This window comes from Rana temporaria, chromosome 3 (genome assembly GCF_905171775.1).
Source record: "Rana temporaria chromosome 3, aRanTem1.1, whole genome shotgun sequence".
Classification (NCBI taxonomy): domain Eukaryota; kingdom Metazoa; phylum Chordata; class Amphibia; order Anura; family Ranidae; genus Rana; species Rana temporaria.
This window is the reverse complement of record NC_053491.1, coordinates 97905235-97977323: the sequence shown is the minus strand read 5'-3', so window position 1 is coordinate 97977323 and position 72089 is coordinate 97905235. Positions and strand designations below refer to the sequence as shown.

Here is a 72089-nt window from a genome sequence, read left to right as displayed (position 1 = left end):
GGGTAGTTTACCTCCGAGTGTCGCCAAGTTGGGGTTGCCCTCAGATCAAACCATCAGGGAACATTGCCAATGGTTCTGCAGTAGTACACACATACAGTAAAACCTTGGATTGCAAGCATAATTCGTTCCGGAAGCATGCTTGTAATCCAAAGCACTTGTATATCAAAGCAAATTTTCCCATAAGAAATAATGAAAACTCAAATGATTCGTTCCACAACCATTTATTCACAGGTCTTTCCGTTTATAGTCCATATAAATAGATTACAGCAATGTGATAAGTTGTGTAATCATAAAATGTCCATCCACAAATGGAAGCCTCCCCAAGAGCTACAGAGTATAGCAATATGGGTACATTTAACCACTTAAGGATCGCCTCCTGCACATATACGTCGGCAGAATGGCACGGCTGGCACGGCGTGGGTCGCGCGCGCGCTCCCGCTACCCGCCCGAAGCTCCGTGACTGGGACCGTGGGACTCGCAGACCCAATCACCGCTGGAGTCCTGCAATCGGTCCCCAGAGCTGAAGAACGGGGAGAGCCGTGTGTAAACATGGCATCCCCGTTCTTCACTGTGGCGGCAGCATCGATCGTGTCATTCCTTTTTATAGGGGGGCACAATCGATGACGTCACACCTACAGCCACACCCCCCTACAGTTGTAAACACACACTTCAGGACACACATAACCCCATCAGCGCCCCCTGTGGTTAACTCCCAAACTGAAATTGTCATTTTCACAATAAACAATGCATTTCAAATGCATTTTTTGCCGTGAAAATGACAATGGTCCCAAAAATGTGTCAAAATTGTACGAAGTGTCCGCCATAATGTCGCAGTCACGAAAAAAAACGCTGATCGCCGCCATTAGTAGTAAAAAAAATTTTTTTTTATAAAAATGCAATAAAACGAACCCCCTATTTTGTAAACGCTATACATTTTGCGCAAACCAATCAATTAACGCTTATTGTGTTTTTTTTTTACCAAAAATAGGTAGAAGAATATGTATCGGCCTAAACTTAGGAAAAAAAAATGTGTATATATATTTTTGAGGGATATTTATTATAGCAAAAAGTAAAAAAATATTGATTTTTTTTCAAAATTGTCGCTCTATTTTTATTTATAGCGCAAAAAATAAAAGCCGCAGAGGTGATCAAATACCACCAAAAGAAAGCTCTATAAGCTCTATAAGCTCTATTTTTGGGAGCCACGTCGCACGACCGCGCAATTGTCAGTTAAACCGACGCAGTCCCGATTTGCAAGAAGGTGCCGGGTCCTTTAGCTGCATTTTGGTCCAGGGCATAAAGTGGAGGTTCACCCTCAAAAAAAATTCTGACATCACATGGAGTCGAGCCATCCTACCGACAGAATGCAGGTGTTTTTTTTTTTTTTCTCAGCACATACCTCGTTATCACGATTTTCACCCTCCGGCAATCCCGCGGGACTGGGCGTTCCCAAGCACTGCCTGTGATTGACAGGCTTCCGAACGGCGCATACTGCGCATCACAGGTTGCCGGCAGAACCCGAAACGTCGGTGCGCAGGCGCCGTATAGAGCCGCACCGATGTATTTTAGGGGTTCAATCATATCTCCCCTTTCCCTTCTTTCCTCCAGACTGTACAAATTGGCCCAGATTCACAAAGCACTTACGCCGACGTATAACAAGATACGCCGACGTAAGTGCAAATGTGCACCGTCATATCTGTGCGCCAGACTCACAAACAGATATGCGTCTAAAACCAGGCTACACCCCGCCGACGTAGCTTGCTTACGCCGGAGTAGGGTGGTCGTACATTTAGGCTGGGTGCATGGTGCCGCTCCCATTGATTAGCCATTCAAACATGCAAATTAGGGAAATACGGCGATTCACGAACCTGCGTGCGCCCGACGCAGGCTACGAGAGGTGCGTGTAAGTTGTACGTCCGGCGTAAAGTTATGCCCCATAAAGGAGGTGCAACCCAGCAGCAGACATGCAAAGGTCTGCACCAGGGAACACAAGCCGGCGTATTTTACGTTGGATGTGTGTCTGGCTGGGCGCAGGTTACGTTCAAGTCGTACACAGTGATCCGGCATAGTTTAGGCAGTTGTTCCGACGTGGTTGTGAGCTGGCACAGGGGGATGCGCCCACATCACGGCGCATGCGCAGTTCGTGATACGTATCTGTCTGGCGCTCGGCCCATCATTTGCATGGGGTCACGCCTCATTTGCATGGGTCACGCCCACTTCCACCTACGCCGGCTTATGCCTTCGAATCCCACGCCACGCTGGTGCAGCGTTGGGAGCACTGGCTTGCTGAATTCAATGCTTGCCTCTCTGCGCTACGCCGGCGTGGCGTACGGCGTTTGCGCTACGGTGGCGTAATGTGCGCCCACACTCTGTGAATCTGGGCCATTAAGTTCCTGAAGTTGCTCTCGGTATGTTTTATCCCCCAAACATTTCACCATTTTTGTTACCCATCTCTGGACTTGTTCAATCTTATCAATATCTTTCTGTAAGTGAGGTCTCCAGAACTGGACACAGTATTCTAAATGAGGTCTCACTAAAGATCTATATAGAGGATATGCACACATTATGGTTACAAAGAGGGAAATAAACAAGGGAATAAGGTGACAAGGTTATAGAAAAGGAAAACACCCTCAGTTGGATCCCAGCAAACTGCATTCTTGACAGACATGTACTTGGATGACCTCTGGTGCAATACTTCATTGTCTGATCAATCACAGGATTCCCTCCTCCATTCACAGTTCATGTTAGACACTGCCCTGATGGGCCAGTGTTTGGCGCACTATAAATCCATTAAATCAATCAATCAATGTTACAAGAACTGTAATCAATGAAATAACTTTTTTCAATGGAGAAGGATGGAGGGGGCGTGTCCATATCTGACCATCTGTTTTACCTGAAGACCCAAAGCTGTTAACAATAGCAGTGGCAGAAGTTTGGACACAGGAAGAGGACAGGGCATCCCTGCAGTGAAGATTTCTTCAGGATTCAGCTGCCTGCAGAATGTAGGACATTTCTTTACAGGTAAGTGGTGTAATGAATACTTGTGAGATTGTTTTTTCTTTTTATAAACTTCAGATTAACCTTTGTGTACTTAGTGGGGGCTGTTTTTTTTAAAATACTAAACTTGTCCTTTAACACAAAGAAGACCCCAGCAGATCTATGACCTAAGTTCCAAAATTGCAATGGGAGCGATGTGTGTAAATCACAGTGGCTTACAAAATAAACAGAGAGGAAGTACTGCCAAGTTAGCAGAGCTCCACTGAGTTTCTAAGAAAACCCTTGCAGAAAATTAAAAGGAATTGTGACACTGTCTATAGTAGATGGAGTAAAAACAAATGTTCACTGCAGCTAGTAAATAAACATTTCATTCCATCATTTGCAAAGGAATAACAAGAAAGCTATACTACCCTATGTTACCTTTGCAAACCTCTCTAGATCCTCTGTTGCCATGCTGAACCAGGGGATTGGAAGCTTCCTCCGGTCACTGGCATTTAGCAATGGAGATCAGGTGTTCTGACTTCACTCTGCATTTTCTAATCTGTATGCTTGTGGGATGGTGGCAGTAACGCACACACAGTCCAGTTGCAATAGAAGACAGCTGAAGAAAGCCTGACCATGAACACTCATGGGTGAACAGCAGAATGTAGCAGAGCAGATCTCAGCTGAACTGACAAAATCTGTTTTGTGGGGGGAAATACGGCCCGGCAGGTCAGAGCCCAAGCAGGGAGGTTTCCAGGAGGAGTGGCAGATTCCTAGTCTTTCCCTACTCATCTAGAACTGTTCACTGCTGCTATTACCTGACAGATGGATAACCTGTCCCTACATTATCCACATGCTAAATGCGGGCCAAACTCAGAAGCCATTGTCTTAAATAGACTTTGCCTGACCCAAGATGGCCACCAGAATCACTTCGGCTGTCAGCATCCAACCAGATCGCTGCCCCAGTGACCCAGAAAACCATAGAGGAACCATGTTCCCCTTGATTTGCTCTCCCTCTGTACTGCCACGGTGGTTGAGCACCACCTGCAGTGGATAAAATAGACTGCACCTGCATACATGCTTGCTCTGGGTTAGTATAGATACTCTGAAAAGACACACAATTTTTCTCAGTGCAGCTTTTAAAGAGGAACAATATTGTATCTGAGCACCATAAACTGAAAACTCTATGTAATTCATTTTTAAAATTTAGAGCAAACTCACCCATCCATCCATGTCTCCGTGCTTTATTTTGTTGGGAAAACACTTTTATATAAACCTCCCTAGCATTTTTAGCTGTGGCCATTAGTAAGGGCAGATGATTTATGTAGCATTTACCTCCTGGAATCCATCTTCTCTTAGCTCAGGCAAGCAGACAGGAAGATATGCTTAGCTGCGAAAGCCCATCCTCCCCTTGTTCAGATGAAAGAAAAAAATTCCAATGAAGACTACTGAGATGTACGACATAATTTTGGCCTAGGCCAGAAAAAAAGGATGCCACGTTAAATCTATAATATACCTTTCTATTAATTTACTAATCGCTAGCAACATAAGGATTAAAAATGGTTAATGGATAGAAAGAAAATAAAAACTAAGGACTAGTAGGTTGGGCTTTAAAGGCACACGGTACAAAATGGTATGAAAAACTAGAAAAGTTTTTTTATTCTTGATATAGAAATATCATAAAAGCAGTTATAGATATAAAATCACAAATGAAATTAGATTAATAACTGGTTCCACACACAAGGTTCACATTCATTGTATAGTTCTAACATAAAAAGCTTCAAACAATAAGAAACAAAATCATGAGTAAGGTTATATCACAAGTGACCAGGTGGTTTATCCAGAGGAACAGGAGGGCTTGCACGACATGTTGCGCGCTTTTGGGGTTAGCGCTTCCTCAGGAGCATAGATATCTCATTAAAAAAATAACCCGTGTTGGTGATAATCAACGAACGGTCAAGTATTGGCCTAAAGTTGGTTATGGTCCACAAAGGGAAAGTACTTCAACCAATTAGGAAAGTAAAATCATAGATTGAAAAATAAAGTTGCATAACATGGTATGGCAGTAGATTGCTGGTAAGCAACAGACAGAGTACCTAATCCAGGGATGTGTTCACACAGAGAAATATATACACAAGGTAATCAGCCAGGCACGGCTAAGCAGATGGGTAGATCTGCCTTGATGATTGCCAAACTAGGTAACTGCAGTCCATAACATGGAGAGGTTAACAAATGTTGGCAATGAAAGTCCTTAATGATTCACTCCAGTGTATAGCTCTGTGTATCCCTGGTATTAGGTGGCACCAGTACTGGGGATACACAGAGCTATACACTGGAGTGAATCATTAAGGACTTTCATTGCCAACATTTTTTAACCTCTCCATGTTATGGACTGCAGTTACCTAGTTTGGCAATCATCAAGGCAGATCTACCCATCTGCTTAGCCGTGACTGGCTGATTACCTCGTGTATATATTACTCTGCCTATTGCTTACCAGCAATCTACTGCCATACCATGTTATGCAACTTTATTTTTCAATCTATGATTTTACTTTCCTAATTGGTTGAAGTACTTTCCCTTTGTGGACCATAACCAACTTTAGGCCAATACTTGACCGTTCGTTGATTATCACCAACACGGGTTATTTTTTAAATGAGATATCTATGCTCCTGAGGAAGCGCTAACCCCAAAAGCGCGCAACATGTCGAGCAAGCCCTCCTGTTCCTCTGGATAAACCACCTGGTCACTTGTGATATAACCTTACTCATGATTTTGTTTCTTATTGTTTGAAGCTTTTTATGTTAGAACTATACAATGAATGTGAACCTTGTGTGTGGAACCAGTTATTAATCTAATTTCATTTGTGATTTTATATCTATAACTGCTTTTATGATATTTCTATATCAAGAATAAAAACCTTTTCTAGTTTTTCATACCATTTTGTACCGTGTGCCTTTAAAGCCCAACCTACTAGTCCTTAGTTTAAATTCTACATTATCGGGGCGGTGGCACACTAATTACCAGTGCATCCGTAGTATCACCATACGACTGCTGCACATTAAATTAGGCCTTTATTCTTCCAATGGATAGAAAGAGTTTAGTTCTGCTTTAATTTAAAAAAATGCCTTCCCCCCTCTGAAGGAGTATTCTGTTGCTGCTTTATACAGTATATAGACGCAGAATTAATGTCTTTACTCATGAATGGCATTATATCTGCTTTAACTGCATTTTGGAATTCACCTGCAAAGTAAAATAGAGCTAGGGGGATTTGTAAAACAAACAGATCTCTAGGAGGATATACATGGAGGGGTCTGACTCATCTGGAAACACAAGCAAAACTAGTTCTTAGTTTTAAATACATTCCAATGATTCAATCAACTCAGCCTGGCTATCAAAGTAGCACATGTAGCCCAAATTTATCAGAGATCTGACCTTCTCTTTTCTTGTGAAGTCTCTGTAATTACTTACGGATACAGTACTTTGGTGCATGGTGATAATGCTACACAACACATAGCCTATTTCATTACTAGGAATGAGCCAGACACCCAACCCCCCCCCCCCCCCCCTCCCCGTTCGGTTCGCACCAGAACCTGCGAACAGACCAAAAGTTTGTGTGAACTTTGGAAACTCGTTAAAGTCTATGGGACTCGAACGTTAGAAATCGAAAGTGCTAATTTTAAAGGCTAATATGCAAGTTTTGTCCTAAAAAGTGTTTGGGGACCTGGGTCCTGCCCCAGGGGACATGTATCAATGCAAAAAAAGTTTTAAAAACTAATGTTTTTTGGGAGCAGTGATTTTAATAATGCTAAAAGTGAAACAATAAAAGTGAAATATGCCTTTAAATTTCATACCTAGGGGGGTGTATCGTATATAGTCATTTAAAATCACTTGCAGGTATAATGAATTGTCGGGTCCCGGCAATACAGAGAAAAGTAATTCATTAAAAAAAAAAAAAAAATGGTTGGATTTCCCCCCAAATTCAATTACCAGGCCCTTCAGGTCATGGATCATGGACCTGGATGAAGCGGAGATCTTCTCATCGTTGGACCCCGGAGAGGAGATCACCCATTGCAGGATACCGACAGCATTGGAACGGAGACCGAGAGTGGATTACCACCGCTGGAATTTTTTTTTTTTAATAAAGGACTTTCCCAACAGTGTCTGTGTTTTTATTTTACAATTTTTTACACTTTCTTTGTGAAATGGTAGGGGTACAATGTACCCCATTACCAATTCACATAGGGGGGGCCGGGATCTGGGGGTCCCCTTTGTTAAAAGGGTCTTCCAGATTCCGATAAGCCCCCCCTGCCCGCAGACCCCCACAACCACCGGGCAAGGGTTGTGGGGATGAGGCCCTTGTCCCCATCAACATGGGTACATGGTGCTTTGAAGGGTCACAGACCCCCAAAGCATCCTCCCAATGTTGAGGGCATGTAGCCTGGTACGGTGGAGGAGGGGGGGGCGCACTCTCGTCCCCCCTTTTTTCCTGCGGCCTGTCAGGTTGCGTGCTCAGATAAAGGGTCTGGTGTGGATTTTTGGGGGCAACTCCACACAATTTTTTTTTATTTGGGGTGGTGTTTCCCTTAAAATCCATACCAGACCTGAAGAGTCTGGAATTGATATTTGGGGGGAACCCAACAGCAATTTTTTTTTTTAAATCTGACGCGGGATTCCCCTTAATATCCATACCAGACCTGCAGGGTCTGGTAGTTGAATTTGGGGGGACCCCCACATGTTTTATTTATTTTTTTATGAATGACTTTTCTCTGAATTGCCGGGAGCCGTCAATTCATTATAGCCGCGAGTGATTTTAAATAACTTTTTTTCCTTCAGAAATTACACTTTGTGCAGGGACAGTTCTAAGCACGGGAAACAAGCACTGCTTTACAGGGGGTGGGGGACGCAGCTTGTCAGGACAAGTCTGATCATCGGAGAAGAGTACACTGTGTTCCCAGCATAGCTAGAGAACTGACCACAGTGTGCTATCCTGCTTAGTGTGGTCAGTTTCTAATAAGACCGCACAGTACATATAAGTATAAGTATCAGGAATATGAAATGCTGGGGTAACAAACACTTTAACACGATTAACAAGCATATTCTATATAATTAATCAGCAGTCCTTCAGCATCTAATAATAACATAAAAATAAAAACATCTAATGCCATCCAAGAAACATTGCAATTAAGCTTCAGGCAGTTGGACACTCAGTTTACCATAATCTGTATTTTTTGTGGGACGGGGGCGGGTGGGTGGGGGAAGTCGACCCCACAGGGAGAAGACAGTGATTATCTCTAGCAGCTATAGCAGCCACTAGCGATAACCACAAGAGAATCCGGCAGGTGGGTTGTACCCAAGCTAATCGATCGAACAACTTGGTATATTCAGCCTGCCCATTAACTATTTGAATCTCAGATGGCTCCTACTGAACCAACCGAGATTCGAACTGTGTATGGCCGGCCTTAAATAAAAATAGGTTATTGACTTATTAAAATAATTTTCCCCAGAGCTTGGTGAGTAAGGTGAAGCTCTGTGACTTCATCCAGTCATGTATAGAGTTGAGCGAACCCGAACTGTAAAGTTCGGGTTCGGTACGGACTTTGGGTTTTTCCCGAACCCGGACCCGAACCCGAATATTTGCTGAAAGTTCGGGAAAAAAAATGCGCGGAGGTCCCCCCAAATTCAATAACCAGACCCTTTAGGTCTGGTATGGATATTAAGGGGAACCCCGTCGTCAATTTAAAAAAAAAATGACGTGGGGTTCCCCCTAAATATCCATAACCAGACCCTTCAGGTCTGGTGTGGATTTTAAGGGGAACTCCACCCCAAATTAAAAAAAATGGCGTGGAGTTCCCCCTAAAATCCACACCAGACCCCTTATGCGAGCACGTTGACCTGGCCGGCCGCAGAAAAGAGGGGGGGACAGAGTGCGGCCCCCCCCTCTCCTGAACCGCACCAGGCCACATGCCCTCAACATTGGGAGGGTGCTTTGGGGTGCCCCCCAAAGCACCTTGTCCCCATGTTGATGGGGATAAGAGTCTCATCCCCACAACCCTTGCCTGGTGGTTGTGGGGGTATGCGGGCAGGGTGCTTATCAGAATCTGGAAGACCCCTTTAACAAAGGGGACCCCCAGATCTTGTCCCCCCCCTGTGTGAAATGGTAATGGGGTACACTGTACCCCTACCATTTCACGAAGGAAGTGTAAATAGTAGTTTTCAGAAAAAAACACACACACACCGTAAAACAAATTACTTTATTAATTAAACCAAATAAAAATCCAGCGGTGAAAATAGACGATCGATGCTGTTCCCTGCTCCATCGTTGTCTCTATCCAGCGCCGGGTGATGTCTTCAGCGCCGGGTGATGTCTCCAGCGACGGACGATTGGTCCAGCGATGAGAACATCCATCCATTCAGAGCACAGCTCAGCGAATGACGCGCCGATGCTTTGACGTTTCTTTTATAGGGGAGGCAGGCCACGCGTCACCCATTTCTGTAAATGGGTGGTGAAGAACCTGTAATTGAATTGCTTCTCCTCCATTAACAAAAACATATACATTGTGGGAGTACAGTATAGTAATATGAGGAATATGAATGGCGTAGAGGGCAGAAGGGGGCAGGTGAGTGGTGCAACTTTTCTCACTAGCAGCAGCTGCTTTTAACTCCTACAGTACCGGAAGACAGATGCTCAGGGCTCTGAAAAAAGGCACTGCAGAGAACATTTTACCAGCAAGCAGCCACCTGCCAATAATGGGATACAGAATGTTACATATAACTGTGTATGAAACTGTATATATAAAAAAAAAACTTTAGTTTTAAATAATGGAAGCACCAACTGTTAACCACTTCCATACAGGGCAGTTATACACCCATCCATACCAGGCCTATTCTGGCACTTCTTTCCTACATGTACAAATCATAATTTTTTTGCTAGAAAATTACGCAGAACCCCCAAACATTATATATGTTTTTTTAGCAGACACCCTAGGGAATAAAACGATGGTCATTGAAACGTTTTATCTTGCACGCTATTTGCGCAATAATTTTTCAAACGCCTTTTTTTTGGAAAAAAATTGTTTCATGAATTAAAAAAATAACAAAACAGTAAAGTTTGCCCAATTTTTTTGTAAAATATGAAATATGATGTTACACCGAGTAAATAGATACCTAACATGTCACGCTTTAAAATTGCGCACACTCATGGAATTGCGCCAAACTTCGGTACTTAAAAATCTCCATAGGCAACGCTTTGAAATTTTTTACAGGTTACCAGTTTAGATTTACAGAGGAGATCTAGTGCTAGAATTGTTGCTGGCACTCTAACGCACGCGGCGATACCTCACATATGTGGTTTAAACGGCGTTTACATATGTCGGCGGTACTTGCGTGTGCGTTCGCTTCTGCGCGCGAGCTACTGGGGACAGGGGCGTTAAAAAAATATTTTTTATTTATTTATTTTTTTACATATTTATTTCTTTTTTTACACTTTTTTTTTTTATTTTATTTTTTTTATTATAACTTTTATTCCTATTACAAGGAATGTAAACACCCCTTGTAATAGGAATTTGTGTGACAGGTCCTCTTTATGGAGAGATGCAGGGTCAATAAGACCCCACATCTCTCCTCCAAGCTGGAAAGCACGAAATCGGTGAAAAAAAATTCACCGATCTCATGCTTGCTGTTGCTTAGCAGCCGCAATCGCGGCTTTGTTTACTTACGGGGACCCGGGCGTGACGTCATCACATCGCGCCCGGGTCCTCCGACGGTCATAGAGATGACTGGTGACCATCTGGTCACCAGTCATCTCTATGCTTCCTGCCAGCGCCGGACGATTCGTTCTCCGGGCCCCCGATGGCACGGGAGAGCCCGGAGAAGCACCGGATGGCTGCGGGAGGGGGGGATGTCCCCTCCCGCCGCCTGTAAGAACGATCTAGCGGCGGAATCGCCGCTATGATCGTTCTTACGTTGTGCAGAATCGCCGGCACAAGAGAAGGATATCTGAATGATGCCTCTAGTTGCATTGCAGGCATCATTCAGATATCCACCCGCAAAGCCCAGGACGTCACATGACGTCCTCCTGGATCGAGGAGGGGTTCCTGCCGCCGTCATTTCACAATGACACGGTAGGGAAGTGGTTAAAGATATATGTCATGATGACAGTTAGATACACTCACTCAAGTGACATGTAGTGATATTTGCACAAGACATCCTTTTACATACTGCCAAAATCATGTTGGAGTTCAGGAGGGATTTTGTTTTTCCTTAAAAAAAATAAAATGGGACTATGGGTGTATTTACAAAAACTGGTGCGCTCAGAATCTGGTGTAGCTGTGCATGGTAGCCAATCAGCTTGTTTAGTTAAAGAGGTTGTAAAGGTTTGTTTTTTATTTTCTAAATAGGTTCCTTTAAGCTAGTGCATTGTTGGTTCACTAACCTTTTCTTTCGATTTACCTTCTAAATGTTTTTTTTTTCTTTGTTTGGATTTCTCACTTCCAGTTTCTCCTCAGTAAACTTCACACCATCATCCGAGCGGTGGTTAGTCAGCCAGAACAGCTTACTGAACAGCTTACTGAGGAGGAACAGGAAGTGAGAAATTCAGACAAAGAAAAAAAAACATTTAGAAGGGAAATTGAAATTGAAGGAACCAACAATGCACTAGCTTAAAGGAACCTATTTAGAAAATAAAAAATGAACCTTTACAACTCCTTTAAGCTTTGGCACAAAAAACCTGGAAGCTGACTGGTTTCTATGCAGAGCTGCAGCAAATTTTGCATTCTCCAGCTTTAGTAAATAAACCACTACAGTAAAACCTTGGATTGTGAGCATAATTCATTCCAGAAACATGCTTGTAATCCAAAGCACTTGTATATCAAAGCCAATTTCCCCATAAGAAATAATTGAAACTCAAAAGGATTCGTTCCACTTCCACAATCATTTATTTATAGGTCCTTCAGTTTATAGTCCATATAAAAAGATTATAGCAATGTGATAGGTTGTGCAACCATAAAATGTCCATCCACAAATGGAATCCTCCACAAGGGGATTAGAAGCAAAATCCAGAAGGAGCTACAGAGTATCCAAGAGAAGAAAGGCACCTCTAAGGCCTCGTACACACCACCGGATCTATCCGCTGGAATTGATCCGCGGATCAGTTCCAGCAGACAAATCCGGTCGTCTGTACGGCCTAGCGGATATTTATCCGCGGAGATTCCTCGGCCCGATCCATTTCAAGCGGATATAAATTTCTTAGCATGCTAAGAAATTTATCCGCTTGAATCGGGTCCAGTGGATTGATCCGGTGGTCTGTACAGACTCACCGGATCAATCCGTCCACTCCCCTCCCTCGCATGCGTCGTAATGATTCGATGCATGCGTGGAAGTACTTACCTTCCAGCGTCGCGCACGTCGCCGCGTCATCATCGCGGCGACACGTCACCGCGGATGAATTCCGCGCGGATTTTGATCCGATGGTGAGTACAAGCCATCGGATCCAAATCCGGAGGAGGAATCTCCGCTGGAAACGGTCCGGCGGACCGTTTCCAGCGGAGATCCCCTCGTGTGTACGGGGCCTAAGTGTAGCAATATGTTACTAAATGTTGTACCTTCATTAGGTGTAGCAATAAGTTGCTAAATGTTGTACCTTCAATAAATGTAACCATATTGCTACACTTAGAGGTGCCTCTCTTCTCTTTTATATTCAGTTGTGACATGACACTACTTGTATATCAAGACATCGCTTGCATATCAAGTCAATTTAAAAAAAAAATTATCTTGTCTTGCAAAACGCTCTTAAACCAAGCAGTGGCGTCTCCAGCTTTCATATTTAGGGGGGGCACATGGGGGGACAGGGACAAAAGTAGGGGGGCCAACTATCAAATGCAATTTTATATATATATATATATATATATATATATATATCTCCTGGGGCCCTTTACTACGATCCCACTATGGGCCCTTTCACATGTTCTGCAGTGAGCTCCCTTCCTACTATACTGGGGCCCCCCAGGGTGGCAGAAAACAAGAGATATATGTCACCAGCACACCAAGAAAATATAAGGGTCCAAAGCAGTGGGAGAACTATCATAGTTGCAAAGGTTGTCTTGCCACTGGGCCCTGGTGTTCTGCCACAGTGGGGATCCCCAGCTGTCCTGTCCCTGCTATTTACAGCGCTGGTCTGGCATCTGTCTCCTTGGCAGCGGCGGTAGTCTATTAGGACCTAGTGCTGGTGACATTATGGGTGCATGCAGGGGAAGGCTGGCACTATTGGTTATAGAGAGCCGAGCCCCCAGCTGGTCACCTAGCAGCAGTAATGCTGTATAACCTTCTCTGTTGACATGCTGATCCGGATGTGATCCAGGTGATGCTCCCAGTCAGATCTAATAAACACAGTATTTATTAGCATCAAGAGTACAACCACATATATATAATCAACCGTATGATCAGCAGCCATGTGGGCTCTATGCCTGTAAAGTGTGGGCTTTGATCAATAAAATCACTGATATTTATGACTAGGATTTGACTAAGAGCATCACCTGGATTGCATCCCGATCAGCATGTCAGAGAAGGGTCCACTGCTGCTAAGCAACCTGCAGGGAGCTGAACTGTCTACAACCAATAGAGATGGGCTCGGGTGTGTTTGCAATCTCACATGCCCGATCACGCCAGGAAGCCGACACTCCACAGTGCTAATCAATGTATGGGCTGCCTAAGAGCTAAGACCAGCCAAAGACAGTTTAAATCTCAGCTGGTTCAGCAGAAACTGGCTTTGATTTGTATTATTAATGAGCAGATTCTCTTATAATTATCACTAGTGGTTGCTGTATAGCCACTGGTGATAATCACTGTTTGTCGGGAGATTATAATTGCTGGGCAGGAGGGATATTCCCCTGTCACCACTGTCTGTTGATGGGGGAATCATGCAAGTTTCTTTCCTGCAATCTGTGGATGCAGGAAAGAAATTTGCACCGTATATTATCTGCCTAACTGAAAGTGAAAGTAAATTGTGAATGTTTTGAAAGAACAGGAGAGGGGGAGGGAGACAGATGGGGGGGAGAGAAGGGATGGAGATAATGTAGTTCAGTGATTACAGTGTACTGCAGTCTGCAGTGCACACACTTAAACACGGTCCAGGCTAGAATATCTGGTTGTGTGAGCGCTCGCATTATGCAGTGTCGGCAAGCAGAGGGAGGGGGAGGAATCCCCCGCAGAGCTGACTGGGGACGCTCTCCCTCTCGGGGAGCAAAATACAAAAATTGCAACAAAAAAAAAATGTGGGGGGGGCACATGGTGGGGCACAGCATGATGTTGGGGGGGGGGTCAGGGCCCCCTCTGGCCCCCCCCTAGGGACGCCTCTGAAACCAAGTTACTCTCAAATCAAGGTTTTACTGGGTTATGTGTTTTTTTCGCTGTATATTACCTGCCAGAAATTATATGTGGTCAACACAATATACAACTCATTGATCCATTCCCTTTAGTCTTTCCACCCAAAAGGAACAATCATAACGTTCTTTTCTTTTGACATTACAGTTCTTCTGTCACTAAAATAAAAATAGTAAAACATGTGCCTCCCTCAAAGAATATACTTAATAATCAGCTCCTCGATGTCCACATCTTTTTTTTCTTTTTTCTTTAAAGGGTAAATTTATTAATTTGTCTAAAAAACATAACAGAAAATACAACGTTCAAAATGTCCACATCTTTGATCTCCATTCTGAAGTATCTTCTAAATTTCGACACTTCCAGAAGTATCAGATTTCTGGTGACCCACCATGTCCTGTGATTCCACTACTCTGCAGCTAAATAGAAAGAGAAAAGAGTCTCTAGCAATCCCCCCTAACAACACTAATATTGAATATTATGGCCCGGATTCACATACATCTGCGCATATTTATGCTGCCGTAGCGTATCTAATATACGCTACGCCGACGCAGCGCAGAGAGGCAAGCACAGAATTCACAAAGCACTTGCCTCCCAAACATGCGCCGTCCCGTGGACGTATTCCAGTAAGCATGCGCACAATCGCGCCAAAACAACTGGCTAACATACGTTGAATCACTGCCTACGGTGTGAACGTAACCTACGCCCAGCCCTATTCACGTATTACATAAGCGACGTAAAATACGACGGCTTGTGTTCCCTGGTCCATACCTTTGCATGGGTTGCGCCTCATAGATGGGGAATAACTTTACGCCCGACGTACGACTTACGCAAACCGCGTATATTATGCGCCGGGCCCAAGTACGTTTGTGAATCGGCGTATCTCCCTCATTTGCATATGTGCTTAGAAAATCAATAGGAGCGGCAAATGCGCCCAGCGTAAATATGCGCCCACCATACGACGGCGTAGGCAAGTTACGTCGGTCGTAGGAAGCCTATTTTTAGGCGTATCTCAGATTGTGGGCACGGCGCATAGATACGACGGCGCATAGTTACACTTACGCGGCGTATCTCGAGATACGTTGGCGTAAGTGCTTTGTGAATCCAGGCCTATGTGTGGTGTTGTCAGGGGCCGCAGTTGAAGTACACTATACCTTGTTTTTTGGCAACTACTTCTCTGCAATATGTGTATCATCGAAATACTGAACAAAAAACCTATAAAAACATGATACAAGAACAGTTATGTATACTTACTATAGATATACTATCATTTTCATTCAACTGCTACTAAGAAGTTCTCACACAAAATAAGAATATTGTAACAAATACTGTAGTCACAAAAATATTGAAAAAAAAAAAAAGCACAAAGGTTACCAAAACATTACAAAAATTTAAATAATAATATATTACATTTATTAAAGAACTATCCCAGAAAATCTATTTATACAGTGATGTGGAAACTAAACAGCTAAACAGCAGTGTAGAGTATGTTCATACTTCTATGATGGTAAGACACCTACAGGTCAACTAAGAAATTGCAATACCAAAAAAAAAAAAAAGGGCAGAGGCTGATTTAGTAAATCATCGGAATTAGATCACAGAGTATATTATATTCAGTAGTTTACACCAGATAGGTCTTCTTTGATTTATGCACGTGTATCTCCTTATTCTTTCATACATCTATGAACACAGACTAGGATAAAAGCTTTTCCATTAGCATGTTGAGACCTTTTCTTTTAAATGGTAATTTTTTTGCAAAAATAAGTACAATTTTCTCTCTATAATATATGGTAATGCTTAAAAATTATATGTTTTTATGCAGAATTTACATTTGTACATTCCCAGACAATTGCAATAAATCTACAGTTGTCACTAGAATGGCACCAAAAAAGTTTGTCAGTGTATTAACGTGGAAGAACACCTGGATGTTAGAAATGTTCTCACCCCTTCCTCCTACCTGTCCTGTCCAACATGTATAAAAAAAGGTCTGTAGTCTGTATTATCTCTCTTTTCCTGACAGACTCCATGGCAGCCTACGTGTGGGTTAACCCCAGCTCCTCTCCAATTCTATAGGACCCCCTACCCTATAAGTTTGAGCTCACCGGCAGAGACTGTGTTCCTTTTTTGTCCTCCTCATGGACCTACATCACGTTTGTTCCTGTTGGCGTCTGTTCGGAATGTTTCCAGAATTTGGCATATCATCCATGCGGTACAGCTTGGGGCCAAGCTACAAGTGGGCGTGTAGCTTTTCATGGCAGTACATACCCCAGTGATGGAAGGGAGATTGCCTCGGTATGCCTGAAGGTGGACGCATCAACGGCTGGCAAGGTCTGCACTTTTCCACTTTCTCCATGGCAGTCGCCTTTGTATCTTCAGCTTTCTTTTTTTTCAGCCTAGATACATCTCTATCTATCAGCCCTTTTAGGGTCAAAGTCTCAGCCTTGTCAGCCTTCTCCGGAACTTTGCGGTCCATTCACCCTTTTTCCAGCAGTTCTTCCATGGGGTGTTAAAACTAAACCCTCAAAGGAGGCCAGGAGTCCCCATTTAGGATCTTCCCATTGTTCTCAACTCACTGAACTTGGTAACACAGGGTCCTTCCCGCTTTTTACCAGAGACCTTTGGCTAAAATCACTTTCCTCGGCTAAGAGGGTCTCGGAGATCGGATCCCTAAGTTAAGAAGAACTTTTTCTGCCCTTCTTCCCGGACCCGGTAATCCTTATTCATATGATCGCCTCAAATCTAAGATTACCTCAAGGTTCCATAAGAGTCAGGAAATCGTCCTACCTCCATTTAGGACCCAGAAGTCCACTAGAATTCTTGGGGGTATGCCTGTAAGCTACTTCCTCTATCTCAGACGCTCTGTCTAATTGTTCGTCCTGCATGCTGGCAGTTGAGCCTTGATCTAGACGATTGCGGCCTGGATCGTCCAGTCCATTCAACAAGCTTATAAAGCTGAGGGCCTGGCTCCTCCGGAGTCGGCAAGGGCACATTCCACTAGGAGAATAGCGGTTTAATGGGCAGCAGTCCAGCATATGGCTCCAGATGTTTTCTGTAAAACGGCCTCATGGGCCTCCATTAATACCTTTTGTCACTTTCTGTAGTGAGCCTGCTTTGCTATCGTCTATGATTTTTTGTTTGTAAATCTTGTTGGTTGACAGGTCAAATTAAATGTATTTCTGTTCATCATACCCACTCGTGTGGCTTGGCTAGTTATTTCCCACATGTAGGCTGTCATGGAGTCTGTCAGGAAAACTGAAAATGTATTATCAGTACTTACCGTAATTTTTCTTTCCTGATGGACTCCATGGCAGTCGGAGTCCCCCCCCCCCCCCCCCCATCGGTCAAGAGTAGGCTAGTTACGGAACACAGTCTCTGCCGGTGAGCTCAAACTTATAGGGTAGGGGGTCCTATTGCATTGGAGAGGAGACGGGGTTAACCCACACGTAGGCTGCAATGGAATCCATCAGGAAAGGAAAATTACGGAAAGTACTGATAATAAGTTTTTAATACACTCTGGTCCGGTCACATGACATTGTCAGTGAGTCGCTACTGCAGGGGAGAGGAGAGAGCGCTGACAACAGCTGTGCTAAGGGAGCCTATGGGTGATGTCCTGGCTCCCAAAATTCAGAGCTGTTATGAAGCACTCCTTTCCACAAAGCTGCGGGATCATGGGACCAGAGCGGGCTAAAAATAGGTAAATATAGAGATCTTTTTTATACAGGTTAGGCTGGATAGGTAGGAGGAGGTGGAGGGGGAACAATTTTTAAGAATAGATACAGTTAGGCTTTTCTTCCACTTTAAATTCTAACTCATGTGTGTAGAATTATTGGTCTGTTGCAATAACTTTTTTTTTCTTGAAGGAACAAGAACATTTTGTAAACATGAAACTCTAGAAAAACGTAAGAAAAAACGTTATTTCTAGCTTTGGCTTTAGGGAAGTGTAACAACATCTGCCATGTCATTATTGCCGTTTGTATGCCCACAAAGGTGATCTATCCACAGCTCCAGAAACAGGAAGTGATGGCAAACAGACAGGGGCAAAAATAAGAGGGGATAGAGGCATTCAAACCTCCCCCACAGCATCAGCATTGAAGCAGCTATCTCTAATGCCGCGTACACACCATCACTTTATGTGATGAAAAAAAACGAAATTTTCTGTGAAGTAAAAAATGACGTTTTTGAAACTTCAATTTTCAAAGACGAAGTTGCATACACACCATCGTTTTTCTCACAATGTTCTAGCAAAGCAAGGTTACGTTCACCACGTTTTTCCATTGAAGCTTGCTTCATAAGTAGCTTCTGGGCATGCGCGGGTGAAAAAACGTCGTTTTAAACAACGTTTTTGCTACACACGGTCAATTTCTGTGAAGTAAAAGTTGACGTTTTGAAAAACGACACATAAAATTGAAGCATGCTTCAATTTTTTTTGGTCGTTTTTTAGAAGACATAAAGCGACGTTTTCCCCCACACACGGTCAATTAAAGTGACGTTTTTAAAAACGCCATTTTTTTTCATCACATAAAGTGATGGTGTGTACGGGGCATAACAGTTGACATGCATTTGAAACACTTGCAGACGCAGATACTGCCTCCTGTCATCAGAGATAGGAAGCTGCATTTAAGAGCTAGGAGGGCTTTCTTTAACTCTCCCTTATCTCCAGCTAGGGTTGCCACCTTTTCTTCAAGCCAAACCCGAACACTTTAGCGGCACAGGGCACGTTTTTTCCCGTAGTATACACAATCGTATAATAAAAGACCTGGGGCACCTTCGGGTGCCTCAAGGACAGTGGTATTGCAGCTTGCTGCGGCAAACAGTGGGTGTGGCCAAACTGCTCTTGCTGACATCGTGGCTCCCCCTCAGTGATGCCAAACCTGCCCCCAGACAGCGGCCCGCATCTCCCGAATGGCAACAGATTTTTGTGTGACTACCTCAGTTATTTGGGGAGCCACAGCCCAGTCTAAATAATGTGTCCGGGTTTCAGGCAGACTAAAACCCGGACACAAGATCCCAAACCCGAACTGTCCGGGTGAATCCTGGACAGGTGGCAACCCTAGACCCAGCCCAGGGAGGACTTCCCTTCACATTGTGGGTGGGGATCTGTACTAGTGGGGGTATCTGTACTGAGGGTGATTTTCGCTTGAGGCGGGGAGATCTTTTTTTGCTGTACCCTGTCTACTGACCTGTGCATTACACTCTTTTGGCAAATACACTCGGTGAAATTCACAAAAGTCCTAATGGCACTTTTATGGTGGTAGTTTGCACTAGTGTTGATATCATTACTGACACCTGTGACAAATGCAGATAGTTCTTACTACTGTCACTTTAAGAATCTGTTGCTATGACAGCATGAAGTTCTTAAAGAATTACCAGGAAACTGACGGTAATTAAGATCAACTGCGAGCTGGCATAGAGAAATACACTAGTACTCAGAGCAGGCCGTGCTGTCATAAATGTAACTGCTTCTGTAGCACCCTGGTGTTTAGATAGGGTTGCTATCATATTTAGTTGCCAGGCAATAGTTGCCTTGGCCAATTATTAGAAGATCAATTGATTCCTCTCTAAATTTGGATTTGTTGCACCCTTTCTCTTCTGTCACTATGCTAGTGACATTAGATAAGACAGGGGCTTTGCAAGCTCAAACATGAATGGAGGCAGTGCCTCGGCCAATGGGTAGGGAATTTATTTGGCCCCCTTGGCCTGCTGGGAGAGAATATTTATTTGGGTGGAGTCAGGTGATCAGGGAGGGTTCTGTGCCACCTGGACGGCTGTCTGGGTGGATGACGGTTATTTTGCCTCGGTGCTAGGCCGGAAGCCTGCTTCGGGGACATTTGGCTGCTAGGCTGCCTGAGGGCCTTTCCAGGAGCGGGAGAGCAGCGTAGGGTTGGGACTACTGGCTTTAAGTCCAACCAGAAGTAGCGTATCAGCCGGATGGGGAACCAGCCGTGGTCAGAGGTAGAAGGGGTGGCTGTCCCTACTAAGGGACCATCCACCTTGTTACCGGAGATCACTATGAGTAAGCTGAAGCCAGTACCAGAGCAGTCTTCTCATCAACCAGGGACCATGAAGAAGTAGGAAAACTTCAGTGAGTGCCAAGCCAGGGACCCAGCGTGACAGAAGAGGTGATGCTTGCGGAGCATCAGTGGGTGCCAAGCCAGGGACCTAGTGGGTTAGCAGGGGTGACGCTTGAGGAAGATACTGAGTGCTAAAAGTGACAGAGCTCAGGAGATCTAGTGGCTATTGAATCCAAAGTCTAGTGAAAGACTGGGAGTTCATTGAGTGAAGATCTACAGTGGAGTAAGAGGAGAACTGTTTGTGTTGTCAATAGTTAAATACAACTACCGTTAGTAACTGCTACATGATTGTTGCCATAGGAGACAGTTACCTATACAGAAGTGGTGTCCAGCTGGAGGCCTTCACCTGTATGGCTGTCTTCCTATAGAAGTCTCAGAGTCTGCCAATTATCATTGTATCTACTTAAGGGTGTCCTGGCCCTAACCCTCTCTCTCTCTTTGCATTCAAAAAGTGTCTGGTACCCACCGATTCATCCTGCATTACACCCACCACGCCTTGTAACCCACTCTACACAGAAGGATGTCAGCTGTCCCTAACTCTGGAGGTCACCATTAGGCCTCAAGGGATTCGGGAGTCGGGACTTTGCTACACTTCCCTTACAGTACTGTATCCCTGGCCCCATTCAGCTGTCACCCAGGAGACTCCCCATCGGGTCCACTTTACTTTTGATTGACAGCATGTAAGAAGGGCTTTGCGAATGACTAGAATTGGTGCCAAGAGCAAAAGTCCCTGCCCTGCTCCTATTCTTTGCTAGAACACTATACTCCATGCTAGAGGCCTCCAGACAACATTCCTGGTCATTGACCTTTACATCCCCACACATAAAGTAGTTGCTCCAGTTTACTGATGGGATTTTGGAAATGGCATTCACATTTTGTGAGCGGTCCGCAATAGGCTTGACAGCCATCACCCTCTAAAAGTCTCTCCTCCACCCCGGGGTCATTAATACTCACAAGACTGTGCTCTCTGTAGTCACATCCTCCTTAATTACATCTCTCCTGGGATCCACCAGGGAAGCAGCCTCACAGAGGGGACCTTTGGCCTGGCCTGAAAAGCCTTTTGCCTAGCCGCCACTTCTATAAGGGACAGAAAAGCTACAGTTGTCTCTTCCCGAGTGCAGGTCTACTCTTTCCGGCCCCTGCCCAGGACCTACATGTGTTAGTTACATCCACAAAGGTTTGTGGTGTTTAGTTCCCATGCCCCAAGTCCTCCTAGGGCTCCTCCCTCTACCTAAAAGCCTAGCACCAATGACTTTACTTACTGTAACAAGACACTATTCTGGTACAGTCACCTAGTGGCAAAAATAAGTGCACCTGCCTACAAGCGCACAGCGGTGGGCAGATTTGAAAGCCACTATTGTACTCCTGTGCATTAGTTTTGAAGTGGACTTGAGGGGGAGCTGGCCTCTCAGTTCTCTATCTGGCTCTGCCCACCTCAGTACAAAACTCTTTGGCCATGTAAATTTGCCTAATTAGAGAGCCGCCTCTGCATGTGCCAGTCAGTGTGGTGGGCGCAGTGGCCAGAATGGGAGGGCAGGAGTGAGTACACTCCAATGTGGATATTCCTTGCCTCACGCAAACACCGACAGATTCATGTAGACAGGTACATGAACTGGGTGCAAGCACTGATTCTTTCAGTGGTGTGCCCCAATTGAATTCTAAATGGTGTCTATGACATACGGTACATAGCATACCCTGACCCCTGCACTCCATGTGTTATACACTCTTGACCCCTGCACTGCACGTCTTATACACACTTGACCCCTGCACTCCATGTGTTATACGCTCTTGACCCCATCACTCCATGTGCTATACACTCTTGAACCCGCACTCTGTGTTTTAGACACTCTTGACACCAATACACTATGTCTTATACACTTCCAAACCCACTTCTGTGGGTCTCACACAGCCCTGGCACTTGCACACCACTTGACTACTGTACATAATGCACCCCTGACCCCTGTGCTTTGTGCATTACACACTCCTGATGCCTGTGCTCTCTGAGTTACTCACTCCTGACACCTACGCACTGTGTCTTATGCACACCTGACCCCTGCACTTTGTGTGATATGCACTCCTGATCTCTGCACTGTATACACTATACTATGAATTTCATACACCTGACCACTGCACTCTTTATTTTGTACAACAGTTGCTGTTGCCAAGACTTCTTTCACACAGAGGTGGTTTTCGGGTGTTTTAGCGCTAGAAATAGCCTCGAAATAGCATCTGAAAACCACCTCCCATTTATTTCAGTGTGTCTTTTCATACTGGGGTGGTACGCTTGCGAGATGTTAGGAAAACTCCTGCAAGCAGCATCTTTGGGGCGGTTTGGGTGCACTGTATACAGTGCTCCCAAAATGCCCTGCCCATTGAAATTAATGGGCAGCACTTCCAAAGCACCCCCTTCTTTGGGGTTAAAAGCGCCCCGCTAGCGGCCGAAAAGTGTTGCAAAAGCAACACTTAAACAGCACTAAAGTGCCGCTAAAACAAGCGGCGCTTTAGGGCTAATGTGGCCGTGGTTCAGTGTGAAAGGAGTCTAATGCCGCGTACACACCATCACTTTATGTGATGAAAAAAAACAACGTTTTGAAAAACGTCAATTAAAATGACAGTGTGTGGGGGAAAACGTTGTTTTATGTCTTGTGAAAAACGACAAAAAAAAATTGAAGCATGCTTCAATTTTTTGTGTCGTTTTTCAAAACGTCGTTTTTTGTGTCAATTAAAATGATAGTGTGTGGACGACGTTTTTAAATCCGTGCATGCTCAGAAGCAAGTTATGAAGCTAGCTTCAATGGAAAAGAGTGCTGAACGTAACCGCGCTTTGCTAGAGCATTTTGAAAAAACGATGGTGTGTAGGCAACGTCTACGTCGTTTTATTTCATGATTTAAAACGTTGTTTTTTTTCATCACATAAAGTGATGGTGTGTACGCGGCATTAGTTGCCATTCACAATGTTAACAAATTTATTTTCCAGGCCCGGATTCACAAAGCACTTACGCCGACGTATCTCGAGATACGCCGCGTAAGTGTACCTATGCGCCGTCGTATCTGTGCGCCGTGCCCACAATCTGATATACGCCTAAAAATAGGCTTCCTACGACCGATGTAACTTGCCTACGCCGTCGTATTGTGGGCGCATATTTACACTGGGCGCATTTGCCGCACCCATTGATTTTCTATGCACATAAGCAAATGAGAGAGATACGCCGATTCACGAACGTACTTCGGCACATAATATACGCGGTTTGCGTAAGTCGTACGTCCGGTGTAAAGTTTTTCCCCATATATGAGGCGCAACTCATGCTAAGGTATGGACCAGGGAACACAGCCGTCGTATTTTACATCGTTTACGTAGTACGTGAATAGGGCTGAGCGTAGGTTACGTTCACGTCGTAGGCAGTGATCCGTCGTATCTTAGGGAGTAGTTCCGACGTGCTTCTGAGCATGCGCACTGGGATACGTCGCATGCGCCGTTCGTTTTAAGTACTTCTATGATGCTTGGCCCATCATTTGCATGGGGTCACGCCTCATTAGTATGGCTCACGCCCACTTCCACCTACTCCGGCTTACGCCGAGGAAACCCAGCGTATCTTTAAGAGCGAGTGGGAGCAAGTGCTTTGTGAATCCAGTGATTGCCTCTCTGCGCTACGCCGGCATAAATATGCGCCGATGAATGTGAATCCGGGCCGATGTCTTTTGAATCATAGAGCTGACTTCCTGAAAATTCAATCAGTCATATCTCTTAAGCGGTAAGAAATTTCACAAATGTAATAACTGTTTGGTGTACTAATGGGGGATTTTTTTTTAAATACCAGTTCTGCTTTAACTAACACCTAGTTAATTCTACAATAAAATTACATCACTTTAATATTAAATAATTTATTATATATAATATTAGTAGAAAAAAATGTGGCCCCTTGCAAGTTCGTTCCATTCAATTTGGTCCACTGTTTCCCTTGGGCTTGATATGCTCAGTTTAGGCTTCCTTATGGTAGAAAAATCCAGTGTAAAAACAGAACACAAATGCACACACTATCAGTGTATGAAATATTTTGCTTTATTTGCTTTTAATTCAAAATAATTCAGTACCAACCAAATAGCTAATGTACATGTCTTAGAGCACTAGAACACTGAGAAGATGGAGTTTACTTCTGCCTAGGATTGTTTCTCTTCGTACACCAGATCCCTTATTTACAGCTTTAATTTTCAATGTTTTCTGGAGAAGATCTTCAGCTTCAAGGCCCTCAAAATAGAAATCTTCATTGAAGATTGGGTTTCGGCTTCCTCTGATCAAGGTACTTCTTTGCTTTTGGTTTTTCCCAGGTACAATCGATAAGGAAATACTGCAGTTGATGTGTTTGGAATCTACAGACTCTCTGTAAAGTCCCTCGGCACTCACAAGTCGTATACGGAGCCTTAGGCTTTCAGCTCTGTATTCAGTGGACAAACGCAATATTCCTCCTGTGTCCAAGGTTAAAGTGTTATCCATAGGGAACTGCTTCATCGTTAACAACAGACCGGTGTGTGAATATGTAGGAGGATGCAGTGTCCACTCTTCGGAAGGTCTTCTGGTGACACATGGGCTGCTGTCTGTTGAGCTGTCTTCATCAGTGGACACTGAGTTATTCCTGAAAGAAGACTTGCATCTAACCTTCAAAGCTCTGTAGAAAATCTTTTCTTGGTTAAAAGATTTTAACAGGGACATAGGGAGGGATCTGTAAAGAAGAGGAGAGCTTAACGGTGATGATTCAGTGGATGAAGTTGTATCGCTATCTAAAGTATCAGAACGTCGCAGAGGCCTTGATTTTGTAGTGAACTTATTCTGTGAAGTTGTTTCTCTGCAGGAAATGGTATTAGATCGAGATCGAGGTAGCAGAATGGTTGGATTAGCAGGATCATTGTGAAACAGTGACTCTTTTCTTCTTGTGTTGGGGCTTTCCAACAAGGTGCAAAACCCATAGCAGGTAGGTGCTTTTAGGAGATGGGGTAAGGACAGAGCAGCCTGTGATTGAGGATCAGCATTAGTATTATCTTCTTCAAGAGATTCCTCAACACTATCCACTTGGATAATATGTGTATCAAAGGAGTAAGGCTTTATTGCTTCGAATAATGAGCTACTAAGGTCAGGGATGGACAAATAATGAGGACTTACTTTTAGGTCTTTTTGGCTTTGATGCCTGGGAGGTATGCAAAATTCAGGTATTCGTTCTGGTGTTAAAACATTTGTGAACGTATGAGGATGAGGTCTCTGTGTTTGTTTTCCAACCATTGTCTTCGCAAAACTTTAATAGCCAAGAACCATTCAGTGACATCGACATGTTCCCTGCACAAAGAGTGTGGACGTGCTGAAAAAAAAAAAAGAAAAAAGAAATTACCAATTAAAATGGTGCACAAAAATTATACAGACAGGGGGCTTAGTCACAGTCAGAGCATTTTTTCCTGTGTGAGTGATTTTTCTGCAGGAGTGATCAGCAGTTGAACACAGCAGTTTAACCAAAGCCGGAAAATGAAAGCAGCAAGAAGATACCACAAAGAACTCTGCTCCACTCTGGACCAACCACAAACCACCACTTTGGAAAGCATCTCTTACAAGTCTGATTCCTATTTGCTCTATCCTTTAATATGCACCTCTACTCTTTCTAGTAACCTCTGTTCTCAAATTCATTTTTTTTTACCCCTCTTCTCCACCATGAAACTTGTACATATTCCCCTCACTTCTACCCTCTCCCTACTACTGTTCTCATCACCTCCTGCAAATACTTAACCCATCCAAACACCAGGACAGGGAGGTAAGTGCACTCATATACATCCCACTCCCAGCTTACTTTCCTCACCCTCCTGCTTCTCCTAACCTCTGGGGATATATCCCCGAATCCTGGTCCTCCACTATCTCACCCCCACACCTGGTACCTTCCTTCCTTCAGCATTAGCTGCAATCTACTCAATTTAATCTTGATCCCCCTGCTGCCAAACTCCCACCCCCCACCCCTTCTCCTGTGCCCTCTGGAATGCCAACTCCGTCTGAAACAAGCGCACCTCTGTTCATGACCCTTTTGTCTCCCACTCCCTTAAAGTGATTGTAAGGCCTAATTTTTCCCCCCATAAAAATAATAAACATGTTATACTTACCTGCTCTGTTGCAGTGGATTTGCACAGAGCAGCACAGATCCTCCTATTCTCTGGTTCCTCTTCTGTGCTCCTGGCCCCTCCCTCCTGTTGAGTGCCCCCACAGCAATCAGCTTGCTATGGGGGGCACCCAAGCCGCTGCTTGTCTCAGCCAATCAGGAAGGAGAATCTTTGATGGTCGAGGGACTCGTAGACATTGCTGAACAGAGAGGGACCTCAGGTAAGTGTTACAGGGGCTGAGGGGGGCTACTTCACACAGAAGGCCTTTTATCTTAATGCATAGAATGCATTAAGATAAAAAACCTTCTGCCTTTACAACTCCTTTAACCTACTTGCAGTCACAAAAACCTGGTTTCAAGCCTTAGACTCTGCCTCTCCCGCGGCCCTCTCCCACAGAGGCCTCCACTGGATTCATTCACCCAGACCCAGTGGACGGAAAGGAGGTGGAGCTGGTTTGCTTCTACCCCCACCGAGCACCTTTCAGTTCCCTTCTACCCCTCCCCCTTTATCCTTCTCTTCTTTCCAGACTCACTGTATGTGTCTGTTTTCTCCCATTTCTCTAAGGATTGCAGTCATCTATCAGCCTCCTGGACCGGTATCACGCTTACTTAACCACTTCCAGACCTTAGGTGTTTTTCAGATTCGGTGTTTGCAAGACTAAAACATTTTTTTCTGCTAGAAAATTACTTAAAACCCCCAAACATTATATATTTTTTTTTCTAACACCCTAGAGAATAAAATAGTGGTCATTCCAATACTTTTTGTCACACCGTATTTGCGCAGCGGTCTTACAAGCGCACTTTTTTTGGAAAAAATTCACTTTTTTGAATTAAAAAATAAGACAACAATAAATTTGGCCCAATTGTTTTATATATTTTGAAAGATAATGTTACGCCGAGTAAAATGATGCCCAACATGTCACGCTTAAAAATTGCGCCCGCTCGTGGCATGGCGTCAAATTTTTACCCTTAAAAATCTTGATAGGCGACGTTTAAAAAATTCTACAGGTTGCATTTTTTGAGTTACAGAGTAGGCCTAAGGCTAAAATTATTGCTCTCGCTCTAACGATCGCGGCGATACCTCACTTGTGTGGTTTGAATACCGTTTTCATATGTCGGCGCTACTCGCGTATGCGTTCGCTTCTACGCGCGAGCTCGTCGGGACGGGGCGCTTTAAAAAAATTTTTTTTTGCTTTTCGCATTTATTTTTATTTATTTTAGAATTTTTAACACTGAAAAAAAAAAAAAAAAAAAAAAATTATCACTTTTATTCCTATTACAAGGAATGTAAACATCCCTTGTAATAGAAAAAAGCATGACAGGTCCTCTTAAATATGAGATCTGGGGTCAAAAAGACCTCAGATCTCATATTTGGGCTTAAATGCAAAAAATAGAAAAAAAATAAAAAATGTCATTTTTTCAAATGACCAAAAAAAAAATTTGTCTCTTTAAGAGGCTGGGCGGGACTGACGTTTTGACGTCACTTCCGCCCAGCCGAGCTATGGGGACGGGCGAAGGAGATTTTTCCTTCAGTCTCGTCCCCGCTCACCAGCCGACAGCATCCGATCGCCTCCGCCGCTACCGACGGCTCCGGTAAGTGGCGGAGGGCGCGGGAGAGCGGCGGGAGGGGGGGGGGGCCCCTCTCCCGCCACCGATAACGGCGATCTCGCGGTGAATCCGCCGCGGAGACCGCCATTATCGGATTCCAGACCGCACACACTAAAGATGGATACCTCGGTTGTGACAGCAGCTGCTGCCGTTACCGAGATATCCGTCTTTAAAAATAGGACGTACATCGTCGTGCGCAGGTCTGGAAGTGGTTAATGACTTCTCTGCCTGGCTACCTTACTTTCTCTCCTCTGAAATACCCACTATCATTCTTGGTGATTTTAACATCCCCACTAATGTAAACAGCCCAGCTACATCCCAACTTTTCAACTAAATCCCAGTCATTCTGCCCGTGTGTATGTCGGTCCATTTGGCCGGGTTCTGTCAGATGTGCATGCTGAAAAACCAGCAGTCGACCAGCTCCCGATCAGCGCTCTCAGCCAATGGAAGAGAGCGCTGATTGGAGTGTTCTGGCGGAGGGGCTTCCCCTTGTCAGAACACAACAGCTCAGTGGGGGAGGTCACTGGACTAAGTTGCATGGTTAGTACAGCAGCTCCCGACCGGAGCTGCCAACCCTGTAGGTTGCATGAAAAAAAACTGCAGTGTGTACCAGGCTTTACCCTCACCCTTTGACCTTACACAATGAACACAGTCTTCCACTCACACTGATGGTTATAACATTGACCTTGTTTTCTCCAATCTTTGCACCCCCTACAACCTCACCAACACCCCCTTTCCTCTCTCTGACCACAACCTCATCACTTTCACAATGTCCTTGTCTCCAACCACCTGTCCATCAAGCAGAAACAGTTATGTGCAGAAACCTTTGCCACTTTATTCCTTCTCTTTTCTACTCTGCAACTGACCACTTCTATAACAAAATCACACCCATACAATGCCCTGACCTTGCCACTTCTGTCTACAACAGTTCACTTTCATCCACACTGGACTCCCTTGCAACTGTAACTACACAAATTCAGGCCCCAAACAGTACAACCTTGGCAGACTGACGACACCAGAAATCATAAGAGGCATAGCCGTGTGCTGGAGCGATTGTGGCATAAAACCAAATCCCAGCAAGCCATTCACCCTATATACAGTAAATCCACCTTCTTAAAATACAATTCCTCCCTCTATGCTGCCAAACAAGCCTACTTTATCAATCTCATTATTACTTTGTCCTCCAGTCCTCAACGACTCTTCTCTACTTTTATCTCTTTACTTTCTCTCCCATCTCTTCAGGGAAGCCTATCCTGCATTCAGCTAATAACCACATCTTCTATTTCTCCCATCAGTTCATCCCACACAGTTATTACCTTTTTGTTCCAACAGCCCCTCCCTATTAGATTGTAAGCTCGCAGGAGCAGGGCCCTCCTAACCCTCTTGTATTGAATGTTATTGTCACTGTATTGTCTTTTATATTGTAAAGCGCTGCGCGAACTGTTGGCCATATATAAATCTTGTATAATAATAATAATAATATACTGAACCTTGCTTTTACTTGTAAAACTTAGAGTGATTCTAAAGGTTGTAATTAAAAAAAAAAAAAAAAAAAAAGTTATACTTGTGGTATAATGGTTTTGCACAGAGCAGCCCCAATTCTATTCTTTTTGGGTCCCTCTCCAGTGCTCCAGACTTCTCCCCTCACAGAGTGCCCCCTACAGCAAGCCTGTTGCTATGAGGGCACTTGAGCAGCCTCACTCCCAAGCCGTTAATGAACTTTGTCCATTCACACAGAGAACGGTTCAGCCCAGCCCCCGCCCTTTCCTCATTATCTCACTGGCTATGATTGACAGCAGTAGAAGCCAATGGCTCCCACTGCTGTGTGAGCCGATGAGGAGAGAGAGACCTTGGAGAGGTGCTGGTCTCATGCATATTGCTGGATCAAGATGGGGCACAGGTAAGTGTAAGGGGGGGTTGGGGGGCATTCACGCCGAAGGTTTTCTACCTTATGCATTAAGGTCAAAAACCTTCTGGCATTAGAACCACTATAAGAGAAATTTGTCTGTGTTGCCTAATACTTAGTGAACTGATTTCCAAACTAAATGCATTTGCAAACAGCATTGTTTAAAATTCTCATAATTGTATGCATAAAAGATGTGCCCAATATGTAGAAGATCAGACAATCTGTGTAATAAGACTGCATGATTCTCCATAGATCAGAAAGATGTATACATTCTCTCTCCCCTTTTTATCTTTTTGATAGAGTATGGAAGAGTAAAACCTTCTGTCAAATTTTATTGTTGTGTCCCTGCTGAGTAAATTCACCCTTTCTATATGTTTTAATGAACATTGTCATCAAGATAAAAAGTGAGGGGGAAACCAAAATGGAGACAAATATGTCAGTGACAAGGGTCTGAGTTGGGAAATTCCCTTCACTTTCGGAAGATTTCCTCTTACTTCCTGTTAAAGCTCCAGGGAAGAAAGTGAAGGGAAATTTCTGCATTGGGACAGAGACTTCAAACAATGAATCTTTTTATACTCCATACAAACCTACGTTTCCTTGGTGTTAAAAAAACGTGAGGATGAAAACACTGACAGATATTGTCTTTCACTCAGCTAGTTTAGCATTTAAACGTGATCATTTTTTTATTTTAAACATAATCTTTTATTGAACAAAAAGAAAACACACATGTATAAAGCTTTTGTGACAAATGTCTGGGAGAATATACAGCTTCATATTCAGATATCACACAACGACATCCCTCAATAATACATGCTTTAGTATGAGACATTTAAACTTATAACCTTTTCATTGGGTCATACATTTTAAGGTGTACTGTGCTGTTGCAATCTCCAGTAAAGGGTAAACACTGACAGACCCCAGACAAAACAGCCAGCTGTCACGTGATTTTTTTTTCTGTGCTGTAATATGTAACACGTAGGGGGATGAGCCGAATACCCCCCGCCAACACAAACCCCCCCCCCCCTTTTGGTTTGCAGCAGAACATGCGAACAGGCAAGAAAAGTGCTAATTTTAAAGGGTTATATGCAAGTTATTGGCCTAAAAAGTGTTTGGGGACTCTGACACTGTCTCAGGGGACATGTATCAATGCAAAAATACGTTTTAAAAACGACCGTATTTCAGGAGCAGTGATTTTAATAATGCTTAAAGTGAAACAATAATATGTAAATATTCCTTTAAATATTGTGTGGTTGTAGGGGAGGGGGGTCTAATTAGTCTGCCTGTAAAGGAGTGCATCTTTCCCATGTTCATAATAGCACCACAGCAACATTTCTAAAGGAAAACATCTAATTTAAAACCACTCGCGGCTGTAATGTATTGTCGGATCCAGGAAATATACATACAAATCATGGAAAAAATGGTGTGAGTTCCCCCCCCCAGTCCATTACCAGGCCCTTCAGGTCTGGTATGGATATTAAGGGGAACCCCATGCCCAAATAAATAAATGGTGTGGGGGTTCCCCCCCAAAATCCATACCAGGCCCTTCAGATCTGGTATGGATTTTAAGTGAAACCCCATTCCAAAAATAAATAAATAAAATTACGTGGGGGTCCCACCCAAAATCCATACCAATTCCTTATCCGAGCTCGCAACCGGGCAGGCCTCAGGAAAGGGGGGGTGAGAGGGCACCCCCCTGAACTGTACCAGGCCACATGCCCTCAACATGGGGAGGGTGCTTTGGGGTCCAAAGGAGATTGCACAGAAATCCCACTCAGTGCTCTTTATTGCAGCATGTGCACACTATAAAAGGATATCTTCTGTTAATTTTTCACTTCCCTGCAGCCCCTATGTGAAGGTGTTTGGTCCTAGCAATTGGCCTTGTGGATGCATCATGAAAGTGCAGTCAAGAAAGGTTCAGATGCTCCCCTACTTGTAAAGTACTGGCTATTTCACAGGGATCTAGCAGGCAACAGGGTGGCAGGGGAGTGTGGGGGAGGGAGTGCACCTGATATCAGATAATCGTGTTACTTTGCCTGAATGTACAAAATGATAGGTTTACTTTAAAATTACAGTAAAGGATCAGAGCCTCTGCATTTTGATCCGTGCACCTGATCCTGCCCGCATTTCAAACTTTGACATGAGATTGTGTCTGTGCTGATGATATGTGTGCATCCACTTCTAAGGGCTGCCTGCATGTAGCTCCAAGGTGGATACACATTCATCTGCCAGTGACTTTGCATAGGGGAGAGGCCTATCACCTGTCTGATTAGTACATATGTAGTTGTGGCTTATGTGAATATTGGTAAAGAAAGGGGATGCTATATAAGGAACAACATTCTCTTATAAATATTGGTAGAGGAAGGGGCTGCTATATAAGGAACACCATTCTCCTATGAAAATTGGTAAATGAAGGGGCTGCTATATAAGGAACACTATTTTTCAATCAATATTGGCAAAGGAAGGAACTGCTATATAAGGAACATTGATCTCTTATAAATATTGGAAAGGAAGCAGTTGCTAGATAAGGAATAACATTCTCTTATTAATATTGGTAAAGGAAGGGGCTGCTATATAAGGAACAACATTCTCCTATGAATATTGGTAAAGGAAGGGGTTGCTATATAAGGAATAACATTCTCTTATAAATATTGAGAAAGAAAGGGGCTGCTATATAAGGAACACAATTTTTCAATGAATATTGGTAAAGGAAGGCGCTGCTATATAAGGAACAACATTCTCCTATGAATATTGGTAAAGGAAGGGGCTGCTATTTAAAGAACAACATTCCCCTATGAAAATTGGTAAAGGAAGGGGCTGTTATATAAGTAACACTATTTTTCAATGAATATTGGTAAAGCAAGGGGCTGCTATATAAGGAAAAACATTTTTCTATGAATATTTGTAAAGGAAGGGGTTGCTATATAAGGAAAAAAAATTCTATGAATATTTGTAAAAAAGGGGCTGCTATATAAGGAACAACATTCTCCTTTGAATATTGGGAAACGAAGGGGCTGCTATATAAGGAACACGATTTTTCAATGAATATTGGTAAAGGAAGGGACTACTATATATGGAACAACATTTTCTTCTGCTTATGCTCTCATTTAGATAACTTACCATCAGATAACAACTGAAATTAATCCTCTAGGCTGCTGTGGTGAGAACCTCTTAGTTTTCTATTAGAAAGGGTCATAAAGATGCACTGCAAGGATATACTGATGATGTTAACAATGGGCCTCTACAGTGCACTTAATTCTCGGTGCAGTTGTATTTGCTTAACGTGTACAACAGTTTGGGCAATTTTACGTTTGGAACAGCAACGACTGAAACTGAAATACCTCTTTAAGTCTGACATAGCAAGTTGTATGAGGCAATATATAAAGCATACGTACATCTGTCCATTGGTTACCAGGGAGCCAAAAGGTAGAAGCTGCTTAATGTGCAGAGTCAGCTGCCAGTAATGGATGCAGTAAAATCAAAAGATAAGAAAGAGCATATTACTCATTTCTATTTTTTTCTCAGGATCAGGTTGTCCCCGTCATTTTAGGAGCATTCAGTAAGTAATTATGATATATATATTATATATATCTGCAAAAAAGTCAATGACGTGTAGTGTTTTTTTTTTTGTTTTTTTTCTAAGAAAGATTTCTGATTTGTATTCTGTTAGTAGCACCATACTTTAGAAATAAGATACAAACTGCAACTGGGCAAAAAATTATTCCTGCATGAATTAAACCCACCGAAGGCCAACATACCACGTCTCTTCTTTAATACACATGCAAGTTTCTAAAGACTGGGATGGATGGTTGCCAGCTGTATTGAGGAACCCTAATACTTGGCAACCTTTGTAAGTTTGCTCAATCAGGAGCAGTATTGTAAAACTCAATGTCCCTTTATTCTTCATACTTTACAAAATAGAGTGCCTGTGAAGAACAGCTTAGTGTAGCTAATATTTGGTCACTGACCAAAAAATAAAAGCATTAATGAAAGATAAACACTATAATGAAAAGACTGATTTATAAAAACCTACCTGTCCAGTAGACTACAGCCTGTTGGTGCCATGATGAAGGTATCGGGATAAGAGGTGAGGTCAGTCTCCAGGAAGGGCTTATGTTCCCTTATTAATAGCTAGAAGTCAACCTGTGACCAATAGGATGGAGAAACATTAGCATATGTAACCACATCCCCTCCTGTAGCACCATCGCAGTGACACATCTCTCATATTAACCTCTTCTGTACCTGAAAGCTTTAAATATATTTCACTTTGTCACGGACAATATTGCATTGTGATTTGTTGCAGCCTACATTTATCAAATGCAATATTTGTTTTCATCTATTGTTAAAACTGTATGATTTATTCTTATTTTAATGTATCTACTTTAATCAATAAATCAGTAAGGCCCCATTCACACTTGTGATTTTGAGGCTAATAATCAAAGGATTCCTGCGGCCAGAATGATAGGTGTTTGCAAATAGCCTCAGTCTATGCAAAACATTGACTGGCTGACGGCACCTGCAGCTGATTGCAGATGTTCAGATGTAAAAGGTCTTTAGGACGGTTTACACCAGAATGTGGTGCTGGAAAGGCGCGTTCTGTGCATGTTTCTTACACTGTGTTCAGAATGCACTGCCTTTGCAATCTGCTGAGGGTGCCAATACATTGTTAATGGCACCCCAAATGCAGACTGAAATTGCAGTGCCTTTCTGGGTACCAGATCACAGTACCATGCAATTTTGTGCTACGTGTTTTTCAAAAAGTAGAGCATGCACTAATTTTTGTGCGATCCAATGAGATTTTCTGCCAATTCGAACTAATGGGCTGCCAAATCGCGCTGCAGGGGAACACACAGGAATCACATAGGAACAGGGATAACATTCCTGTGTGGTTTTGGTGTGATCCAGCCCTTCCACTGATTAGCTGCAGTTAGGGACAAATGTTCTGCATCCTGGGATGATCATCTGTGCCTACCTACAAGTAAACAGTGGAGGTCTGTTCACATCCGAGCATTTGCAGAAAGCTGTAGGCCCCGTCAGCCGGTCATTGCTTTGTATAGGCTGAGCAGTTACAGCTATTTTCAAACATCTGTCATTCTGGCCACAGGAATCTTCTGTATTTGGAATCCAGAATTTGTACTCTAATCACAAGTGCGAAATGGGCAAGAAAAAAAGTATGTGAGGGATTATTGAAAATGTGTTACAATACTCATGCATCTTCAGTGAAAACTCATTTATATGGCTTCATTTAAATGTTCGGTTGGGGAAGAGGGGAAGGGGGGAAAAAAGGCACGGTTAAGCTGCTTTTTTGCTGCCACCAACCTTCCCCCTTAAGCTGCAATAAGCAGCGCACAAAGAGGTTTTCATGCTGTGATCACGATGCTTCACTTTACACCTGCGGCAAAGTTTACCCATCATGTAGCATCACAATTCCTAACCACCTGTCAATAGCCTCTGAAGCGCAATGCGAATGCAGATCAGGCTTCAGAGGAAAGGGACATTTAGATGCATGTCTAATGCCGCGTACACACAATCGGTCAAACCGATGAGAACGGTCTGATGGACCATTTTCATCGGAGCAAACCGATTGTGTGTGGGCCCCATCGGTTATTTATCCATAGTTTAAAAAAAAGCAATCTTGTTTTAAATGTAACCGATGGATACCTAACCGATAGAAAAAAATTGATCGTTAGTAGGCACGACCATCGGTTAAAAATCCACGCATGCTCAGAATCAAGTCGACGCATGCTTGGAAGCATTGAACTTCGTTTTTTTCAGCACGTCGTTGTGTTTTACATCACTGCGTTCTGACACGAACGTTTTTTTACCCGATGGTGTGTAGGCACAACTGACCATCAGTCAGCTTCATCGGTTAACCGATGAAAACGGTCCATCAGACCATTCTCATCGGATGGACCGATATTTGAACCTTTAATGGGCAGGCTGATTGTACCAAGTTGATCGCGCAATCAATTTGGGTACAACCAGCCTACCGGATTTGCTTGGGATTATCATAAGCGGCTGTTATAGCCGCTAGCGATAATCAGGGTCCTCTTCTGGCGGGGAGGGATTACCCCTGCCCTTCATCGACCCCTTGCCGAGAGAAGACAATGGCCCAGCAGGAGGGATTCCTCTGTCAGCACTGTCTGTATTGATAGGGGAATCAGGCTAATTTATTTCCTGCAACCACAAGGAGCAAAATAAATTTGCTCCTTGTATGGCCGGCCTAAATCTACCCTAATACATTCCTCTTATCTATAGGATGTGCTTAATCTGTGCAGTATAATAAGCATAACCTGCACTAGAAATTTGGATTATAAATGTGGATTTTTTTTTCCTGCTCACTCTCTTGCAGTTGCCTGCCACTGCACCTTGAATGAAATTATATCTGTTGCAGCCGAAAACCTGTACTTTGCTCATGAAAGCAACCTCATCAGTAACCTTAACAACCGCCTGATGGGAAGGTGGAAGGTGCTTAATCAGCTTGGTACCACATTTAAAGAGAAGGAGAGCTCAGAACAAATATGAGCCAATGTGAATCACATCTGAGCTTGCAATTTGGGAGAATGGAAAAATACTGATTTCTTGTAATGTATTAGAAAACAGCATGATCAGGTTTCCGAATAGCTTTAATGTTGGTAGGGGAAAGTGCATCTTCAAATCTTTTACAAAAGGGATGATAGTAATTCAGATAACACATGGTCCCAACAAGTATATAAAGTAATAATTCTAAATACAGGCAGTTAAAATCTTTGAAAGACACAAATGAATGTCCATCATGGGTGTCTTATCAACTTGTAATATTTATAAAAGTTTTTATATAAGTATGCTACAAGCAGGACTGTTTTTAAGGCAGGGCAAAAGGGGCAGCTGTTGTGGGGCCTAAATACTTTTGCCAACTATCCAACTTTAAATTCCCTTATCCCTTAAAGTTTTAGTCCTGTACCGTGTCCTGATATCTCAGTGTAAAGTTCTGTTGCTTCTGCCCAGCTCTGCACTATTGCCATGTCCAGATGACTCACCTACAGACCCTGGGCCAGATTCACGTATAATCACGTAAATCTGCGGCGGCGTAACGTATCACATTTGCATATTCTATGCCGACCGCAATGGAATCGCCACCTAGCGGCCGGCCTAGAATTGCAGCCTAAGATCCGACGGTGTAAGTCACTTACACCTGTCGGATCTTAGGGAGATCTATGCGTAACCTGATTCTATGAATCAGGCGCATAGATACGACCGTCGGATCTCCGAGATACGACGGCGTATCAGGAGATACCCAGTCGTATCTCTTTCTGAATCTGGCCCTCTGTGTTTACATGTAAATAACCTGCATTGATATGTAAACAGAACCGGCATTAATATGTACATATTCATGGACCGCGGGATTGATATGTAAATAGAGGCGACATTCATATGTATATCATGTTCCCCTGAGGTCATATCTACCATCACTTCTGCTGAATGCTGCCCACTGGGGAAGAAAACGGGCATGCTTGAAAGTCTTTCCTACAACTATAAGCCTAACATCAGCCTGTTCTGCAAAAATAAGCAAATTGGAGGGGGAACCCTTCTTCAAAACATGATGCCACAGCACCCTGAATTTTGGTGCATGTGACTACGCATATCTCAGCAGATGCATGAGGGTGTCATTACCAATTAATGGCACTGCTGTGTATCTGCTAATGGGCAGCATATTTCTGTGGTGTCAGGAAAGTGATTTTGCATGTCTTCCCGACACACAAATGTGAACACAGGCTAAATGTCTCAGCTACATTGGTGGCCAGTAATGCTGTGCATTAACCTCGTGCAACCAATCATTGAGCAGTGAGGATATGCAGTAACCTCTAGGAACCAATCAATGAGCAGTAATAATGTAACCTCTAACAACCAATTAGTGAGTGGTAAGGATGCCCAGTAACCTCAAGCAATCAATCAGTGAGCAGTATTGATGTACAGTAATCTCCAGCAACCTTTTAACAAGCAGAAGTCATGTGCTGTAACCTCTAGAAAATAAACAGTGAGCCATAATGTGTGCTGTAATCTCTAGCAGCCAGTCAGTGAGCGGTAATGATACACTGTAACCTCTGGCAACCAATCGCAATCGCTGCCTGATTTGATTCAGTAAATATATTTTGAGTCTAGCTGCTATTTATTGTATGTCTCAAAGATAAAACATATGTGGCTCACGGTCAAAGTTAAAAAAGCTATAAACAAAAAGAAAATCGCCTTTAAAAAATATAAAAATGAAGGAACACTAGTGTCGTTTAAATGTTACAAAGAATATAACAGGATATGTAAAAAGGAAATCAAGGATGCAAAAATTCAAAACGAACGACAGATTGCAAAATTATAGTAGAACAAACTCCCAAAAATTCTTTAAATATATTAATAGTAAAAAGGTCAAGTCTGAGCATGTAGGCCCCTTACAAAATAATCTAGAGTGGGTGACTGGGGACAAAGAGAAGGCAAATTTATTAAATACTTTCTTTAGCTCTGTGTATACAATGGAGCATGGGGGAGCTCATGTCCATAATGGGGGTGGGAGTGACACAGCCCCAAATCCACAATGGCTCAAAAGTGATATGGTCCAGAAATATTTAGACAGAATAAAGGTGGATAAAGCACATGGACCAGATGGCATCCACCCACGGATCCTAAAAGAATTGAGCTCTGTAATTTCAAAGCCACTGTATCTAATATTTAGGGACTCATTAATGACAGGAATAGTACCACTGGATTGGTGTAGAGCCAATGTGGTGCCTATATTTAAAAAGGGAACAAAGTCTTTACCAAGTAACTATAGACCTGTTAGTTTAACTTCTATAGTTGGGATGATACTGGAGCGTTTAATAAAAGACCACATAGATGAGTTCTTGCTGGAAACAAACTATTTAAGCAGCAGACAGCATGGATTCATGAAAGACAGAAGTTGTCAGACAAACCTGATTTCCTTTTATGAAGAGGTAAGTAAAACCCTGGACAGAGGTGTGGCGGTGGACGTGGTATACTTGGATTTTGCAAAAGCGTTCGATACAGTTCCGCACACACGGCTCATGTGTAAGGTAAGGTCTACATAATTGGATATATCAGTTTGTAAATGGATAGAAAACTGGCTAAAAGAGAATTCAGAGAGTCGTGGTTAATGATTCTTACTCTAAATGGTCCAAGGTAATCAGCGGTGTACCCCAAGGTTCAGTGCTGGGACCCTTACTTTTCAATATATTTATAAATGATATTGGGTCTGAGATCAAAAGTAAAATTTCTGTCTTTGCAGATGACACCAAGCTATGCAGTGGAATAACGTCCTTGCAGGATGTCTCCAATTTACAAGCCGACCTCAATGCACTGTCTAATTGGGCGACTAAGTGGCAGATGAGGTTTAATGTTGATAAATGTAAAGTTATGCACTTAGGGACTAAGAATATGCATGCATCATACATGCTACAACTGGTGGGATCTGTAGTGAAGGATCTTGGGGTTTTAGTTGATCATAAGCTCAATAATGGCATGCAATGCCAAGCTGCGGTTTCCAAAGCGAGCAAAGTCCTTTCTTGTATTAAGAGAGGTATGGACTCCAGAGACAGAGATATAATTTTGCCCCTGTTCAAATCATTAGTAAGACATCATCTGGAATATGCAGTTCAGTTTTGGGCTCCAGTTCTCAAAAAGGATATCGGAGAACTGGAGAAAGTGCAGAGAAGGGCAACCAAACTGATAAGAGGCATGGAGGAGCTCAGCTATGAGGAAAAATTAGAAGAACTAAATTTATTCTCTCTTGAGAAGAGGAGAATAAGGGGGGATATGATCAACATGTACAAATATATAAGAGGTCCATACAGTGAAATTGGTGTTGAGTTATTCACTTTACGGTCAACACTGAGGACAAGGGGGCACTCTTTACGTCTAGAGGAAAAGAGATTTCACCTCCAAATACGGAAAGGTTTCTTCACAGTAAGAGCTGTGAAAATGTGGAACAGACTCCCTCCAGAGGTGGTTCTGGCCATCTCAGTAGATTGTTTTAAGAAAGGCCTGGATTCTTTCCTAAATGTACAGAAAATGTTTGCCTAGGGTCCAGTCAATATCATTAGTAAGACATCATCTGGAATATGCAGTTCAGTTTTGGGCTCCAGTTCTCAAAAAGGATATCGGAGAACTGGAGAAAGTGATCCAGGGTAAATCCGATTGCCTCTCGGGGGATCAGGAAGGAATTTTTTCCCCTGCTGTAGCAAATTGGATCATGCTCTGCTGTTTTTTTTGCCTTCCTCTGGATCAACTGTGGGTATGGAGTTGGGTTTATGGGATTGTACTGTGTTTTTTATTTTGTTTATTTTTTTTGTGGTTGAACTGGATGGACTTGTGTCTTTTTTCAACCTGACTAACCATGTAACTATGTAACTATGTAAAGCATGTGGATAGCAGAATTGCGTGCAAGAGGGGGCCCAAGAAAATGTTTGCCTAGGGTCCAGTCAATATCATTAGTAAGACATCATCTGGAATATGCAGTTCAGTTTTGGGCTCCAGTTCTCAAAAAGGATATCGGAGAACTGGAGAAAGTGCAGAGAAGGGCAACCAAACTGATAAGAGGCATGGAGGAGCTCAGCTATGAGGAAAGATTAGAAGAACTAAATTTATTCTCTCTTGAGAAGAGGAGAATAAGGGGGGATATGATCAACATGTACAAATATATAAGAGGTCCATACAGTGAACTTGGTGTTGAGTTATTCACTTTACGGTCAACACTGAGGACAAGGGGGCACTCTTTACGTCTAGAGGAAAAGAGATTTCACCTCCAAATACGGAAAGGTTTCCTCACAGTAAGAGCTGTGAAAATGTGGAACAGACTCCCTCCAGAGGTGGTTCTGGCCAGCTCAGTAGTTTGTTTTAAGAAAGGCCTGGATTCTTTCCTAAATGTACAGAATATAACTGAGTACTAACATTTGTAGGTAAAGTTGATCCAGGGTAAATCCGATTGCCTCCCGGGGGATCAGGAAGGAATGTTTCCCCTGCTGTAGCAAATTGGATCATGCTCTGCTGTTTTTTTTGCCTTCCTCTGGATCAACTGTGGGTATGGAGTTGGGTGTATGGGATTGTACTGTGTTTTTTATTTTGTTTATTTTTTTTGTGGTTGAACTGGATGGACTTGTGTCTTTTTTCAACCTGACTAACCATGTAACTATGTAACTATATAAAGCATGTGGATAGCAGAATTGCGTGCAAGAGGGGCCCCAAGAAAATGTTTGCCTAGGGTCCAGTCAATATTTAAGACGGCCCTGGCTACAAGGGTCCATAGATTTAATTCTGCCACAATTAGGATTTAGAAGGAGAACCTTAACTTGTTCACCACTACATTCAGGTAAGAAAAAGTAGTAATAAAAACACACATACTTTGAATAAAATATATTTTATGTTACATTTTTACCAATGTTTACCTAAAGTTTCAATTAGGGTTGCACCGATACTGGTATCGGTATCAAAACTAACCATTTGCACAAGTGCTACTACTCATGCAATTGCTCTGATACCTGAAACAAAGAATTGCATGCAATTTGAACAGGAATGTGGTGTGATTCCTGTCCGAATTGCATGCAGTTTCCCACGGCTGCTTCTGTGTGAACTCAGGCTTGTTATAGTGATTTCAGCTTGGGTTCACCAGGAGCGGTGTGGGATACTGCATGAGAATTCCCGTTCAAATGACATGTGATTCTTTGCAGTGCGATTTGAGCCCATTCATTTTACAAAAAGGATACCACAAAGGTATCGTTACTCGGTATCTGTGACTAATTGACCAAAAGTATCGGTACTCATGTTCACAGGTAAAAAAAAACTGTACTGGTGCAACCCTAGTGTCAATACATTATACTGTTGTATTGACACTATAACAAATACAGTATATGTAATATGGTTAATATTTAAACCTGAATGTATCTGGGACTGTTATACCTGTGCATCTTTAAAGTGACTGTTAAGCGTCTTTTTTTATTTTATTAAAATAACAAACATGTTATACTTACCTTCTCTGTGTAATGGTTTTGCAAAGAGCAGCCCTGATTCTCCTTTTCTGCCCCCCCCCTTCCGGTGCTTCTGGCCCTCAAACCCCCTTCCCCGGTAAGTGCCCCCATAGCAAGCTGCTTGCTATTGGGGGCATTCATGCATATTTGCTCCCAAGTCCCGTCTCCCAGTCACTGGCTGTGATTGATAGCAGCGGGAGTCAATGGCTCTGAGCCAGTTAGAGCCACAGCTCTCGTGCACATCACTGGATCGAGATCGGGCTCAGGTATGTATTTAGGGGGGGTTTTGGGAGGGGGAGATGCATGCTGACATTTTTTTCCTCGTTGCACAGAATGTAGTATTATAAAAAAACATTCTGCCTTTACAACCACTTTAAAGCATACGTCAAGAAAAATGATTTGAATAAAAAAAAAAAAAAGAAGATTTTGGGCTTATTACCCCTGGAAACAAAACATATCCATTCACACGTTTGAAATAAGGGAGCATCATCACTTTTATTGGACCAGTATCCATGTTCATAGAGACTGTTTTTTCCACATATTTATTTGACATATGTATTCACAGATATATGTATATATAGTATAACACAGTGTTTTCATCATTGGATACACTTTAGCGCTACATTTATGTGTTTTGTGGGCTTATTACCCCTGCATGTTATTACTTTGAACTGATTTTGGTTTGAAATGCCCTAAACCACTTTTTTTTTCCATTTGGTGAAAATGTGCTTCCTACCCTCCCACTGCAGAGCTAAGAAGGCATATGAATGAGTATTGACTATGCCTCTAATCACAAGAGAAAAGAGAAGGAGGTGTGTGTGACCGGGACTGTTCAGAGCTAGGACTCTGGTGTCTGCTACATAGTGAAGGGGTCAGGAGTGGGTAAAGAGTGGTTTCAGGCTCTAATGCAAAAATGTAATAAATTAACATTTTTCAATAATGTAAGAGCATTTACAACTTTTATGCAAAATGTGGAATTTGTCTTTAAAGCCTAGCTATATATATATATGACCAGTATAGAAATACATCTTGACAATTAAAATGTATACGAGAGAAACATGTGTTCAAAGAGAATGAAAAAATTACAGGAGCATGCATACAACAGTTATCAAAACTGGATGTTAAAGGAAAAACAGTAAACAAGCCAGAGTACAGTGGAACACAATATATCTATTGATTTGCTTACCCTGCGGGAAAAACCATAACAGACACCTGAAATATCAAGTATAGACCTGAATACATAAGAACACCCTGAGCGTTGTCACCAGTACATTGTCTATTAATATAATGGGCTGTTACTCTACTCACATACCCTAAAACCCGGGGAGGGGTGGGCCTACCTGATTTTGAGTTATACCATAGAGCGGCATTGTTATCCAGGGTTTTGGAGTGGTTCCCTCGCCCCTTCCCCAAAGCGTCTACGATGGTGGAACAGGACCTGTCTGCCCCTGATCTCTGGGCCTTACTCAGGGGGTACGGGCAACACCTACATTTACTCTCTGATGCTTCTCCATTGACGATTGCTGCCCTACAGCTTTGGTATAAGAGGGGATTGTTCTCATTACTGTCCTCTGACCCTTCACCACTCGCATCCCTATTTGACCATCCCGCATTTACACAGGGCATAGGCTCATGCTCGGTGGGGCCATACTCCCGCCACGCTTGGCCCGTAGCGAGATCTTTTGTGAACCCCGTTTCCAGATCTCCCGTAGTGCCCAGTGTTCAAGGCAATTGACTCACGGACCTACGCATTTCCTCCTTCTGCTCTGACCTTTTCTCCTCATCCCAGATTCACAGACCCCTTACGGAATTTGAACAGCTGTGCTCTCTCTCAGAAACGCTGAGACATCTGCTCTCCTCCATGTACACACTACAACACACATTGATACATGTTCAACCTCCCTCTTACACAAGGAAGTGGTCCACGGATCTGGAAAAAGAACTCCACCTAGTGGATTGGCAAAAGTCGTACCACTTTACACACAAATCCTCTATCTCCTGTTATTCCCAGGAGAAAAACTTTAAGCTCCTCTCCCGGTGGTACAGGGATCCCCATTCTTTGCATAAAATGTTCCCATCTGTGCCTCCCTTGTGTTGGCGATGTGGCTCGGCAGACGGTAGCTACCCTCATATTTGGTGGAAGTGTCCGGCAATTCAACCCCTTTGGTCTCAGGTTTTTGCCATATACAGCAGGCTCTATGACCGGCCCTTGATACCCTCACCGGAGATAGCTTTGCTGTCCATACTGCCTGGCTCCATATCTTCCCAAAAAGGCACCTTGTTGCGCTTTGTTTTGTTGGCCACAAGGCAGCTTATCCCACAATTTTGGAAAACTTCTACTACCCCTCCCCTGTCCTTGTGGGTCTCTGTGGTCAACGACATCATGCGTATGGAGGAAATGCTGGCCTTAGATAATGACACTTATGATAAATTTAAGTTCTTGTGGCTTTTATGGATCGATTACTCTACCTCGGATTCCTTGAAGTTGTTACTGAAGTCTCAGAGCCTGTCCTAAAGTTCGACCTACTTACCTCTTTCAGGATGACATATTGTGGTCTGCTCGGTCCTCTTCTCCCCTCCTTTTCACTCTCCCCCCCTCTTTTTTTTTCTTTCCCTTTTTTCTTTTTCTTCTTCTGCTTATTTGCCCTCATCCAGTAGTTAGATGTCGGGCTGATAATTTATATCTCGCTGGTCCTCATTGCCTTTATGTATAATGTATTGCTGTCTGCCTGGTTCAGGCGGCAACTGCGCTTGTCTGTGATAACGCCCCCTGCCGTGCTAAGTACACGTTCAGACAATACACTGGCCGCAGGGCAGGCCAGCACCTCCAAGGCGTAAAGGGCAAGCTCAGGCCATGTGCCCAATTTGGAGACCCAGAAGTTTAAGGGGGCATAGCCGTCATTCAGTACATGTAGGCGTGTGCACACATACTGCTCCACCATGTTGCTGAAATGCTGCCTCCTGCTAAAACGTTCCATATCAGCTGGTGGTGCTGTTTGTTGTGGCGTGCTGACAAAGCTTTTCCACATTTCGGCCATGCTAACCCTGCCTTCTGAGGTGCTGGCGGTGCCCCTGCTGCGTTGGCGACCTCTTCCTACTCCTCCTCTGCCTTCGCCTTCTGATTCCACTGTGCCCCTGCTGCCAAGTGGGAATTGCACCAGCAGCACGTCTACCAGTGTGTGCTTGTACTCGCGCATCTTGCGTTCACGCTCCAGTGAGGGAATTAAGGACGGTACATTGTCCTTGTAACGGGGATCCAGCAGCGTGGCCACCCAGTAATCAGCACCTGTTAAAATGTGCGAAACACGCCGGTCGTTGCGGAGACACTGCAGCATGAAATCGCTCATGTGTGCCAGGCTGCCCAGAGGCAATGAAAAGCTGTCCTCTGTGGGAGGTGTATCATCTGTGTCCACTGTATCCCCCCAGCCACGCACCAGTGATGGCCATGAGCTGGTCTGGATGCCATCCTGCTGTGAACATGGTTCCTCCTCCTCCTCCATGTCTTCCTCCTCCTCATCCTCCACAGCGTCATCCTCCAGAACTGTGCCCTTGCTGGACAATTGTGTACCTGGCCTTTGTTGGTGCACAAACCCACCCTCGGAGCCACTTGTGAATGACTGCCCTGAAAGCCTTGGAAATTATCCCGATTCCTCCTCCTCCTGTGCCACATCCTCTTTCATCATCGCCCGTAGCGTTTTTTCAAGGAGGCATAGAACTGGGATAGTCACGCTGAGAGCGGCGTCATCAGAACTGGCCATGTTGGTGGAGTACTCGAAACAGCGCAACAAGGCACACAGGTCTCGCATGGAGGCCCAGTTATTGGTGGTGAAGTGGTTCTGTTCTGCAGAGCGACTCACGCGTGCATGCTGCAGCTGGAACTCCACTATCGCCTGCTGCTCGCACAGTCTGGCCAGCATGTGCAAGGTGGAGTTCCACCTTGTGGGCACATCACATATGAGGCGGTGAGCGGGAAGGCCGAAGTTACGCTGCAGCGCTGGGTGAGAACGCCGAAAGTGCGCACAGATGGCCCACACTTTCTGCAGCAGCTGTGGTATATCGGGGTAAGTTTTCAGGAAACTCTGCACCACCAAATTCAGCACATGCGCCAGGCAAGGGATGTGCGTCAAACCGGCTAGACCCAGAGCTGCTATGAGATTTCGCCCGTTATCGCACACCACCAGGCCCGGCTTGAGGCTCACTGACGCCAACCACTCATCGGTCTGTTGTTCCATGTCCCTCCACAACTCCTGCGCGGTGTGTGGTTTTTCCCCCAAACAGGAAAGTTTTAAAACTGCCTGCTGGCGTTTACCCATGGCTGTACTGAAGTTGGTGGTGAATTTGTTACGCTGACTGGATGAGGAGGCGGTAGAGGAGTAGGAGGAGTTAGGAACAGGAGGCAAACTGAAGCGCCCTGCAATCCTCGGGGGTGGAAGGACATGCGCCAAACTGCTATCCGCCTCAGGCCCAGCCACCACTGCATTTACCCAGTGCGCTGTTAGGGAGATATAACATCCCTGACAGTGCTTACTGGTCCACGTATCCGTAGTTAGGTGGACCTTGGCACAGATGGCGTTGCGCAGTGCACACCTGATTTTGTCCCCCACTTGGTTGTGCAGGGAAGGGATGGCTCGCCTGGAAAAGTAGTGGCGGCTGGGCACGACGTACTGTGGGACAGCCAATGCCATCAGGCTTTTAAAACTCTGCGTCTCCACCAGACGGAATGACAGCATTTCAAAGGCCAGTCATTTTGAAATTCTGGCATTCAGGGCCAGGGATCGCGGGTGGGTAGGGGGGTACTTCCTCTTCCGCTCCAGTGTTTGGGAGATAGAGAGCTGAATGCTTCCATGGGACATTGTGGAGATGTTTGGTGATCCAGGTGGTAGTGTTGCTTGCCAGTCCTCTAATTGAGGGGTGGCAGGTGTCACTACAGAGGTGGATGAAGAGGCAGAGAGGCCCGAGACTGATGCAGAAGAGGAAGCAGGAGGAGCCAGAGACCTTTCTTGGTTTTTGAGGTGTCTACTCCACTGCAGCTCGTGCTTTGCACTTAGATGCCTGGTCATGCAGGTTGTGCTCAGGTTGAGAACGTTTATGCCTCACTTCAGGCTCTGATTGCACAACGTGCAAACCACTCGTGTCTTGTCATCAGCACATTGTGTGAAGAACTGCCACGCTAGGGAACTCCTTGGACCTGGCTTTGGTGTGCTCGGTCCCTGGCTGCATTGGGCAGTAGCAGGCGTACTGTCTAGGGGACAGATGCTCTGCTTTGGCACCCTGCTCCCTCTTCTGCTGTGCTGGTGGCTCTGTGTGACCACCGCCTCTTCCTCCGAACTACATGGGTCACCTGCATGAGGTTGATTCCATGCCGGGTCGAGGACCTCATCGTCCTGCACATCCTCTTCCACCCAGTCTTCACCACTGCCCTCCTTGTCGGTCTGCACAATTGCAAAAGCACCGGCAACTGTGTTTCATTATCATCCAAGACGTGCTGTGATGGTCCCCCCATGTACTCATCTTGAAATATAAGTGGTTGGGCATCGGTGCACTCAATCTCTTCCACTTCTGGAGCTGGGCTAGGTGGATGGCCCTGGGAACACATGCTAACAGACTCATCAAAAAGAAGAAGAGACTGCTGCATGATTTGGGGCTCAGACTGCTTGGCTGATTTGCAAGGGGGTGAGGTGAAAGACTGATGGTGGACATCGGCTGCAGGCGCAAACTCTGAACTTTCAGCACAAGACTGGTTGGAAAACAATGTGAAGGAACTGGAGGCATTGTCAGCAACCCAATCTACTACCACCTGTTCTGCTCCTGGCCTCAACATTCGTAGAGCTGGATTAGGCCCGACCAAATACCGATGCAGGCTCTGTCGGCTACTCGCACCTGAGAAAGGTGTTTCACTTGTGCGTGTAGCTGGCACAGACCGACCACGTCCTCTCCCTGTAACAGGAGCTCCACCAGCAGCACCACGACCGCGGCCACGTCCCTTATTTGACATTTTCCTCATATTTCTCAAATGTAGGATCTTGCCCTAAATGGGTGGTTTTTAAATACAACAATAGTGTAATATGCAGAGATTCACATATATAATTCTGTCCCTATAGCAAGAAGCAGGAACCTAGCCCTAAACAATGTACTGCACAGACAGTATATCACAGGGGACAGGTAGAGTGCTGGTGAAATATGCAGAGATTCACCTATATATTTCTCTACCTATAGCAAGAAGCAGGAACCTAGCCCTAAACAATGTACTGCACAGACAGTATATCACAGGGGACAGGTAGAGTGCTGGTGAAATAGGCATAGATTCACCTATATATTTCTATACCTATAGCAAGAAGCAGGAACCTAGCCCTAAACAATGTACTGGCTAGACAGTATATCACAGGGGACAGGTGGAGTGCTGGTGAAATATGCAGAGATTCACCTATATAATTCTGTCCCTATAGCAAGAAGCAGGAACCTAGCCCTAAACAATGTACTGCACAGACAGTATATCACAGGGGACAGGTAGAGTGCTGGTGAAATATGCAGAGATTCACCTATATATTTCTCTACCTACAGCAAGAAGCAGGAACCTAGCCCTTAACAATGTACTGGACAGACAGTATATCACAGGGGACAGGTGGAGTGCTGGTGAAATATGCAGAGATTCACCTATATAATTCTGTCCCTATAGCAAGAAGCAGGAACCTAGCCCTAAACAATGTACTGCACAGACAGTATATCACAGGGGACAGGTAGAGTGCTGGTGAAATAGGCAGAGATTCACATATATATTTCTCTACCTATAACAAGAAGCAGGAACCTAGCCCTAAACAATGTACTGCACAGACAGGTGGAGTGCTGGTGAAATATGCAGAGATTCACCTATATAATTCTGTCCCTATAGCAAGAAGCAGGAACCTAGCCCTAAACAATGTACTGCACAGACCGTATATCACAGGGGACAGGTGGAGTGCTGGTGAAATAGGCAGAGATTCACCTATATATTTCTCTCCCTATAGCAAGAAGCAGGAACCTAGCCCTAAACAATGTACTGCACAGACAGTATATCACAGGGGACAGGTAGAGTGCTGGTGAAATAGGCAGAGAGATTCACCTATATATTTCTCTCCCTATAGCAAGAAGCAGGAACCTAGCCCTAAACAATGTACTGCACAGACAGTATATCACAGGGGAAAGGTAGAGTGCTGGTGAAATATGCAGAGATTCACCTATATATTTCTCTCCCTATAGCAAGAAGCAGGAACCTAGCCCTAAACAATGTACTGCACAGACAGTATATCACAGGGGACAGGTGGAGTGCTGGTGAAATATGCAGAGAGTCACCTATATATTTCTGTCCCTATAGCAAATAGCTGGAACCTCTCCCTAAACTATGTACTGGACACACACAGTATATCACAGGTGGTGACAGGTGCAGTGCTGGTGAAATATACAGAGAGTCACCTATAGATTGCTGTCCCTATAGGAAATAGCTGGAACCTCTCCCTAAACTATGTACTGGACACACACACAGTATATCACAGGTGGTGACAGGTGCAGTGCTGGTGAAATATACAGAGAGTCACCTATAGATTGCTGTCCCTATAGGAAATAGCTGGAACCTCTCCCTAAACTATGTACTGGACACACACAGTATATCACAGGTGGTGACAGGTGCAGTGCTGGTGAAATATACAGAGAGTCGCCTATAGATTGCTGTCCCTATAGGAAATAGCTGGAATCTCTCCCTAAACTATAAGATGCAGATCTCACAGAAATAAACAGTGCTTGTGTAGATTTCTGAAGCAGGATACACCTCTCTGACACTGTCCCTCAATCAACAGCAGCCTGTCCCTATAGCAAATAGCTGGAATCTCTCCCTAAACTATAAGATGCAGATCTCACAGAAATAAACAGTCCTTGTGTAGATTTCTGAAGCAGAATACACCTCTCTGACACTGTCCCTCAATCAACAGCAGCCTGTCCCTATAACAAATAGCTGGAATCTCTCCCTAAACTATAAGATGCAGATCGCACAGAAATAAACAGTGCTTGTGTAGATTTCTGAAGCAGGATACACCTCTCTGACACTGTCCCTCAATCAGCAGCAGCCTCTCCCTTCACTAGCTAATGCAGAGTGACGAGCTGTGCTGTTTGCCTCTGATATAGAGGCTGGTCACATGCTGGGTCACATGCTGCACTGGCCAATCACAGCCATGCCATTAGTAGGCATGGCTGTGATGGCTTCCTAGTCACACTAGTAAAACAAATGGCGATTGGCTGCCGTGCAGCGCGCCATAAAATAGCCGAACTCCAAAACAAAACCAAAGTCCGTACCGAACCCGAACTTTACAGTTCGGGTTCGCTCAACCCTAGTTGTTGGTTATCAGATGAAGCAAAGAGGCACTGGTATCTTGCGAGTCCTACCTAGGACCTAAGATTTTGATAAACTTTGCTGGACACCCCCTAGCTTTGTATGTCAACTTATATAATGGTGGGTTTTGATTGATTTGGGGTTTCCATAGATCAACATGGAGAGGATCTGACCTAATCCAGTACAATATAACAACTTTTCTGGCATAGTAAAGCATAAGGTGTAGAAACATTTGGTAGACAATTCAACATCATCAAACACACCCAAAAGGCACCATTTAGGATTACAAATATTAGGCATCTGAAAGGCTTCTGAGATAAAGGCAGTTACTGCTGACCAAAGGGGTCTAACCTTAGAACAGGACCATACCATATGAAGGAAGTCTCCCTGTTCTATGTCACAGAAAAGCATTTTGGGAGTACAATATGTGCGTGGTAGGTACCTTAACTGTATCAGCTTGTCCCTGGTGGAGATTACTGTATCTGGGTAGGAGGTACACACTGCTTTCCAGTTCTCTTGAGTAAAGTTCATTATATCCTTCACCTATTTGTCTTGTGCTTTCTCTAGTGGCAATGGTTTATCTAAGAGTAGGGTATAGTAGGGGAAGAGATAAGTTTAGAGTGATTAGGCAAAAGCAGTGCACGTTCTAGTTTGGAGTTACATAACTGCACATCACTCAATCCCAGCTGGGCTTCTGCCGCATGACGGAGCTGTAAGTATCTAAAATGCCATTAGGGGCACCTGATATTCTCGTAATTGTAAAAATGTTTTAAATACCCTGTGATCGTTTAACTAATGGAGATACTTTAAGCCTCGATCGGCCCAATGCAACGTATCAGAAGGGGTGTAAAAGTGCAGAAAACAAGGGTTAAACCATAAGAATTGATTTAGGTGAGGCTACATGAGTGGCTTCATTAAGTAGTCAAGCAATGATTGTATATTTGTAAAGAAGACTTCAGAGTTATTGTCCCTTGTGTAGTATTTACAGTTCATCTATAGATAAGTTTACCCAAACTTTCAAAGGATAATACAAAAACCGCTTCAGCAGCAGTAGCTGCATTATTCATCTGTGGGAAATCCCACCAATGTAGATATACTACTTGGGCAGCAAAAAAATAAAGCTGTAAATTAGGGAGCACCAAACCTCCTCTATATGTATGGAATTGTAGGTCTCCAGGAATAACCTGGGAACCCCAGGGTGCCACAGGTAAGAAGAGAGATGTGCTTCTAATGCCAAGTACACACGATCGTGTGTGAAAAAAGATAGGAAATTCCTATCGTCAGTGTGCAACTCTGATGGAGAAAAAACCCACGCATGCTCAGAATCAAGTCGACACATGCTCGGAAGCATTGAACTTCATTTTTCTCGGCTCATCGTATTGTTTTACATCACCCCGTTTTGGACGGTGGGAATTTGGTCTGACAGTGTGTATGCAAGACAGCTTGAACAGAATTCCGACAAAAAATTACATCGGATTTTATGCCATCGGAAATGAAATGATGAGCCTCATCCAGTTTAAAACCCCTCCTATGGCGTTACGCATTGGGGTTTTGCATGGTGAGGAAATCTCTTTCCTAATTCTGCCTAAATCCTCCAGTCCCATCATTCTGGGTCTTCCATGGTTGCAGAAACACTCCCAGCATCTTAAAAGGAACTCTGGACAAGTATTGGCTTGGGGCCTCAGTGTCAGCAACGATGCGTTTCCAAGGTACTACCACCTCCTTCCATTCCTCTGGCTAAAAGCTCCACAACTCCCATGTTGCCTTCCCAATATCAGTCCTTCCGAGATGTTTTCTGCAAAAAGTCAGCTGATCGCCTTCCTCCTCACATAGACTATGACTGCTCCATTGATCTGTTACCAGGGACCTCTCCTCCCCGAGGATGAGTCTACCCTCTATCTATCCCAGAGACACAAGCCATGTCTGAATACATTCAGGAAAACCTGAAAAAGGGTTTAATCAGGAAATCCAACTCGCCTATCATTTTTTCTTTGTAGGGAAAAAAGATGGTACACTCCATCCATGCATCGACTACAGGGGCCTTAACACCATCACTGTAAAGAAACGATACCCTCTTCCTTTCATTTCGGAACTCTTTGACAGACTGCGAGGTTGTCATGTTTTTACCAAATTGGATCTTAGAGGGTCCTATAATTTATTAAGAATCCGGGAAGGAGACTAGTGGAAGACCGCCTTTAACACCAGGGATGGACATTATGAATATCTTGTGATGCCTTTTGGCTTATGCAATGCCCCAGCTGTCTTCCAAAATGTGGTTAATGAGATCTTACGCGACCTTCTGTATGTCTGTGTTATTGTATACCTGGATGATATTCTTATTTTCTCACCAGACTTACTGACCCATCATCTCCATCTGAAAGCTGTGCTACAGCGACTTGTCTATATGCTAAATTGGAGAAGTGCCTATTTGAACAAACTCAAGTTCCATTTCTGGGCTACATAATCTCGTCACAGGGCCTCCTCGTGGACTGAGCCAAACTTCGGGCCATCTCTGAGTGGCCCCAGCCCTCTGGTCTTAAAGCCACCCAACTCTTTTTGGGCTTCACCAATTACTATCGCCAATTCGTTCGTAACTACTCCACCTTGGTGGCCCCTATTACATCTCTCACCCGCAAGGGCGTCAATGCCCGCCTCTGGTCCCCTGAAGCCATTGATGCTTTCCACAAACTCAAGGCAGCCTTCCTCTCTGCCCCAATTCTCCTACGTCCGGACATTACGAAACCCTTTCCTATGGAAGTTGATGCCTCCTCAGTAGAAGTCGGTGCTGTCATACTCCAAGCTCAGAAGGGCAAGTCTCAGCCTTGCAGATTCTTTTCCAAGAAGTTTTCTGATGCGGAAAAGAACTATACCATTGGGGACCGTGAGCTACTGGCTATTAACCACTTGACAACTGGGCACTTAAACCCCCTTAATAACCAGACCAATTTTCAGCTTTCGGTGCTCTCACATTTTGAATGACAATAACTCAGCCATACAACACTGTAACCAAATGAAATTTTTGTCCTTTTTTCCCACAAATAGAGCTTTCTTTTTGTGGTATTTGATCACCTCTGCGTTTCTTATTTTTTTCGCTATAAATGAAAAAAGAACGAAAATTTTGTAAAAAAATGAATTTTTCTTCTTTTCTATTATAAAATTTTGCAAAAAAAAAATGTTTCTTCATAAATTTGGCCTAAAATGTATACTGCTACATATCTTTGGTAACAACAAAAAAAAATTTGGATATTATTTAGTCTGGGTGAAAGTTATAGGGTCCACAAGCTATGGTGCCAATATCTGAAAATTGATCAATTTGATCACACCTGAAGTACTGACGGCTTATCTCATTTCTTGAGACCCTAACATGCCAGAAAAGTACAAATACCCCCTAAATGAGCCCTTTTTGGAAAGAATACATTCCAAGGTATTTAGAAAGAGGCATGGTGAGTTTTTTGAAGTTGTCATTTTTTCCCACAATTCTTTGCAAAAATCAAGATTTTTTTTTTTTTCACAAAATGTTCATATTAGCGGGTTATTTCTCACACACAGCATATGCATACCACAAATTACACCCCAAAACACATTCTGCTATTCCTCCCGAGTATGGCGATACCACATGTGTGCGACTTTTACACAGCGTGGCCACATACAGAGGCCCAACATGCAGGGAGCACCATCAGGCGTTCTGGAACACCCAGACCAGTTCTGACATTCCTCTCCTACATGTAAAAATCACCATTTATTTGCTAGAAAATTACATAGAACCCCAAAACATTATATATGCTTTTTTAGAAAAGACCCTAGAGAATACAATGGCGGTCGTTGCAACTTTTTATCGCGCATGGTATTTGCACAGTCTTTTTTCGAATGCGTTTTTTTGGGAAATAAAAGAGTTTTGTGCTTTTAAAAAAAAAAAAAAACATTAAAGTTAGCCCAATGTTTTTGCATAATATGAAAGATAAAGTTACGCCGAGTCAATAGATACCCAACATGTCACACTTCAAAATTGCACACGCTTGTGGAATGGCGCCAAACTTCGCTACTTAAAAATCCCCATAGGTGACGCTTTAAATATTTTTACTGGTTACATCTTTTTAGTTGGAGAAGAGGTCTAGGGCCAAAATTATTGCTCTCGCTCTAACGTTCGTATTGTGCCGTGAAGTATTTCTTCCCGATTTATTATCTACCATTCACTGTGCAATCCCACCACCAATATTACTTATGCTCTTTCCCCTTTAAGTGGGGTGCTTATACCAGGAATCATGTTTCCACCCATGTGTCCAGGTAATTCTCCACCCTTCTCCATCCTAGGCCATCCTCAAGCTAATATGCATAAAAAGCTAAAAAAAGAGGAATATACAAGTGCGTTCCATATATACTGTACACCAATAATGTGTGATATTTTGCTAGAAAATTACACAGAACCCCCAAACATTATATATGTTTTTTTTAGCAGAGACCCTAGAAAATAAAATGGCATTTTTCAAACGCTTTTTTTTGCATTAAAGAAAAACAAAACAGTAAAATTAGCCCAATTTTTTTTTACATAATGTGAAAGATGATGTTTTATGCCAAGTAAATAGATACCTAACATGTCACTCTTCAAAATTGCACGCACTCGTGGAATGGCCCCAAACTTCGATACTTAAAAATCCCCATATGCGACGCTTACATTTTTTTTTACATGTTTTGAATTACAGGTCAAAGGGGTCATTGAGGTCTAGTGCCAGAATTATTGCTTTTGCTCTAATGTTTGCGGTGATACATCACATGTGCGGTTTGAACGTTGTTTACATATGTGAGCACGACTCATGTATGCATTTTGCAAACGAGTACGTGGGGACAGGGGCGCTTTAAAAAAAATTGTTATTGTTAATTTTATTTTTCTAGTTTTTGATGCTTTCTTTTTACATTTTTTTTTATCACTTACATTCCTATTACAGTACAAGGAATGTAAACATCCCTTGTAATAGGAATAGTGTAGGACAGGTCCTCTTTACAGTGAGATCTGAGATCAATAAGTCCTCAGATCTCACTTCTAGACTGGGAAGCCTGAAATAAGAATGAAAAAAATCACGGTTACTCAGCCGAGGAGGTGGCATTTTTTCAATTGCAGAAGCCGGGCGTGACGTCATAACATGTCGCCCGGCCTTCGAACGATCATAGAGACTCCAGGGACCACCTGGCCCACTGAAAATCTCTATGGTCAACATCCACCACTGGTCGGTTCCTTCTCCGGTTCGCCGATGACAAAGGCAAGCTGTGAGAAGCACTAGAGGCCGGCGGGAGGGGGGGACGTTATCAAGCTGCTGAACAGCCGCTATGATGGTTCTTATGGTGAACAGAATCATCGGCTCTAAAAGAAGATATCTGAATGATTCCCGTAACTGCAGGCATCATTCAGATATCACCCCTCAAAGTCGACAACATCATATGATGGGCGGGCGGGAAGCTGTTAAAAATCCCAATGCTAAACAACTCAACCTATTAAAGTGAAGGTTCACCCTAAAACAATTATCTAACATTACATCCAGCATACTGCCGACATGAACAGTATGCTGGTATTTTTTTTCGTACATACCGTTATATTGTAATTTTCCCCCTGGCTTTTGATTCCCACGGGACTGGGCGTTCCTATTCAGGATGTAGATGATTGACGTCTGGTGAAAAACTTCCCAAGGCGCATAAGGCGCGTCATCAGTTTTCCGTAAATAGCCGACCCGCGAGTCGACTCTATACGGCGCCTGCACCCGCTGTGTAGAGCTAACTGCGCAGGCGGCATATAGAGCCGACTCGCAGGTCGGCTATTTACGGAAAACTGGTGACGCGCCTTATGCGCCTTGGGAAGTTTTTCACCAGACGTCAATCATCTACATCCTGAATGGGAACGCCCAGTCCCGTGGGAATCAGAACCCGGGGGGAAAATGACAATATAACAGTATGTACGGAGAAAAAAAAATACCAGCATACTGTTCATGTCGGCAGTATCCTGGATGTAATGTTAGATAATTGTTTTAGGGTGAACCTCCACTTTAAGTGCACTGTAAAAGGTGCACTGCAGTATACATACAGTATATTGTGTATTATTAGTCTCACACAAAATGGCGGCACGCTCACTTCCTGTCTGCGCGGCATTACATCATCAGGCTACTCCCTATGCCTTACGTCACAGAATCACGTGAAGGTGGCGAAACACATTACCGATGCTTGGTAAGACAGTCTGCTATTAGCTCACTGAAGCTAGTAACAGACTTAAAGGGGTTGTAAAGGTAAATGTTTTTTCACCTTAATGCATTTTATTCCTTTCCTTCTGGAGACTTGCCTGGCAGTGTTCTCCCACTGTCCTCTCCTTGCTCCCGTGCCTTCTGGCCAAGAAACATATGTTTGTCTTGAAGAAGGGTCTGGTACGCACCCAAACACAGGCTCAAGGTCACCCCCCAGATTGGGAAGCTCCCTCAAAGGCCACAACAGCCTAACACTCCATCTTCCATCCGTAATCTCTCGCTCCTGCTGGGCTGACCCAGAGTATTTGAGGGGGCCTGCCCCCTGCCAACCTTTCTGTTGGGGATTGATTAGGGTCCTCAGAATACTCCACCTTACTCCCCCTCCCATTCTTCTAGAAGTAGGGGGGAGGTCTCAGTGATTCTGCCTATGAGTCATCCAGGTCTCCCTGAGTATTTAAAACCCTGACCCAGAAAAGACACGAGCTTGGTTGCAAGCCAAGCCTGAAATTTACCTACACTAACAAAAATCCTAGCACTCTAGCAACACCGCTAGGGGTCCTATACTCCCCCCCCCCACCCTAACATCCAGTCCATTGGCTTGGATTGCCCAGGAGCAAGGGCATCCCATGTAAATACAGTTTTAAAAGGGAACAAACTTGGCTAGGGCTATATACAAACAAATTACCGTTTCAAAAATATACATCACATCTATACAGTAAATATTTACACCATTGGTACACCCTAACTTAAGATCCCTGCAGCTAGCACAAAAAAAAAATGTACAAAGGAAGGCCAGAGCACCTCCCCCTCAAGGACAGCCATGCTAAAAACCTGCAACAGACAGACAGACAAAAGAAAACCATCCTATCGCTAACAACTTTACATATTTTCTGTCAGTAGGGAGTTACTATCCCACTGACAGAAATGCAACATCAAACACACACATTTTTGTCTTTTTCATTGTCAACAGGGGGCTATGATCCTGCTAAACAGAAAAACAAAAAGGTGTTGAACAGTTCTGTTTGAAATTCCTGGTGGAAGGGGCCCCTCCCTGGACTATCAGGCTCCTTGAAAGAGTCAAAGTCAGGACTTAGGCCTCACCCAAAGTTCATCAGTGTTCATCCAGCTGGCACAGATCAGGGTGGCAGACCGGCCTAGTCCTGAAAATAAACAGAGAAGCAAACACAGTCTGCAAACTTCCCAGCAGTCCATGTAACAATTTCCATTTATGAGCTGCACACTCCAGCAGTCCCTCAAGCATAGAAATTGGGATCAGGCAGTCTCCTCCTACTGCCCTCAACTTCTTTGGTAGAGATAGAGTTGCTCCTAGCAGGCTGTCCTGCTCTCATGACCACCACTCTGTCTTTGTGGATTGCTCGCCCCAGCCTCCATTCCTTCCGAATGTCCTAAAACCAGGCCCGGGTCTCTTCACAATCTGGCACCCGCAGCGGCTTAGGGATATGCATGTACTCCCACACCAGGTCATCCTCCCACTCTCTCCGGGAGTCCTCTATGATGTCCACAATGTCGAGCGGAACATAGGGGTAGTCCAGACCCCACTCCAGAGCTGTTCAGCGTTGAATTTCCAGCTGGAACCTGGGCAGTTCTCTTGGCTTCCCTTTTCCTGGCAGGGCACAAGCGTTGGGGGACCTCTTGACCCACTGCTTGAACTAAGCTGCTCTGGGTGGAGGGTCTGTTGTAGAAGAGCTTCCTTGCACTGACAGGGGTTCCTGTAGCTCCTCCAGTTCCCACAGCAAGATCTGACACATCTAACACCTTGGACTAGGCCAGGGAGCCTCCCATTCCTCCTCTGAGCTACTGTGTGACGACCAATCCGATATCTCTTCCAGGGACCTAAATTCTGCTTGCAGTGTGGGGGAAATGCAATCTATGGCCTTGTCTCCGCTTTCCCCTTCTGGCTCACCTGAGAGCACACCTCCCTCCTGCACTGGCTCCTTCCAGGTGGGGTCAGCAGAGCACATAGAAGCAGCTGGCATTTTAGGGACATTATCTGGTTCCTGCTGGGCAGAACTTACAGTTATCAGGTCCCTGACCGGGCTGCAGGTTGTGGCAAATCTCCACTCTTCTTCCCTAATGTCACTGACTTTTGCAGGGGAGTCAAAAGGCTCCGACTCGACCCCACCTTGCTCAGATGATCCAAGAACCTCACCGGCCTTCCACGACTGTTGTTGGCACAGTTCTGATTTCAGGTCCACACGACTCACACCAGATCCAGGCAATGACCAGCATTCTGGACACAGCAGGCACAGTTGCTCCGTCCCCGAGGGCTTATCCCCTGCAATGATCAAACTGGACACAGGTGTCCGCTACTGCAGATCAGGCAACCAGATTATCGCTGGAAACACATGAGCACACACCGCCATCTTGCTCCTCTCTGCTAGAACTAGCAGGATGCACTGGATTTTCTCTGGAGCGTAGATCCACCCCCAAATTTCCAGACGGGCTGGCTCCTGCAGACAGAACTGATAAGGTCTTTTCCCGTGCATGTGGCTGTAACCCCCCTGTTAGCTAAGTCACTAAGTAGCAAGTTTGAGCACAAGTGTCCGTCCCAGCCATGGTTGGGGCAACTGGATAAACAGGGCAGCAATATCTTGGTAGGCAGCAATGGGCAACAGCACTTGGGTTTTACAATGACAGCCACAAACAGGCAAAGCACATATGTCTTTCCCTGGTTCAGTCCCTCTGTGTTCTTTAGAAACAAGGCACAGACAGTTCCCTGGCTCGATGAAAACACCAGTTACTAGGAGCAGCGACCGGCATGTTACCTGTGGGCAGACGTCCCGGAACGAGCCCCCCAAATTTAGCGCAACCCCGTAGGTGAATGAGGTTGTCTCCCACCCTGCACAGCCAGGCACACAAGTTTTCCATTCACTTCAGAGACAGCCCTTGCAGCTTTTTGTATTTCCTATAAAGGTGACTTAACAGCTTCAAGTGTCCCCTCAAAAGATTTTCAAATGTTAGCAGCTATGAGATGCTAAATATGTGTTGAGACACAATGTTTGGCCATTAGATATGCATTTTCTGTGCTTAAAAGATTGTCACATTTGCAGAGAGACATGGTGCCGTAAAGACTATACTACAGTATACACTTTGCCTATTTGAAAATATAGGTGGTAAATTTACTTGAACTGAAGCACTGTGAATGTGGTGCAGCTGGGCATAGTAACCAATCAGCTTTAATTCAACTTTTTCTATTAAGCTGTGATAACAAAAAAAAAAACATAAGCAGGCTGGTTACTATACACAGCTGCCCCAGATTCTGTGTGCATAATTTTTATTAAACCATGGCCATAATCTGCTGTATTTGCAACCTATGATGCACCAACACTGTAGATATAGATTGGGGTTCAGAGTAATTAGGGGGGTGCAGGGGAGGCTGCTGTACACAGAAGGTTTTATCATCGTTTGCCTTTACAACTTCTTTAAGTAGCTCTATCTCTTAAAAAAAAAAATAGATAACACAGACAAATGCAGAAAACATTTTTATTTTTTTGGGTTACAGAACATTGTATCCAGCTGTGTTCCTTCATGGTATAAAACTATAAAAATAAACTTTGTATTGGATTGCCTAGATAAAGAAAGTGCACATCAGCAGCATTATTTTTTTATATTGCACAACGGGTGCTTGGCATGTGAAACTTAACACATGCACAAAAAAATTACACCTTCCCCAACATATTAATAACACCATTGATTCTGGTCTGTACGACTTGGCATTGGTCTGTAATATTTTGGATCTCAGCCTTGCAGGCTATAAGCTCATAATGAGGACTCGTGCGCTGGCACTGGTAAAATGGTCTTGTCCATAGATCTCCATTTCTCCTACAAACACAAAAACATTAGGGATCTAGACATGCAGAATTCCAAAACATTGATGGTATTACCAACTTACCAGTGGTTGTGACATTTCCCAAAAACTCCAAAATCGCCTCCTATTCTTGAGGATTCTCCGTCTGGCTGCTCTTTGTCATCGGTTGCAGTGACATTCGTGTCAGTCACTTGCTAAGCAGCATATGTGTTGGCAAAGCTTTTTGCAAACTTTGTCACTTTTTTTTTAAACTGCACAGAAAGAAGGCAGAACAAACAGCAGCATTCTAGGAACATACATTGGCACAAAAAGAAAGGGACATGAAAACATTATATATATATATACACACACACATATACTCACTCTTCTTTAGAACTTTCTTGATCTTTGCAAACCGATTCCCCTCTCGCAATTTTAGATTCGACCAACGTTTGCGGAGTTCTTTTGTCCTCCTCACCCCAAACTTCTTTTGCAGGACACGGGCCACCTTCTCCATAATTTTATCTTTTCTGGCATTAGGCCTCAGTTAGGATCCCTTTCTCCCATCATAATCCTCGCGGATCAGGATGTCTGCCATCTCATCAAAGGACATGTTTGTTGCCTTTTTTAGGCTTACTAGGACTGGGAGGCTGCCTTTCTTTCCTCCCTGTCAGAGCTTCCGCTGCTGCCGACGGACACATGTCAGTCTAGAGCTGCACGATTAATCGTCAAGAATCGTTATCGCGATCTTTTTCCCGTTGCGATTCTTGACACAGGGTTTCACAATCTTTGACATGAAAAGAATTTTCTCTCTGCACTTTGGTATGTAAAGAATTCCTGTCTGCTTTCAGCCAAAAGTCAAAGTCTGGGCAATCTGCCAAGTCTGGGCAGCCTGCCAAGTTTTGAAAACATTCTTTATCAGTGGAAAGTTAAATCTAAACATTGTATCACATTGACTTGTACATCAAAGGAATAAACTTCTGTATGTAAATTAGGAACGTTAAACCACTTAAACACAAAACCTTTTTCTGACAGCTCTTTTCAAGTTAAAATCATTATATTTTTTTGCTAGAAAATTACTTAGAACGCTCAAACATTATATAATTTTTTAGTAGAGACCTTAGAGAATAAATTGGCGGTTGCTGGAATATTTTATGTTGCACTGTATTTGCAAAGCAGTCTTTTTAAATGCAATTTTGGGGAAATAATTACTTTAATGAATTTAAAAAAAAACTAGCCAGTAAAGTTAGCCCATTTTTTTTTTTTTGTATAAATGTAAAAGATTTTACGCTGTGAGAATCGTGATCTTCATTCTAAGCAAAAAAATTGTGATTCTCATTTTGGCCAGAATCGTGCAGCTCTACGTCAGTCCTCATAAATCTCTGCCATCTTCCTTCTGCGCACACCAGAAGAGAGAAGGGGTGGGACATAGATCACAGATGTACAACAATGCCGCCCCTGCATTAGGAAGAAACTGTAATTTAACAGGAACGTTCGTGACATCGGTGACATTCGTGGCGGTGTTGGACTTCCGGGATTAGTCGGTAGATATTTTGCAAGTGTCAGTGCACCACTCTCTGATCTCCACTCTCCAGGGATTAGGGTTCCTGTCAATAGGTCCTGTCTGTCAGTGGAAGATAAAGGCATGTATTTGCTGGTTTGCCGATGCAGGATTCTTTGCATCAATCTTGTGCAAACTCAGATTGATGACTGTATGCGGAACCTATTTGACATGATGCCAAAGGCATTCTCCACCACACACCTTGCTCCCGAGACTCTGTAATTATATATTTCTCCACTTGCAAGACTTCTTCGGAATTCTGTTCTGTCAAAAACTCTACCATCGGAAATTCCGGCCATTCCTCCCAATGTCCAAATAGATAAACTACTATTTGGCATTGCAAATTGGCAGGAGTATGATGCTGAAGTAGCCTTTATAATTAAAATAGTATGAATCTGAGTGTGCTGGCAGAATAATCTGGATATGTTTGCCGTCAATGGCTCCACCACAGTTAGGAAAGTTCCACATATCCACAAAATCTTTCACTATTCCATGTCAATCCGCAGGGCAAGTTGGAAACTAAAAAAAAAGAAAAGAAAAAAAAGATTACAGTTATGCTATGTAATTATTTATGCATTCATCATGAATTTCTATTCCTCTAGGAACATAATACTCCTGAAACATCCCAAACACAACAGGCCAGACCACCCCAATGTGGTAAAAAGAGAAAAGCAGAGGGTATGATACCAAAAAGTTTCTCAGGGAAGCATCTGAAGCACTTGGTAAAGAAGCAGATGACTGCGATATCTTTGGAACTCTGGTTGCTGCAAGACATTACATGATGTCTCCCCTGCACGACAAATTATTGAGCTTTTAATGTACCAACTACTAAGCATTGGACAGATGAAGCAAACTACATTTAACACCCATATTGCAGGTATTAAATCTCCTGCATCTCAGCATGTAATTAACTGGTCAGTGCAAAATCAAAACATATGCACACACCTTCACCACCCGAAAGTACTTGGCAAACAAATATGCATATGCCCTCCCAAACTCAGCCTGAACCTACATGGTAACGCAGTATGCACTCCCAATCACAACCCACATGGCAGCGTAATGTGAACATGCCCTCCGAATCACTTGTCAAATTAATCTACCTTCAAATACTCTCTTTTTAAAACATTAGTGATAGCCTTGCATGTTTCTGGAATAATCCGGCCCAGTGCCTGCGCTGATATGCCTGTTAACTTAAGATCTTCAAGCAATCTTCCTGTCGCTAAGAAACGCAGGGTTGCTATAAGTCTCTTGCTCTGGGCTGATTGTTTTTCTTATTTAGGAATTTGTCTTCTGTATTTGAGGACCAACTTTTTCAAGTAGAATGTGGAAAGCTTCTTCAGACATTCTGAGATACAGTAGTAACAGTAGTCTTCAGAAAAACATGAAGATGGTTAGTAAGGGCATATGGGACAATTCTCTCCACTCCTTGCTCCAAAATCTTGCTTTTCCTTTCTTCTTTTTTTGTTGCCTCATTATCCAATGCCATTATTGCCAGCAATTGCTAGCTCCCTCTGAGCATCCATAGCTGGACCACAATCCACAACTGTGCCAACAGATTATAATGCCACCTCCAACGACAGATGGGTTGTGTATGGCAACAACATATGACGGGTTTCAGTGGGAGGATTCCTAAAGACCGAAAATTTGTTACATACTTCCGCTGATCATATAATCGATCAAGGACAAATGTACTGTTTATGTTGTTATCGATCGATAATATGTAGAATATTGGGCAGCATCTATTGATACAATGATGGCATTCTCGAATGCACGTTCAACAGATTTTTTAAATTGCGAAAATTTCAACGAACGATTTTCTAACCGTGCATAAGAGTAACATATATACAGTGGGGCAAACAAGTATTTAGTCAGCCACCAATTGTGCAAGTTCTCCCACTTAAAAAGATGAGAGAGGTCTGTAATTGTCATCATAGGTATACCTCAACTATGAGAGACAAAATGTGGAAACAAATCCAGACAATCACATTGTCTGATTTGGAAAGAATTTATTTGTAAATGATGGTGGAAAATAAGTATTTGGTCACCTACAAACAAGCAAGATTTCTGGCTCTCACAGACCTGTATCTTCTTCTTTAGGAGGCTCCTCTGTCCTCCACTCAACCTCAAACAGTCAGGCCCCGTACACACGACCGAGTTTCTCGGCAGAATTCAGCCAGAAACTCGATCGGAGCTGGATTCTGCCGAGAAACTCGGTCGTGTGTACACTTTTCACCGAGGAAGCCGACGAGGAACTCATCGGGCCAAATAGAGAACATGTTCTCTATTTCCTCGTTGTTCAATGAGGAAAGTTGGCTCGCCAAGATCCTCGGCGGCTTCAAGACAGAACTCGACGAGGAACTCGATGTGTTTGGCACGTCGAGTTCCTCGGACGTGTGTACGGGGCCTAACACTCCAAACTCCACTATGGTGAAGACCAAAGAGCTGTCTAAGGACACCAGAAACAAAATTGTAGACCTGCAGCAGGCTGGGAAGACTGAATCTGCAATAGACAAGCAGCTTGGTGTGAAGCAATCAACTGTGGGAGCAATAATTAGAAAATGGAAGACATACAAGACCACAGATAATCTCCCTCGATCTGGGGCTCCACGCAAGATCTCACCCCGTGGGGTCAAAATGATCACAAGAACAATGAGCAAAAATCCCAGAACCACACGGGGGGACCTAGTGAATGACCTGCAGAGAGCTGGGACCAACGTAACAAAGGCTACCATTAGTAACACACTATGCCGCCAGGGAATCAGATCCTGCAGTGCCAGACGTGTCCCCCTGCTTAAGCCAGTACATGTCCGGGCCCGTCTGAGGTTTGTTAGAGAGCATTTGGATGATCCAGAAGAGGATTGGGAGAATGTCATATGGTTAGATGAAACCAAAGTAGAACTGTTTGGTAGAAACCCAACTCGTCGTGTTTGGAGGAGACAGAATGCCGAGTTGCAACCAAAGAACACCATACCTACTGTGAAGCATGGGGGTGGCAACATCATGTTTTGGGGCTGTTTCTCTGCAAAGGGAACAGGACGATTGATCCGTATACATGAAAGAATGAACAGGGCTATGTATCCTGAGATTTTGAGTGCAAACCTCCTCCCATCAGCAAGGGCATTGAAGATGAAATGTGGCTGGGTCTTTCAGCATGAAAATGATCCCAAACACACCACCCAGGCAATGGAGGAGGGGCTTCGTAAGAAGAATTTCAAGGTCCTGGAGTGGCCTAGCCAGTCTCCAGATCTCAACCCCATAGAAAACCTTTGGAGGGAGTTGAAAGTCCATGTTGCCCAGCGACAGCCCCAAAACATCACTGCTCTAATGGAGATCTGCATGGAGGAATGGGCCAACATACCAGCAACAGTGTGTGACAACCTTGTGAAGACTTACAGAAAACATTTGACCTCTGTCATTGCCAACAAATGATATATATCAAAGTATTGAGATGAACTTTTGATATTGACCAAATACTTATTTTCCATCATAATTTGTAAATAAATTATTTCCAAATCGGACAATGTGATTGTCTGAATTTGTTTCCACATTTTGTCTCTCATAGTTGAGGTATACCTATGATGACAATTACAGGCCTCTTTCATCTTTTTAAGTGGGAGAACTTGCACAATTGGTGGCTGACTAAATACTTTTTTGCCCCACTGTACATATGATTCCGAGGGAACACTTGTTGAGAATATATTGGGTTTCTTTTATGAGTAAAAGGTGTACTATGGATATTTATATTTAAATGGATGGGTTGGGATCTTTTCATATATATCTTTATCTTATATATGTTTTTCATAATAGGATATTGCTGGAGAGCTTCCTACGTGATTTTGGAGGGCGATTGCATCTTGTCAGGCTATCTCTCTAATTAGGCAAATTTCCTTTTCTGACTTAATTGTTTAATGATTACCTAATTGATTCCTGGTGTGTGAAAAGTGGTGATATAAAAGAGATGTGAAATTATTTGCCATTATAATTTTGTTCCATCCTGAAGACGGGCACAAGTTTTACAGCTCGAAACTGTTGAGAATTGGAACTAGTATGCATGGGTGTAGGAACCCTTACAAATCTGGGGGGGGGGGGGGGGGGGGGGGAACAGCATTTTTACTCGCATTTTGATGGGCACAGTGGCTGCGTTTGGACAGGCACAGTGGCTGCAGTTTGATGGGCACAGTGGTTGTGTTTGGACGGGCACAGTGGCTGCGTTTGGACGGGCACAGTGGCTGCGTTTGACGGGCACAGTGGCTGTGTTTTTATGGGCACTGTAGCTGCATTTTGATGGGCACAGTGGTTGCATTTGGATGGGCACAGTGGTTGCGTTTGGACGGGCACAGTGGCTGCGTTTGGACGGGCACAGTGGCTGCGTTTTAATGGGCACAGTAGCTGCATTTTGATGGGCACAGTGGCTGCAGTTTGATGGGCACAGTGGCTGCAGTTTGATGGGCACAGTGGCTGCCGTTTGATGGGCACAGTGGCTGCCGTTTGATGGGCACAGTGGCTGCGTTTGGACCGGCACAGTGGCTGCGTTTTGATGGGCACAGTGGCTGGATTTTGATGGGCACAGTGGTTGCATTTAATGGCAAACAGTAAATTAATTACTTACAGACAGGGTGCAGGGCAGCCAGGTTAGGTGCAGTCAGCACTCAGCAAGACAGGCACTGCAGCAGGCAGATGGCACTCAGTCAGACTGTCAGAAGGAAGGTAAGCTCAATCAGGCGGCAGCTCAGGCTCAGCTGTAAAACGCTTTGCTCGCTCCTCTCCCTCTTAGCCACGCTGTCTGAAGATGGCAGAGGTGGGTGGAGCCGAGCGGAGCTAACTCTCCAGCCGCAGAGGCGGCGCGCTGTGGATGCTGGGGCAGCTGCAGGCGGGCTCAGTAGTGTGACGTGACATCCTGCTCGCTCGGCTCGTCGCAGATTGATTCAGCAATGGCGCCGACGGCTCGGCTCTGCGGCGGGGGGGATTTTACCATACCTGTCCCCCCCGCATTATTTCCTGGGGGGGATGCGTCCCCCCCGTCCCTACGCCCATGCTAGTATGATATGCAATTCAATTCTATGTGATTATTTTTGAATAAATGATTTTAAGTGCAGCAATCGCTTGACTGGTTTATATATATATATATATATATATATATACACTGTATATTTTACCTCCTGAGTTTGTAAGTAGCAGGCAGCCCTCTCCTCCCTACACCCTATGTGTGGTCCCTTTGTAGAGTTGCCCATGTCCGGATTCACCAGGACAGTTTTCAGACTGCCTGAAATGCTGGCACATTATCAGCCCGAACTGTGGCTCCCAGGCAGGGTTGCTGGCTGCAATTGTACATCAAGAGTATCTGTATCACTCTCTCACACTTCCCAGACCCAGCACTGACAGTCCCCCCCCCCCCTCTGCTTGGACTGGATAGAGCTGACCTGCTCCTCCTCCTGCCACCCCTCTCCTCCTAGGTCTGTCCCTCAGAAAAGGGGATGTGTGGGTGGGAAGTTTAAAGCCCAGCTGTCGGATGATGAAAGGTGCCTGAGCCTCCTAGGGTGCGTGAGCTCACGATCTATTCCCTGTCTATGGGTGAAGTCTTCCCCCCTCCCTCCTCTGAATCAGTACACCAATGTAAAGAGGGTCTGATATAAGGGGTATTTTACATCAGAGTTCCCCCTTACCACAGAGTTCACAGCATTTCCCTTTATATGAATGAATGAATGAATGAAAAACTTATATAGCGCGGCACATGCGAACTGAATCGCCTCTGGGCGCTTGATGTTTCGTGTCTCATGACATCAAAAGAGCAGAGTTTTAATCTGTCTTCTGAAAGTCAGGTGGTTTTCCTCCAACCGAACACTGGTTGGTAAAGCGTTCCATAGTCTCGGACCTTGAAAAGCAAACCTTCTTTCTCCTTTGGACTTGTATTTGGTTTTTGGCACCTTGACCAGATTTTGGTCAGTGGATCGCAGAACGCGATTAGAATTGTGAGGTTCTATCTTGTCGCAAAGATATTGCGGCGCCTTCCCATGGATGCACTTATGTGTCAGGCAGAGTGCTTTAAATGCAATTCTGTCTTTTACTGGTAGCCAGTGAAGGGTTCTCAGCGAAGGTGAGATTGATTCCCATGTCCTTTTCCCAGTCACCAGTCTGGCGGCCGTATTCTGTACGACTTGCAGACGAGCGATTTGGTACTTTGGGAGCCCGAGGTAAAGGGCATTTGCATAGTCCAGTCTGGAATTCACGATTGTTCCCACCACGACTGCTACGTCTTCTTTGGGGATAAATGGAATAAGTCTGCGTAGTAGGCGCAACAAATGGTGCGATCCGCTGACTATCCAAGCCCCCTCCATAAATCAGGCTTCCCAGAGCACCCCTTGCATCAGTGTACCCCTTTACATTGGAGTACACATAGCTCCCCCTTATAGTGTAAGTGGAAATTCTGCAGACTCAGATGTAGGGGGGAACAGCTTGGGTATGTCCCAAGGCTATTTTTTGTACCTTAACATATAATTTTCCAATAAAGAGAATAAGATGCACGGGGGAACTCTGTGGATTCATATGTAAAGGGGGAACTCTGCAGACTCGGATGTAAGAAGGGATCTGGGAACCTTGATTAAAGGGGAATGCTGGGAACTATGATGTAAGTGTGCCCCCTTAAATCAGAGTTCCCCTTTACACCAGTCTGCAGTGTTCCCCCTTACATCAGAATCCCTCCATAGATCAGAGTTCTCAGTGTTCCTACTTAAAGTGGTTTTGAAGGCTCAAGGTTTTTGACCCACATGCATTTTATGCATGAAGGTCAAAAACCTTCTGTGTGCAGCGGTCACCTCCTAAAACTCACCTGAGCTCCCTCTTGATCCAGCGATGTGCATGAGACCTGAGCTTCTTCTGAATCCCTAGAGTTGTCCCTTACATCAGAGTCTGCAGAGTTCCCCCTTACAGTGTAAGGGAACTCTGTGGATTCATATGTAAAGGGCAAACTCTGCAAATTCAGATGTCAAGGGGAACTCTACAGATACAGATGTAAAATAATATTCCTCCCAGCCTGTGCCCCCCTCCATGACTTTTTTATCAAAATCAACAATGCAACCATCAGTCCCTCCCCTCACACCAGGGTACTCGGTGTAATCCTAGACACTGACACGTCATTTCAGCCTCAACTCCAATCGTTGTCAAAACTTTGTAGACTTCACCTCTGTAAAATTCTCCCCTTTTGAACAAATAAAACCACCAAGCTCCTCATTCACTCATTTGTTATCTCTTGCCTTGACTATTGCAACTCCCTTCTCATTGGCCTGCCTCTCCATAGGCCTTCCCCTCTTCAGTCCATCATGAATGCTGCTGCCAGACTTATCTACCTTACCAACCGGTCAGTGTCTGCCAACCCTCTCCTGTAATCCCTGCACTGGCTCCTAAACACCCAGCAAATTAAAGCGGAGTTCCACCCAGAAGTGGAACTTCCGCTTAATCCACTCCTCACATGCCACATTTGGCATGTAATTTTTTTGGGGGGGAAGTGGGGGCTGTGACGGTATCGGTATGATATCCCCGTCAACGTTCCCTTCTTCCCATAACGAAAATCACCCCAATATTCCACGAGGAGGGATATCCCTGGAATCGCCCAGAAAGCCACACATGAGGCAAGCTTACTGCTTGAACAACACAGACTTTAATGTTATATCACACAGCTTATATGTCATTTCCAAAACTGTTACAATGACAAATCTCCGCCCCCCTCACACTGGGGCTTCCACACAGATGACTAGGCAGACACGATGGAGCCGAGTCTGAAAACACATTTTCTTTAGACAATGACATCAGTGACGCTGAGCACTAGCTGTACTGAATACATCAACCAGACCGCTCGACCCCGCATATAGAGAGATAATTACCACAATGAAGCAATCAGAATAATTAACACAAGCCACTTAAACACAGATCTCCTTCACACAACACAATAGATCAATTAACCTTTAGAAATAGTGAGGGGACATTAGCACGTCAATAACCTGTCAGAGGAATGAATCACACATGAAATTCCTTTCTACCTCTACCCATATGGCTAGCAGGGAGCAGTAAACTGAGACATATAGGCAAATGTATCACAATGGCCCCCTTTTGCTCCCTGCTCCGGCAAACCCGGTTGGACCTTCCCTGGTCCAGTAGGGTTGACGGGTTCAGAGCTTTTAGTCCGAGGTTAACTCCGTTTGGCATGACTGACCTCCCTTGGCAACTGCTTCAGACTCAGGTATGTCACCGGGTCGTCAGATCACACGCCGGTCAGTCCCCAAGTCTTTGTGCGATCTGCAAAGTCACCAGAAGTCAGTGTGAAGACAGCGAATGGGTCTGTGCGCCGCCGTCTAGGTGTCCCGCTATGGGAGGGGGCAGGTTATGGCTCTGAAGTGACAATCCCAGGAGATTCATAAAAAGAAAAAGTTATATTTGTTGAAATGCTGTAGCACTGGTGCTCAGAGTCCGGGGGGGGGGAGGGGAATCAGAGCCCCATAAGGTCAGCCACCCCCTGCTCCCTCCGCAGCCGCCGGTTCTCCTCTTGGAGCTTCTCTAGCTCCATCTCCAGTTCATGGAGCCTGGGGGGGTCAGCCTGCTGTGACCTCAGGTGGTTGTTCTCCTCCTCCATGCGGCTTATGCATTCCTCCAGCTCTATGTACTCACGGATCAGCTCCTGCTTGCTCATGTCCTGCAGGCTCTCCACGTGGTCCTTCATCATCAGGAACTGGGTGGTGGTGTAAGGGGCCACCTTCTTCTTCTCCTCCCAGGTCAGCTTGTTATACGGCTTCCAGGACCTCTTCTTCTTGAAGGGTGGCCGGCGGTGCCTCTTTCTGCCCAGCTCCCTCCAGGGCCCCTCCGGCTCAGGGCTGGATCCCATGACCAGCTGACAATGGTGTTCCCTGTTGTCCGTAATAACAGATTGTACCATGAGGGCTTCGTAAGGGGTGCCCAATGTTTCTTCCTGACCCAGCTCCTGGGGATCCCAAGCCGTGTCTACACAATGGGCTGCTGCTGGTGGGCGGTACCCAGGTTGAGACCAATTTGACCTGGTGTTGTCATTCATGGGCAATTCTGCTTGAAGTGACCCAGCTGTTTGCACCGGAAGCAGCGTTGTTCGTTGCCCTCCTGGCGTGGATTGCGAGGGCTAGATGTCACCGGTCTGTTAGGAGGATGGTATCTAGCGGTTGGTGGGTGTGAGGGCACCGTTTGTGGTGGAGGTTGTTCCTGTGGTGTGACCTGGTTCGTCTTGCGAGTATCTGCATATTCATCCACCAACTTAGCGGCCTCTGGTAGAGTCATGGGCCTGCGATCTCTCACCCAGTCTTTGACGTCCGTCTGGATGTGATTGTAAAATTGCTCCAGGAGCATTAGTTGCAAAATGTCCTCTAAGGGTGGTGGCCTGGCTGCTGTTAGCCCAGTTAGAGGCCGACCGGGACAACTGGCATGCCCATTCCGCATAAGAGTCTTTCATGGTTTTGCGTGAGTCCCTGAACTTCTGTCGGTGGGACTCTGGGGTTACTGCATAACGAGCCAGGAGCGCTTCTTTAACCCGGGGCGTAGCTATGGATATCCTGATCTGGCACGGTACGGAAAGCATCAAAAGCTTTGCCTGACAGTTTGCCTGACAATATTGCAACCCACTCTCCTCTAGCTATTCGGTGCAGGTTACATTGTCGCTCAAAATCCGCCAGGAAGTTATCAATCTCACAATCCTTTTCATCAAAAGCTTTAAAAGCGCTAAACGGAATCTTCCTTGCGTCTGCTGTGCTGTACTCACTGTTTGGAGGATGTGCGGCTGCTTGTTGGACTGCTGCCAGTTTTAACTGTAGCTCTGCGTCTCTTATTTGTTTATCCTTCTGTAGTTCTGCGTTTACTAACAGGTCCATCACTTTCAGCACCACATCCGCCGCTGGGTTCGGGCCGAACCACGCTAGCTTCTCTCTCATTAGCTTGTTGGCTGGCGATTCCTCCTCCTGAATCACTGGTGTCTCCATCTCTTGTACTGCTGGCGTTGCTGCAATCCCGTCCTCCTGGTCTAGCTCCATTGATTCTGCTATGATGACCCGCTTGGT

General features: G+C 44.3%; 1 protein-coding gene across 1 annotated transcript; it reads right to left on the bottom strand.

The window, feature by feature from the left end:
- Positions 1-24461: 24461 nt before the first annotated feature.
- LOC120931519 (C2 calcium-dependent domain-containing protein 4C-like) lies at positions 24462-34204 on the bottom strand. The gene is made up of 2 exons (XM_040343052.1): positions 34096-34204; positions 24462-25771 (listed from the first exon to the last, which is right to left on the bottom strand). Exon 2 carries the CDS (start codon positions 25693-25695, stop codon positions 24541-24543), a length of 1155 nt encoding a protein of 384 aa, XP_040198986.1. The 5' UTR covers positions 25696-25771; positions 34096-34204; the 3' UTR covers positions 24462-24540.
- Positions 34205-72089: the final 37885 nt, after the last annotated feature.

What these genes read in the sequence shown, in the direction of transcription:
- LOC120931519 (XM_040343052.1), bottom strand. Translation starts at nt 25,695, where the DNA reads ATGGTTGGAAAACAAACACAGAGACCTCATCCTCATACGTTCACAAAT.